Here is a 70,995-nt window from a genome sequence, read left to right as displayed (position 1 = left end):
AGCCTCTGATAACTATACACATTCACTAGATTACCCGTCACAACTATATTGAATTTAGGTTATTAAAGGTATAAATAATGTAATGAGTTTGTCAGACTTTAGGTCTCTTTAATATATGTTATTGGATTTTAGGCCCCTTTCATTCGTAGTTTAATTCCGGTGGTTATCGCGTGTATCACATGTTGATGATGTATCAATGCCATATTGCCATGTAATGACTAACGTATATCGTAGTCCATATTCGGAAAAAAAAACTATATTGATGTTCTACCTCCTTCATCACCGTCTTGGTTTGGGTTTTAACGGAAATATTGTCCTTATCTTACATAATTGCAATATTGTGCTCATGATATATACTTATGGTTCCAGTTCTGATATTTTTGAAGCTATTGTGTGAACTATCTGGGTTATAACCAATATAGTTTGAGCTCCCCATCCAAATGTTGTTGAGGAATTAGTCTCATTTATAGGGTATATAGTTATCCAAATGATGAGGAAGAACTTCCATAAGCGTCAACTTGGGTACCCACTAGGCCACTAAGGAACTTCATAAACCTATTTTCTGTAAGGAACGTCGATCCCATCTAAGAAACGTTCTTTGAGTATATAGGGAAAAAAGTTAGTAGAATTTAGGCGTCCTAGAAAGCCAATTTGGATTTTTAGATAATCAACTAAGGTCCGTAGTTCAACGAGTTTAACAGTGGGAGGTGGCATTTGTTTTTAGATTGTCTGGATCGGACTCGTCTGACTTTGAATAACTTGACCAAAATCAGCTATTCCGATGAGTCAGACAGAAACAAATACGGAACTCTACTACCAAATGAACCATAAATGATAATTTACAGATTCAAATTTAAACCATCGGAAGAATCTGACAAACTGCAAATTTGCTAGATGCTTATGGACAGACTTGCTTAGCTGTGTCCTAGTTGATATTTGCTAGTTTTATGTTTTTATCGGTATTGTATGTCTCAATATAAATCTTAAATTATTCATCAGTACTTACTTGGTCTTTCTCTTATTGGTTGCCATTCCACGATTTGTGTTCAGCTCAAATGCCCATATCTTAAACAAGCAAGCTCTTTAGATGGCTAAGGCAATAAAGGAAGAAGATCCAGGGACAGATCGAGGACCCACCTTGTACCAGACGTTATACGTTATATACCATAGAATAAAATGATTTTTATATCCATGGTGCGTACCCATCGACAACTAATGTTTTATAATGAAACTCAAATTGGCCAACATGTACATTTCGGAAGGAAGATCACAAGTATCAAACGGAAAAATCTTTATGTATTGAAATCAAGCTTGCCGGGCCTTGGTGGCATGCCTAATAAAAAGCAAACAAAAGGTAAAAAAAAAAAGGTGGACAGAGATTTCTAACCCAAATTATGAGAAAAAGGTAGACGACTCGAGTAGCAAAAGTTAATCGACATATGTTCCTGCATCATTTGTTCTATCGAGTTCATTTTCATCTCGTCGAAGTGTCTGTAGAGAAACTGGCTCTTTTTCATTTTGTGGAGCAGGAGTAGAATTGTCTGAGACTATGTCATCATCCTTCAAGGTCTCTGAAGTCTTGTTCATGTTCGACTTATTAATGTCATCAAAAGATTCAGAAACACCATTTAAAGAGCTTTTATTTTTCGTTTCTTCACTCAAAGAAATACCTCTTTCAACTTGTTTCACTACAATAACTTGATCTTCAGACACCATCTTCTTCGTCTTTTCATCATTTGAAACGAAAGTTGTGTTTGCACTTATTCCAATTTGATTACCGGAACGTGAAGTGGATTCATAATCCAAAGTTGGGGTCCGCTCATCACCTTTTTCATCATTTGAAGTCGAACTCACAAGTTCGAGACCATCCTGAGGAACTCCGTTGACATCTAGGAAACCTTCTCCCCCATTTTCTGTTTCACTCTGATCACGAATACTACTTTTATCCGTTTCATTGTGTAACATTTCCGATTTATTTTCATCTACTTTTGAGTTTTGATATCTATCAGAAGCAAGTGCTTCATCTCCATCATTTTCTTTATCAAACTTCACTTCGTCAATTCCTTTCGAGTCTTCCTGTTCCTTGTTCTGCTCCTTTTCGTTTCTTTCATTTTCATCATTTGCGACGTTTTCCTCTCCAAGATTTTTAGAGTCTTTCCCATCCTTGTTCAAACTCATTGCTTCATCTCCATCACTTAGTTCATTATCAAAATGATCTCGTTTCTCGCCTAGTGATTCTTTTTCTTCCGTCTTTGACTCTCTCTCTTTATGATATGTATTAATTTCCTCCTCGGCACTTTCAGACTCTTCTTCATCCTTGTCTGAACTAATTCCCACATCGTCATCTCTTAATTGAGTTTCAAACTGATCTCTTTTGCTTCCTTTCGATTCTTCAGCTTGTCTATTTGTCTCCATTTCATCCTCTTTCCTTTCATCATTTATAAAATTTTCCTCTTCACTATCTTTAGAGTCTTTCTTATCTTTCTCCAAATCAAATTTATCATCACTGTCTATTTGAAGAGTAGAAAAGCTATCTTCGTCCGAGCCTAGTGCTTCACTTTCTTGTTTATTAGGCTCCCTTCTATCTTCATCATTTGTGGCACTTTCCTCTGCATCATCTTCAGAATCATCCTTCTCTGTACCCACTACTTCAAGCCCATCTCTGACTTGATTACTAGTACCATCTTGACCAACTCCTGATTCATCTTCTTGTATCTCCGCTTCCTTCTCGTTGTCGTCTAATCTATCTCGTGAATCTTCACGACCGACAGTGACGGACTCTTCTTCAGCATTTCTATCAATATCATCATCTCGATTTCCTACATCGTTTTTGTGTGGAATTCTATCACCCGTAATCATCTTCTCTCCTTCACTAGATCCTGCTTTCTCTTTGCGCCCGAAATCTACCGTTTTATACTCTGTAATTATCCTCTTTTCAACAGTTCCACCATAATCCTTCCTCTTGCCATGGGACTGTTTGACCTGGTAAAGTAGCCATATACAAATTGCCAAGAACAAAGAAACTTGAAATGCCTGTTTAACCTTAAACCCTTTGGGTCTCTGGCTCCTGCTAGCAGAATGGTGAAACATCACAGTCCACTCTGAAAGATAAAACCACTTGATCAGAAACAATATTGAGAGGCAATTCCGGCAACTAATGAAAACGTCCAAAAGGAAAAAAAATCCAAGTAGTGTTTGTTTTTTTGCTTTGTCTCTCGTCTGACTCGTTTGAATCTCAATCGTCTGACTCAAACGGACCCAAAAATTAGACTGTATTAGCAATTTAGATAGTCCGACACCATGAGTCAGACAAAAACAAACTTTCTGAAATCTGTCACTGAGTCAATTGAGACTTCGAATCAGATTTCAGATCTCACAACCAGAAAAAAACAAACCCTATCTAAGAGGAATTGAAGTTTAAACCTAACATAAACATAATCCATTACAAGAACAAATCAAATTTAAATCTAAATACCTGAACATTCCTTAATCTCAGTCAATATCAAGAAGTACTAAGAAATTGATGACCAAATTAAATGAGAAATCAAGAAAAGATTCAAAACCGAAAACATAAACCCTAAATTAAATTACCTCTTATAGTGATTCAAAACTGTGAGAAATCAGGGAAACGAATAAGAATCCTTTGGATCAACTAAGAACTGTGGAACTAGAGATTATCAGATTGTAAATTTTCAAATAAATCAAGAAATGAAGATTAAAAACTAAAATTACTTCTGAAATTTGTTAGTATTTCTTTTTAGAAATCATCGTGAGCGTCGCGTTCGCCTATAAAGATGAATGATGAAAGAGTTGAAAAAATTCAAAAAGTAACTGTTGGAGATCTCAAAAGTATCAGTTATTTTTTTAATTTTTTCTGATTCCGAAAATATCCTTGTTATTAGGTTCATTGGAAATTTGATAATGAGTAATTTAGGGATGAACTTGAGGTTAATTAAGGAAATTTGAGTTACTGGTTGACTTGTTATTATTTTATGCCTCGGGACTCCATAGAGGGGAAGGTAGATTCGGACCGGGACGTTGGAGTTTTTCTACCAATGAAAACCCTCCACGTGTAATTTGAATGTTGAAGAAATTTATGAATTTCAATAATTTTTTTTTTTTTTTTGAAGAAATGGACTTACGTTAGTTGTTACAAGGCATATTGATACATCGATAGGATGTGATAAGCATGACTACAGAGAAAACCGTTTTGGAGAGAGAGAAAATCGTTTTGAGAGAGAGAAAACCGTTTTTGAGAGAGAGACAAAACCGTTTTTGAGAGACAGAGAAAACCGTTTAAGATTATCGATTTCCTCTAGCGAAGGTTATCCCTTCGCCGGAATCTTATTTCTTTCCTATTTCTAGTGTGTTGTTTTCGGGTCTGGACTTAGTGCTCATCTATTTTTTTTGTTATTGTAATTGCTGGAACAGAGAACAACTTTTTCTCTCTCTCTCTCTCTTTGTGTAAGAAGTTTAGATTCTCAAGGCAAAAGAGGGTTTTTAATCTAGAATTTGTTTTTCTTTCTTTTTCACCTCTTATCTTCACTCTCTTTGATTTGGTTTAGTTTCTTATAGTTCATAAGAAATTATTAGTAGAAGATAAGTTGGGGGTTTACAGATAAACACATCTCTTTCTCTCTAGAAATCCTATTACTTTTTTCGGTTTCTCTATACTTTCAATTTCAGTTTTTTTTTTTGTTGGGTAAACAGTGTTTCTGGAATTGTGGGTTTAGGATTTTCTTTTGTTCTATATGATGGATTCGATTCAGAATCAAGAAGTTGAAGAAGATGATAAAACTTCATTAAATCAACACCCAAATCACCAAACAGAAGAAGGAGAAAATGTTTTGTCGATGGAGATGCCGGTGGTAACATAGATAACAACAGCAAAAAAGGCTTCAACCAAAGATCGTCATACGGAAGTTGAAGGTCGAGGAAGAAGGATTCGAATGCCTGCAACTTGTGCGGCTAGGATTTTTTAACTTACTCGAGAATCATGGCACAAATCTTGATTACATATAATTAAGTTTAATAAATTCACGACCGGTCTCCTTCGTGATCTTTAGGGTCTTTAATTCGTGAACTTTAAGGTCTTTTTATTTTATTTTTGCAATGTTGTACTCTTTTCCCTTCATGTTGTCTTTACTGTTGTAAGTTTCATGTTGTTATTTACTTCAGTAAATCCATGTTGTCTCAAAGGAGTCAAAACTATCAAAATCGTGTAATTTGTTGGATTGTATTCCTTCTATGAATGAAATCCTGGTTTGTCTCAAAAAAAAAAGTTATTGGTGCCCTCTAAACTGTTATTAACACCCATTCAGCCCTTTCACTCCTGTCAACATGGGTGAACCACACATGGTTATAGGCGCTTCTCCCCAACTATACAAAAACAATATGACAAAGAGAACTTAAATCTTCAAGCACCTCTCACTTCCAATGGGATTCCCCATTCCTATGAATCTTGGGATTTTGGAAGACTTCAAATCGAAGATAAGCGATGTGTCGAAGTTGAGGGCACCCCTAGATAAGATCTTCATTTTGAATATCTGAATATATGTTGAAACGACGGACGAGTAGTAAGAATTGTTGTTCGTAAGTATTTTCAAACTCGATAAGTACTTGAAACAAGAGACGATTTAATTGAATGGGCAACGAAATACGTTTGTAGTCCAAATTGGCAAGTCAGTCAGTTAAGTGGTAGAAAACCAAGAGTCCGCCAAAAAGTAATTGTCCATATGAAATCACAAGATTGGCATCACGATCCATCGAATACGAAATATTCTCAAATAAGGAAACTTATTCTTCTTACGGTCAAGAAAGCGTGTGGCCTCATCTAAGGCGATAATTTACCGCGCATCAGCTCTGGCGCTCATCAACAGTCGGCTGACAGAGCCTATATAAAGCAACATGTTCGCCCTAACTAGGCATCGAAGGTTCAATCTCTACACTCAGACTTCAATTCAATTCTTAAACTGGAAAACTACCATACTGGCTTGAGCGTCATAGAGGTTTCTGAGTACTTTTACGGGTTTGTCTGAGAATCACCAAGAGTAATTGATTTTTTGGTTTGTCGAATCTTCTCCTGAATAATAACCTAAAATCATTAGTCCACAATGAACTCATTTTTGTAGACGAAAATGGGTTGACCCCACCAATTCAAACTCCAGGAACATAACTGATTTATTAGAGTTGAAAATTAACGATGGAACGAACCTTTCTTGTGTAAAACAATCGGTTCAACACTAACGATTGCAAGTACAATAATTTGTATGACCTTACATGCATTTTACCTATATTTTATATACTTTTCTTCTTTGTTGTTTTATAACAAAAATTCCACAAAAGAAACACACTGAAGATAAATTTTAAGTTTAGTTATTTAATAAAAATAAATTACTTTATCGTTCTCTCCTAAGATTTGGAACCCTTTTTTCGTTGGGAGGACATAGATCTTCCGGTGCAGTGTGTGGAGGCAACTACTGACCAACCTTTACCAGTCAAAAAATCAACCAATTCACTTGATTGACATGCGCCAGAATCCAGAATACGCAAGAACGAAACTTCGATATAACCAAAAGAGGGTGGATAGGGCAGAGCTCTACCGCTTGAGCCCTGAAATGGGGGGGGGGGGGGGGGGGGTCGACACGATTCCTAGGCACTTTAAGCTTTTTCACGAGTTAAACGCTAGTAGAATGGTTGATATGAGTCAGATCTGTCACTTGAGCCTTGGAACATGAGCGATGTGGAAGCGAGTTCCACACCTTGTTCTCTGCTCTACATGAGAGAAATGTTGGTTACACAAAAGTGATGATGTCGAAAAGTGGTTTCTCCGATATCTTCATGGTAATCGAGATGTGCGATCATACAATGAACTTTCCTCAAGTAACTGGTGAAATTCAGATGTGGGCAGTGTCTGCAGAAAATGAACAAGACGCTCTGACGCCCAAGTCAATGGGATGTTTTTGTATTTTTTAGGAAATAATTTAAAAAGACTGAGTATAGAAGATGACCTTCAATAACTTCTTCGGCCCAACCGTTTATGCTTATATAAGTATGGATGATCGTGGTAGAGTACATTTGATAAGATTCAGGGGTAAGATACCGGTCTTCATGTTAGAATGAGTTGTAGTTTTTATTCAATGGGTTTATTCTTTCATTTCTTTTGCTAGCTTCTTTATTTTGGTGAATGGTTGTACTTGTGGTTATATACATGGTAAAAGAGCCTTGAGGCAAGGATGTCCCATGTCTCCTTACCTTGTTCTTCTCATTATGGAGGTTCTTAGCACTCTACTATACAGAAAGTTAGAGAGAAAAAATTGCATCTATATTTAAAGTGTCATAACCCTATTATCACACATTTAAGCTTTAAAGATGATTTATAGCAAGAGTTGAATTTGGAATTACTCTATTAGAAGTTCTTGAGGTCTTTTCTAGTGCACTGATTTGAAAATGAATAGAAACAAAAGTTCACTGTTTGCTTCGGGTAGATGATGAGACTCTTGTTTTGATTCAACAATCTTTTGGCTTTGAAATTGCCGATCTACCTGTTAAATACCTTGGATTACCTTCACTTTCTACAAAATTAACACATCAACCTTTACTTGACAGTGTGTAGGCTAAAATACAATCATGAAAATCCAAATGTCTCTATTATGATGGGGGAGTTACTCTTCTCAAATCTGTTCTTTATGGTACTGTCTAATTTTGGCTTAGTACCTTTATCTTATCTAAGAGAGTTGACCAACATATAGACAAGGTTGTTGTTAAATGGGATGTTGCGTGTCTCCCCTTTCAAAAACGTGGTCTAAATGTGAGAAATTTAAATTTCTTGAATATTGTTGCTAGTCTTAGGCCTATTTGGTATATTCTCAGTAATAAACAAACTTTGCTGGTAGAATGGGTTAAGCAAAACTTGCCAGGGTTTAAATGTTTTTGGTCTATGAAAGTAAATCAAGATGCCTCATCGTGTTAGAGAAAAATTCTTCAACCTAGGAAGACAACAATGTTATTTGCAAAAACTATTGGCAATAAAGCAAAACTAGTTTTTGAAGGAATAATTGGTAGTTAATGGGTATTTTAGAACCCCATCTCACTGATTTTTTTCAGAATCTGCACTCTGTTACAAAAAGATGTAAAAGTGTGTGCTTGCATTGTTGCTAATAAAAATATAGGCTTTATTTTATAATTCTCCTTATTATCCTATATATCAAAACAACTCAGTCGGTTATCCAGGAGATAAGTCTGACCGTTCATTTTATTTTAGAAATTTGGTTGGGATTTGATGAGACATGGAAATGTCCCGTCTGAGTCTCTTAATTTAGACGAGTTAGTCTCTCTAGAGCAGTTACTCTCACGAATTACTCTCTTTTATGTTCAGGTACCTTTTTACAGAGTTACGCGTGCAAGACGGATAAAGTCGGAAAGAATACAGACTAGGGGCATTTTGGTCATTTGTTGATTCTGGAATTTTGACCAACATTGATGATCAGATGAGAAGTGGGGTCCATGACGAGTCCGTAGGCGAAAACGGAAGTGAAATCGGAGTTCGGGTTAGAGAAATAGAGGAGGTCAAAGATTGGGGTCAAAATCATTTGACCAAAATACCTAGAGCCACGTAGCGCAGATCTATCAGGAGGACATGACGCGATCCGACGGTACCAGGAGTTCGTGGTATACTGTCGGGAGACTCTGGTGGGCGCAATGGGTAATATTCGGGACTGCTTCTAAGTGCTAATATTGTGCAACGCGAAGCAAGATACTTGGATGCTCCTCTGCTCGTGATGCACGATCCGACGGTTATTTTCATTTCTGTACACGTGGCCTAATCTGACGAGTACCGTTGCACCTTTATTCATTCAGCCGCGAAGCACTGAATACGTTGTTTCTATTCAACCAAATCGACGTGAACTGCTTCTCCGGTATCCTCTCCTCCGACTTTGCAATTTCAAATTACAAACAGAAAGAGAGATAGACCCGGGAGATAGAGAGAGAGAGATGAAGGAGGATTCTGTTGGTTAAACCCGAGAGAGAGAAGGAGATATTCTGGAAATCAAAATAGAAAGGGATAGAGAAGAATTTGGGGGTCAGCTAGAGGAAAGATTCGATTGATCTTTAACTCTATAAAAAGAGAAGAGGTCGGCTGAAGAAGGTAGACTTTTATTTTACAGAGAAGGAGCACGGATTTTAGAGAGAGGAACAGTAGAGAGAGAGAGAAGTTGAGTCTCGGCTTTGATAGAACAGTAGAGAGAGAGATTGTTTTAAACTTTGATTTTTTGTTTTTCTTTGAAAACTCTGTTTCTTAGTGAGAAAGAGAGAGAGGTTACAGAGGAAGAGAGAAAGTTAGAGAGAGAGACAGAGAGATATTGTAGAGAGAGACTCGGTTTTGAACATCAATTAAATCTTAGTTTTATTCTTTTCTTTTTCTTTCTTTATTGTTCCTGTTTCTTAGTGAGAGAGAAGTAGATAACATAGAGAGAGAGATTAGAGTAAGAGGGAGAAAGAAACAGAAAGTTTAGAGAGAGAAAGAAGGTTGAAGAAGATGAGAAAATCGTTTTCCAAGAGGGTGCGTTTGGCAAATTTCCGGGAAAAACAGAAGGAAATCAATTCCTTAGGCTCTGTTTGGTGGGAAAATCACAGAAAAGTAAGTTTCTTTCTTCTTTTTCTTATATTACTTCAAATATTTATCGTTTCTAGCATGAGTAGCTAAGTCTTTTATATCTAGGGTTTTAGACGAAGTCATAATAATTATTTTCCCGATAATTTATTAAAGTTTTTACCAATTTAACGATAAAATCTTCCGGGTTTTTAGACCGTTCATGGACTAAAACCTGAGTTATATAAAGAACTCTCTAATTAGATCAAAATTAAATTGTCGTTAGAATTATTAGGAAGACGGATTCGAAAACCCTAGGTTCCCTTTTTCTGAATACCGACTTATTTCTTTATTTATTTATTTTTCGAGTTTTATATTTTATTTTTATTTTACCTTCATCAAACCACTTTTGAAAATCTCAATAGTTTTAAGGTTAGAATTTAGTTTAACTTAGTCTCTGAGGAACGAACCGGTCTTACCGGAACTATTACTTGACTCCCGTATACTTGCGGGTAGAGACCTTTTAGGGTAACCTTTTAGGCCCATCAAGTTTTTGGGATTCGATCCACGGTTTCTTCCCTTATGGTTGAATTAAACTTGATTATGCAGTTATTTATTTCCTTTAACTTATCAAACATTATTATACTCCTCACATTGTTTGAAAATAACATGTACGCTTAACTACCGAAAGTTCAATTTATGGGTTAATATCATCATTTGATATTTTTCGCCAACAATAAAGGAGAAAATCGTGGGCGGCTCCTGGGAATGATTAGGGTGAAAAATTTAGGTATTGATTTCTATTTTCAATTCCTACCCTATATATAACTAAATCTTCCTTCATTTTCTTTCTCTCTCGCTGTTTTCATTTATAACCAAGAACTACCCACCTTTTACCTTTATTCCATGCCCTCTTTTTTTTAGCATAAATTATAAATTTACTTTCTCTTTTCTAAATCTCAAAACAACCACCACTCCCTCACTCAGGTTTGTAGATTTGGGAAGAATGAGCTTACACTTCCTTTTAAGGGGTGAATTTTAGGTTTTTTATTTACTGCATTTCTTTATGTTGAGTCTTTGATTGTCAATTGGTTTGCAAGTGACATGTTTGTTTTAATTCCTCTTTGTAATTGCAGGTAAATGTTTATGTTTTTTTTGGCTCTTGAATTTGATTACAAGGACCTAAAGAAGTAAGACTATGAAAAGTATCTAATTCTGATTCTTTATTGTTAGATGTTACTTCAAACAATTTGATAGTCTTAAATTTTCTAATTATTATGTTATCTCTAATTTAGTTTTTCTTTATTTCTTTCCTTTCATTTACTTGATACTAATCTTGTTTTGTGTGAATGATTTAAAATTTGTTCTTAGTGGAGAAAGATAAAAAAATTTTGAAGACGTAAAAGTAGTGAAGAAGAATTGTTGTTTTTTTTTTGGAAATCAAACTTCATTTGAATGCCAATAGGCTAATGAGAATTGCATCATGAAGTTGAACAACAAAGACACAACCAAAGCCGGACAAACAAGACAAGTTATGCCCACTTGGGGTGCCACTAGAGCTGCCTGATCTAACTGGTGGGCTACTTCTGGTGCAGTCGCCACTAACCATCTGAGGGTAGTTTAAAACCGATGCTTCTTTCACCTTCTTCTCTTCTCGCCGTCAACCGTCGGCGTGCAAATCTCAGGTTTGTGTCTCTGTTTCCGGTATATCGGTAGAGAGAGTTGTAAGTTGATGAAGAAACTCCCAATAGTGGTCCATGATCAAAACACTCGTCTGATTAAAAACAAAAATAACAAAAGGGTCCTAAAGACCAACAAAATAGACCTTAAAGACCAACAAAGAAACATAACCTTTATTGTACTAACAAGTAGAAAACTAATAACTCTCTCTTCTCCCTTGCTCCGCATCACCACATCAACCCAATACCCAAAGTAACTCCAATATCAATAACCCTTTTTTGAATTCAAATCAAGCTTAGCCTTGGTACCATTAAGGTATACAGATCTTCAAGTTAAACAAATTGAGAATGGGCAAAAAAGGAAAGGTATGAATAGTTTTGGTTCTCTGTCGATTGACAAGTTGTGTTCTTCAATATAGTTTCGAGAATTCAGAAGCATGGTTATTTAACATATACCTTGAATATCGATCTGATTCATAGGATTTCGTCGGATTTTGAAATTGATCCACAAATGACAAGAGTAGCAACAAAATCCCATGTATGATTTTATCTCAATCTAAGATCAAATTGAAGTATATCTCTTATCTATAACAATAAAGAAATGAGCATTCTTCGTCTTCTCAAATTCAACAAAAATACCAGATTCCGAAACTAATCCGTATAATCGATACACAAACAAAACTTCTAATATTATCAATGATAAGAGAATAAATTGAATAAAGCAGCATAAAAATCACGACCTGGATCAACTCAGAAGACAAACCATATGAAGATTAGAGTATAGAAACGAGATCTAGATCGGATGATTATGGTATAATATGAGTCTGTATCATGAACTAATGGTGAAACTTTCACTAAAAAGCAAAATACTCCACCTCTAAAACACTCAACAACCAGATCTTGTCATGAAAGCAAAATACTCCACCACCGTATCCAAACCCCATCACCACTTCCACTAAAAAACCAGATCTGAATCCCAACATCTCCGCTCAATACACCACTACAGCCAGATCTAATCAACGATTTAGGAGAGAAAGAGGGAAACAAACGAAAAAGGAAAGCGAAAGAGGAAAAACCAGCGAAGAAGTCCCTTTGTCGGAAAAACTAGATCTCGAACTCTCTTTCTCTCTCTAGGAATAAACGGTTATGCAGAGAAGATTGGTGAACAACAAAAAAGGAGGACCATAGCCGAAAAAGAATTGTTGTTTCTTATTCAAAGTTGTATGCAGTTCTTCAAGGAGAGTAATGTTATTGAAAAGATACATGTACTTCCTTGTTTCTTTTGAAGATACATATAATTCCTTGGTATTTTGTACTTTTTTCACATTTGTTTTTATTTTTGTGTAATTTTATCGGTGGTGTATTATTTTGTTCATCAAGGTGTATGTATCTTTACAACTCATTTAATTCTCTTAATTAGAGTTTCTCATGCTAATTTCAGTTAAAATAATACCTAATTAAATGGTTCTTCAGCCATATTCTTCACTACTAAAGCTTTATCATCTTCAAATTGAAAAATGTTAACTTGGTTTTCTAAATGATGTTGGAGTGATAACTTGTTTTCTTTTCGTACTCATTAATGTTTTAAATAAAGTTCTTGATTAGTGTTATCTGAAATGTCTAATGTAAGTATAAAATCACAAATTCATTCTCAAATCAGTCTGCAATTACAATTTCATTATTTTTACTCTTTTTTTCGTCTTCCTCTAGACAATGAACTAAAGATTTAAACATGAATCTCTCTGTGGAATAAATCTATGTCTTTCTCTTGCTGTCTTCCTATAGTTCGGTAGGTTCATTTTTATTCAATGTTCAACATTATTAGTTTATTTTAATAATTAACTATAATTTCTTTTTACAAGTATTACAATCCTATATATTAAAATAACTCAGTCAGTTATGTGATGTACAAGTGTGGTCGTTCATTATTCGAGTAGATTTTTCATCTGACCGATGAAAACATTTCAAAATGTATAAAATTTGTGTGATTAGGTTTTTTAACAGAGATTATTTCAGTCATGTCCACAACAACTCCTATTTTATCTCCCGCGATCTCTCCTTCTTCCACCTTCAGCTTCGTTTCTCTCCCTAACCGGCTAGTACTTTCACTCTTTTTCTCGGAACAGTTTTGCGTTATTCTTATAGATTACTTCCACTATCTCTCTCTCTCTCTCGAAACAGTTTTGCATTATTATTAAAATTTAATTCAACACTCAAAGGTATCAAACATATAAAAAAGATAATCTAATGATCAATACTCTAGAAAGATATAGAGTATTAGATATATATGAGTAATCAGTCCTCTGTAGAGAGATATTAAATGACATTTCAGCCCGCCATTTACAATTTCATCTCCAGTGTTGCTGATTTAACTACAATATCTTCCCAACTAAAATTTAATTACAATATCTTTCAAACTAAAATTAAAGAGGTTTGATTTAGTGATCTTAGGCTCATATATCAAAATAGCTCAGTCGGTTATGTGAAGTATAAGTCTGATCGTTCATTATTCGAGCAGATTTTGCATCTGACGGGTGCAAATATTTCAATTTTCTGTAATTAGGTTCCCTAGCAGAGGTTACTTCTTCCGACTTCAACTTCGTCTATCTGTCCCTAACTAGCGATTACTTCCACTCACTTTCTCGAAATAGTTTTGTGTTAATCTTGGAGATTACTTCAGCTCTCTCTCATAATCGTTTTGCGTCAATCTTAAAATTTACGAAAATGCTACTTTGACATTCCGGGTTACCTAACCAATGACATATCCAGTCAGCAAGATGACGTGGATTCGTTGAATATTTGACCAGAGGATCTGGAGCGTTGAAAAGGAACGGTCCAGATAAAACCCCTTAAAAGCCCAATTCCCTTTAGTTAGAAATTTCTCTCTCTAGGGTTTTAACTCGGCTCCAAATTTCTCACCGGAAAATCTCTCCACCTGAATTCTCTCAGGCCGGAATCTCTCTCGTTATGTTCATCTCGTCGGAAATATCTTTCCATCTCGTCGGTTTTCTCTAGAGGTAATTTACTAATCTCGTTCTTCTTCGTCTTTTACATATCCTAATTTTTTACTTTCTGCCCTTAATGATTTCCTAGGTGTTCTTCTTCTCAATTTTAAGCTTCATATGCACCTCTATTCGTCAATGATGAAGGAATCATCCATTGCCCTATTTAATGCTATCTTTATTTGTTATCAATTTGAGATTGTAATTCATCATCAATACTTGTCTATCTCTATATTTGATCAAATTTAGGGTTAGTTTGATATTGATTTCATTATGGTATCAATCTAATTGGTTAAATTTTGTACCTTTGATCCTCTAATGCATGATGAATACTTTCAATTAGGAGTTCCACTTCTGAATACCCACTTTTTCATGTATAATGTTTATGTGTTCATTGAATAAGCTAGTGTTATGAAAATTTGATTAAGATATACAGAATTTAGGGTTTGATTAGATTACCCTTCTATTGATTTTGTTAATTTTCTATTGATTTTGTTAATTTTCTATTTATTTTGTTAATTTTCTATTGATTTTGTTAATTTTCTATTGATTTTGTTAATTTTCTATTGATTTGTGTCTAAGTTGTGTTCGTCTCAAAGTTATATATCTCTTTAGGATTCTGATTCTTTTTAGTTTGTTTTCTACAAGTTAACCTCTTAAAAAACGCCTTGAAAATGGAAGACTTCGAAGGTGAAACCAACCTGAACTATTCAGAGTTTGAGAGTCAGTATGGATGTGGAGCTGAAGCAGATTTATCTCTCGGATGCGAAACCCAAAATCAGTCCTCTGAATCTGAAAGTAAGTAAACAAAAATTTCCTTTTAACCATTGTAGTTCGTAAAATTGTAGGTTATAATGTGCTTTCTCTAATAAATTTATTGTAGCCGAAGGAGAGTCAGTCGATGAACAAAATGTAGGACAACCTGCCACAGATAAAGAAGAATTAGTTGAGCCTAAAGTAGGCATGAAATTTAGTACAGACAAAGATGCTTTTGATTTTTTCAAGAACTACGCTAAGAAAAAAGGTTTTCCTGTTAGGAAAAGAACAAAGGATACAGACTTAGATGGAAATGCACGTTATGTAACATTTGTGTGTTCTAGGGCAGGAAAAAATGCTTCTCGGAGTAAATCTCTGAGACCAAGACAAAGTTGTCGGACAGGTTGTTTGGTTAGGATACGTGCAAAACTAGAATTAGATGGACAGTGGATGATTTCAAAGGTTTACCTCGACCACAACCATGACATTAGTCCTACCAGGTCTCGACTCTTCCGATGTAATAGGGTTATAAGTAAACCTGTGAGGAGAGAACTCGAGTTATGTGATAAAGCAGGTATCAGGGTGAATAAGAATTTTAATAGACTAGTCATTGATGCTGGTGGATATGAAAAAGTATCTTTTACGGAAAAGGATTGTCGTAATTACTTAGATGAGTCGAGAAGGCTGCGATTAGGAAAAGGAGATGCTGAAGCATTAAATAGTTATTTTTTGAAAATGAATGAACAAAATAACGGGTTCTTCTTTAAAACTGAATTGGATAAAGATAATCGTTTGTCAAAAGTGTTTTGGACAGATGGTTGAAGTAGAAAAGCCTACACAGAATTTGGTGAGGTTGTCACATTTGACACCACTTACTTGACAAATAGATATGAGATGCCATTTGCACCATTTGTAGGTGTTAATCACCATGGTCAATCAATTCTCTTTGGTTTTGGTTTGATATCTGGTGAAGATACTCAGTCATTTGTTTGGTTATTTCAAGCTTTTCTTGAATGCATGGATAATGTAGCCCCTAAAGGTATAATTACAGATCAAGATCAAGCAATGGCAAATGCGATTGTAGAAGTATTTCCCAATACTAGACATCGTTTGTGTTTGTGGCATATTATGAAAAAAATACCTCAAAAGCTAGGTAGTCAAACCCATTATGAAAAAATACGTACTACTTTGCAAAAATTGGTATATGACACACAAAATGAGTTAGATTTTGAGAACAATTGGTATGGAATGATTGAAACTTATGACTTGCATGAACATGAATGGTTGAGTGTGTTATATTTAAATAGACATCGATGGGTTCCATGCTATGTAAAACCATACTTTTGGGCTGGTATCTCTAGTACTCAACGTAGTGAGGGTATTAATGCTTTTTTTGATGGGTACGTAAATTCAAAGACGACTTTGAAACAATTTGTGGAGCAATGTGAGAATGCTTCAAAGAAAAAAATTGAAAACGAAGTAATGGCTGATTTTAAGTCTTTCTCACAGATGGTTCCATGCATCACTCGTTTAGGGATGGAGGAACAAATTCAAAGGGTATACACCATATCAAAATTTCAGGAGTTTCAAGCAGAGTTGACTGGTCAATTATATTGTCGTTTGATTTCAGCTAGAAATACATACATTGGGGTGGAGCATGTTGTAGAAGAGACAGTTAAGGTCGGAGAACACGAAAAACTTATAAAATCTACAGTTTTGTTCATGAAAGCTACAACTGAAGTCCGATGTAGTTGTTGTTTGTTTGAGTTCAAAGGGATTGTATGTAAACATGCCATTTTTGTGTTGTGTCAGAATGGGATATCATTATTGCCGGAAATGTATATTCTTAGAAGATGGAGGAAAGATGTACGTAGATGTCACACAAAGATGACCATTAGAGTCGATCGTTCAGCTGAGACTTCAAATCAATTACGATATAAAATGTTATCCCGTAAATTTAACGAACTTGCTGACTTGGCTTCCGAAAACGAGGAGTGTTTCTCAAGATATACTCAATGGGTTGATAATGAGATAGAGATTCTAAAGATGATGCAGACCAGTGCTCCTAGTGCTTGTACAAAGACCAACAACGCAGTTGAAGAAAGCAACGAAGAAGTTAACATCCATGACCCATTGGTAATTAGTCGAAAAGGGCGTCCACGGACGAATAGGTTGAAGCCAACTAAGTGGACGAGCAAGAAAAAACAGAAAAGTACACCAACAGTTTGAAGTATGCATTTAATTTATTTGTATGTGTTGATGTTCTTTGAACTTGTTTTGTTTTGTTAATGATGTTTCTAAACTTTACTTTTTATGAATACAGGTTCCAAAATGGAGCTTGAGGTTTTCAAATGGGAGTTACGCCTCTGTATGACGGATTGATAGTAGGATCAATCATGGTTTAGTTTCATTCAGGATCGACATGCCCCAGGTTTGAAGAATTCGATGACAGGCCTTCGCTGCAAAAGATCCCGGAATTGGTCGATTCGGAATCGGCTGGATTGGAGGGATCCGGAGCCACAAGGATCTTCAACGGGTTCGAAACTCTTTTGATTCCAGGCGGCCGGCCCAATTCTATGGAATTAGCTAGTTGTCAAGCTTGTCGACTATCAAAGGAAAGGCTGGTTCGAACTTGTGATTTCGATAGGAACGATCCGAAAAGCTTCTACAGCTAGAGGGCGGGTCTAGCGGAAAGCGATGAGCCCTGAAATTTGAAGTGGGTGAAATTAGATTAGTTTATTGTCTTTTAATTTTTTTTTTATTATTCTGATGCAAATGTCGTTAGAACAACAATTTGAAACTTATTGTCGTATTCAAATTTGAATGCAATGGTCTTTTGATTTGATTTTGCATATTCGGAATTGCAATATTGCAGCAAATGTCCCTAAAATTATTGTAGTTTGGAGCAGCAAAAGTTTCGGCAATCGCTGCAGCATAGAGTAGCAAGAGCTGCTGCAATCGCTGCAGCTTAGAGTAGCAAGAGTTGCTGCAATTGCAGCAGCTTGGAGACGCCATAGCTGCTGCAGTTGCAGTTGTAGCAGTTGTAGCAGTTTGGAGCTGCAGCTTTTACAAGAAAGAGATGAAAATCTACTTAGGTTAAAGAACAATCGAAAAAAATTGCTTAGGTTGAAGAACAATAGAAAAAAATCTGTTTGGGTTAACGGTCTTGTTATCGTCGAAGCAGGCCCATCGAGCCATGCAGTCGGAGCTTTTCTTAAAGAACAAGGAGTGCCCTTTGTCGTCCTTGAAAGAGCCGATTGCATTGCTTCGTTATGGCAAAAAAGGACTTATTATTGTCTCAAACTTCATCTTAGAAATTCATTTCTTACCTCGAAAATTAAGCTACAAGATTCAATATAAACCCACAATTTAATGAAAGTGTTCAATCGGCTAAGTATGATGAAACTTGTGGTTTATGGAGAGTAAAAACTATTACCACTAGTACCAGTTCTAATGACATTGTCGGAAATCGGGGCGAAGTTGAATATACTTGCAGGTGGCTTGTCGTAGCTACCGCAGAGAATGCAGAAACTGTAGTACCTGAACTTGGTATCTGGGAGCAACTTGGTTAATCTTTGATAATGAATAAGAAGCAAGAACATGTGATAAACACCTTATTCATGTTAGTTCATAGACCCTATATGATGGAAAAGAAAAAAGGTCCTACTTCTAAAAACTCATGGGCTGCCTTCCACCAAAACCAGCTATATAGATCATCCAATTTTAAAGGTCAAATACCATAATTGGTTCAGAGCTTTCTTTATCTCACCCTACCAGAATTAGTTTCATATCCATTTCTTCGAAAGTGGTAGGTGCAAATGTATAATAGGCACAACTTGTTACTGTCTGTTATGTTTCTCTTCTATTTTCAACTCTCCAAAGGTTTTTTATATAATACAATATAAGAACAAATTTAACTGGAAGAGCAGAAAATGCATTTAACATTCTATTTTGAAATGTAAACAATCCCCAAACATTTATGAAGAATGTAGTAGAACTCACAGACCATGATAACTTGGTTTTATATACATTTTTCCATTTCTTAGAAACACTAAAATCAACTTGGACATTAAATTTGAACTACTCGATAACATGACATCAATGAGTACTTCGGGAGTGGCTTCGAAAGCAAATCGATCACTTTTGTATCTTTATGAATTCATGTATTTTGTAAGCATCTCCTTTTCGCCTCAATATCTGCATGAAATAGGCAAGAAAGACTATTAGAACACTTAATTTTGGTGTTTCTATGTGTTTGTTCTTTACTCTTGAACAACTAGGTAACTACAAGAACACTTGAATATCTTTGATAATACATTTTCTCACTTTGAATACCTTGAATAAGGCCTGACAGTGGTGCGTGAAGGCACTAGTGAACACCTTGAGTCGTGTGTGGCGCATGAAGATGGTTGTGGATAGCTTGAGTTGCCACTGTATGGTGTAAGAGAACTTGAATACCTTGAGTAATGCCTAGCTGTGACGGGTGAAGGAGACCTTGTGCTGTGCTTGACCCATGAAGATAATCGTAAACGTGAATAGGATGTTACATAGGAATACCATAGTCAACTTTCAGGCCAGAAACGACTAATTTGTAGAACCAGTTAGTAGTTGATGAAACTAACAACCACGATATCGACCAGAAGAGGGTATTGGACTTCTTTCGGATTCTACAACTTTTCTTCTCTCTTTTTCAACTACAGAGAAGACATCAAAGTCATATAAAAACCTTTGAAATACGACTTGAGTTCAGACAACACCGAGTGAGGAAGCTTTTGTCGTTGTGGACGAAATTTAGAAACGAAAATAACCCTTACTTATCACCTGTAAAAAGAGCATGAAATATGTTAGGAAAATCAGTTCAATTGAAACTAACTCGATCTTTCTGATAAAATATATTGTTCGATCTTCATAATCATAATTTGGTTTATGAGTTTTCCTAATCATGAGAGTAACAAGAATTTGATCATAAGTGGCATATTTTATGGATCAAGCAGATGAAGGGTAATCTAATCAAACCCTAAATACTGTATATATTAATCAAATTTTCATAACACTAGCTTATTCAATGAACACATAAACATTATACATGAAAAAGTGGGTATTCAGAAGTGGAACTCCTAATTGAAAGTATTCATCATGCATTAGAGGATCAAAGGTACAAAATTTAACCAATTAGATTGATACCATAATGAAATCGATATCAAACTAACCCTAAATTTGATCAAATATAGAGATAGACAAGTATTGATGATGAATTACAATCTCAAATTGATAACAAAAAAAGATAGCATTAAATAGGGCAATGGATGATTCCTTCATCATTGACGAATAGAGGTGCATATGAAGCTTAAAATTGAGAAGAAGAACACCTAGGAAATCATTAAGGGCAGAAACTCAAAAATTAGGATATGTAAAAGACGAAGAAGAACGAGATTAGTAAATTACCTCTAGAGAAAACCGACGAGATGGAAAGATATTTCCGACGAGATGAACATAACGAGAGAGATTCCGGCCTGAGAGAATTCAGGTGGAGAGATTTTCCGGTGAGAAATTTGGAGCCGAGTTAAAACCCTAGAGAGAGAAATTTCTAACTAAAGGGAATTGGGCTTTTAAGGGGTTTTATCTGGACCGTTCCTTTTCAACGCTCCAGATCCTCTGGTCAAATATTCAACGAATCCACGTCATCTTGCTGACTGGATATGTCACTGGTTAGGTAACCCGGAATGTCAAAGTAGCATTTTCGTAAAACTTAATTCAACATCTTTAAACGTATCAAACATATCAAAAAGAGATACTCTAATGATCAATACTCTTGAAAGAGATAGAGAGACAGATATATATGAGTAGTCTATCATCTAGAGAGAGATATTAAATGACATTTCAACCCGTCATTTACAATCTCATATCCACTATTGTTGAATTAATTACAATATCTCCAAATAAAATTTAATTATAATATCTTCCTAACTAAAATTTGATGGGTTATTTTCCATATAGCCCCCAACTTTGTAACCGGTTTACTGCCTAGCCCCCTACTTTATCAAAAACATCTTCACCGGTGAAGGTCGGCGACCTTCAAACATATAAAAAAAAACTTTGTTTTAAACTCTCCTCTCTTTCTCTAAATTTTTTTTTTAACTTCTCTGTCTCTAACTAATCTCTCTTCTCCCTCCACCTCGACACATTAGTTGCCTTGATTTTACCAGGGATCCAAGACTTCACAGTATCAAGTACCTCAGAGAAGCTCTCGTTTCATTCCTTATGAGTTTTGAAATACTAGGTTTCTGTCGCGAGACTTTGAGTAATTACTCGTTCCATCCCTTATGAGTTTTGAACTACTAGGTTTGCTAACGCCGTTAGATCACATTTAACTCTGATTTTCACTATAGGTATAGAGATTGAGAGAAACCTACATATTGAAAAAAATTGAATTGGATTTGTTTTTTTCTCAAGTGAAGAAGAATGAGAAACTATATAGAAAGGGATAAAAAAAAGTGTGACTGATTTTGGGAGATCATGAGAGAAAAAGTAAAGAAAAACAATTCGTGGAGAGTAGTTTTGATAGTTTGAACATAGAGATATTTTAGGGAGATTGTAACCGAATTTGGGGTTTAAGCTAATTATTTGATACTAATACCCTTTTGTTTTTATTCGAATTACAGGAAGAATATTTTATATCGGCCATCAGATGTGATCTCTATCGAACTCGTAACAAAAATGAACGACCACACTTGTACCTCACATAACCGACTGACCTGTTTTAATATATATAATTTATTTATATCTATAATCTAAATTTCATCTACATGTTTGAATTATTTTTAGTGTTATCAAGGTAACAAACCGAAATTTTATATTAAGTGAGTTGCGTACCGAAGAGGTAAACCCCCCCCCCCCCCCCCCCCCCCCCCCCCCCCCCCCCCCGCCCTCACGTACGGATACAACCTAGTAGGCATACCATGTATCCGTTTTCGTACCGCCTACCAGGACGTAACGCAAATCTCTTAAACTTGGATCCACTCTTATTCTCCAGGTATTGTTCTTCTTTGGAACCAACACCACGTTGGCCAACCAATTGTTGTAGTATACTTCTCTAACTACTCTTTAGGTCATAAACTTTCTTTCTTGTTTGGCGATATCTGTTTGTTTTTTAGGAGCGATTTTTTTCCTTTTTGATTGCTCGGTGTTCCGACTTCAAGTTTAGTATGTTGGAGATCACAGAGGCATATATGCCTGATACCTCTGTTGTGTTGAAGACAAATATATGTCAGTAATTTCCTAGAAACTTTGTTTGTTATTGCCCTCTACTTCCGTTAGAGTACCTATCTATGTGACCTCTACCTCCGAGGTCCGGATTTGTACAACCCCCATCACGTCTTCTGAGACGATGCGTTTCATCGCCTCCTCTACTTTGGCTTTAGGTAGCTCTACATTAGGTTCACCCCTCTCTTCATCTATGAAAATGGATTTGCTTCATCCACTATGCATGACATCCTAAACATCTAAGCGTGGTTTCACATCAGCCGTATGAACTTCTGGTGGTTCCCTAGTATCTTCAAAGGGTAAAGCTTCAATAAAGAGATTTGGTAATGCCTTTGTTGCGCACCTTGAGATTTTGAGGCTTTTGGAAGTTGCTGACATCTTAGCCGATGCCTCGGGGGTTGTTCCCGTCTTCTAGATGAGTCGTTTCACGGTATCCATACATGACTGTGGTGAGTTTGAGTGATTATATTATTTCCAAGATTGTTGGATTCGTGAGGACGAATATATAGGGTTGCTAAGGTAAATCCCTTTCCTTTAGCGCCAAAATAATGATGTTGGAAAGTGGTTTCCCTGAAATCATCCTGAAAATCTTCATTGTTCGTTCGATATATTGTTCGCCCGTAGCAACGGTGAAGAAACTGGGGGGGGGGGGGGGGGGGCAGTTACATGCGATGACATTACGACACTAAAGTCAAATTAATGTTGCAGGTTGAAAGTCAATAATCAAAAGGTAGGATGTTATACATACTATATTATCTTATGAATGTCATATCATTTTTGTATGTATGAATCTGAATACGGAGTCTAGTATGTGACACCCCGTGTCCCAAAATAGACACGACCACGCCCTGGTAATTCACACACGAGACAAAAATCCGGCAGAGTCTCCTCTGTAAATCGAACCAGTCGCACCTGTAAAACCTGTCATACAAACCATACATTCGCATACACAAACACAACGGAAGCTAAAATGAAACATAATTACTCTAACTGACTCTGGTTTCAAGCCGAACTACCAGATTTCGGTTAACTCATCCTGCACGCAACCATATATCCCTGTATAACCTATCTGATACGTATTTATATATACATTATATGGTTCTCAGTGTATAAAAGTATAACTTCGAAATACAATGAGAAGAAAACCAAAGAAACCAAATAAGACAACTGTGAAGCCACCCCACGCCCTATGCGGTCCACGAGCCTCAGCTGTCTCACAACAACAACCAACTATTAAAGAAGTTCCTGCACACTAAGAACTGGTAGGGGGTCAGTAACTCGCCAACACGAGTTAAACTGGTAGAGGAGTCCTAAAATAAAACTATGATAAAAAAACATTTTTGCAAGTAAAACATGCACACCATAAATATATAGCAATCCTACGCTAACATAAAATAACAGACTTAACTGCCCACCCATGGTATGCTCCCCAATCAACAGAGAGTTACCCAGAGAACTCTATAATACTTTGGCTAACCAAGGTACTAGCGTTATCTCGATAAAGTGTTTTATCCCTAGGTAAGTAAGCCACTCTCCCACTAGGCGACTCCACAGTCATTGAAAAGCCAACCTCTTGATAAATATATACGCCTAGCTTAACTAGATACATTTAAGCTTCACCGAATTCGAACAGTCAGGTCGTCCCTCCAGTATTCGTGTTAAGACAAAAAGTTTATTCTCATCGGTACCCTGGCATGCAACTACTTCATCTGGTTTCGAAAAAGTATTTAGTCTGTCAAAAGCAGAAGTAATACTTTTTTCTTGTGAAAACATCCTTCGCCCACAATCTCAACTGATTCAGAACTCGTCCGTTATGCCCTCGACTGAGACAGAACTTTTTAAAATATTAATTATCTTATCACACAGAAGTGGCACAACAAAGAGGCATATCATAACGTGCAGAGGGATTCCAATCACCAAACCAGTCGGGCGGTCCGAGGTGTACAACCCCTGAGCCCTGAGGGTAAGAACAAACAGGCTTACAGTCCAAGCGAGCGGTTAAGGGTAGCAAATCCTTGAGCCCCAAGAGTCCAACTTAAACGAAAATCTTGGCAAGAGAGTGGAACACTACAACTGCCAAGACCCTCATAACTCGTCTCGGTCCATTACACCAATCACATACAACATACGAAATCAATATATTTTCAAAACACTGATTCTCATAAAGCAGTTCAAAACTATCACTTTAGAAGTCATTTACAAGTAAAAATCATCAAAATAACCAATAGATAATCACCCTCAACGATACAAACTTTATCGAAAACCATTACTGAAAGAGGCATAATCAACGTCATAAACATCAATGAAAACAACGGTATAAATCATGCACCATGATCGTCTATCCATCTAAGCATAGTGATGCATGCCTATCTCCTACTCCTAGCATGAATCTAGACGATAATAAAAAAGAAAACAAGAGATATCCCCTACCTAGCGACTGAGGACTCTGTCGTCCTCCGCTTCGCCTCGAGCAACTCGCTCTACACTCGTTTTGGCTCCCCTCTGACAAAAAAAAATAAAGTAAACATAAATATTGGATATTCCAACAAGGACCTTGACATAAAATAAGAATCAAAAGAACAAAGACCATAAAATAAATAAAATCCAAATGTAACTCGCTTAACATCGGAAGAACCCACGCGTGACTCTTTTCTGTCTTCGATTCAAACCAACCACAATTTAGATCCATTTCGATTGTACCATACATCGCTGGAAAGTTAATTCAATTTATAACATTTTTTCTAGTGTGTCAGCCAAATTATCAATGTATAATTCTCAAAGTAGCTAAATACACGCAGCAGCAAAACTGATATTTCCTAACACCGCGATGCGCACTATAACAGTCATAATTCTCTCATCCGAACTCCAAATTACATGTACTATATCATTTCGGAAAGCTAACTTCCCAAACTAAAACTCATTTCTTCTTTAAAACATCATCCGGATACTCAAATAACACAGAAACGCATCGCAACATACTGCATTGTGTAGTCCCTTGAAATTGTCGTTCGGTCTATACAACTCGTTAATTTCAGACTCATTTCCGTCGCTAGGTTCAACCATTACTCTTAAAAAGCATCACAGTAAAACTACATGAAACACTCATTAAAACCCTAAAATCAGAAAACCCCAACTCTCTAACCATTTAACCCTAGATTTCCATAACAAGATAAATTAAATCATCAAAAACTACAAATATTACCTTGATAAAGTATTCTTGTTTTGCTTCTTCATGCATGCTTCTTCAACTTCCCACATCTTCGAATTCAAACTCAATTGAACTCAAATCACGGAATCAATGAATTCTAGAGGGAGACACAGTAAATCTCTTACCAACATTCACAAAAGTCATGCTTGAATCACTTCATGAATTTGAATTCGACGAAGCAAGTAATCCCCTTTTGAATTTATACCTGATTCCTCTCATTCCTCGAATGTTCTCACCTGCCCTAAACTCTCTTCAACCAAAACCACGAACAACTAAGTCTGGTTGGGCTTATTCCCTTAACCAGCCAAAATCCCAGTTTAGTCCTTAAATTCTGTCTAATTATAGAATGCCCCTAGTTCTAACATGATTGCACGGTTAGTCCCTGTTCTGACTTAGTCTGAATTCAGAATGGTCTCTCATCTAACTTAAAATCTTGGGATGTTACAAATGTGGCCATAGAAGAGTTTTTATTCTTGTTTTTAAGCATAAATATGTACCCGATGTAATAATTATTTACTTTCAAGTTTTATACGATCTACGAATCATTGAGTCTTGTAATTAGAGTTTAGGGTCTAAAGAGTCCATTAAAGAACCGAAAGATGAGATCGTGGTTCGAGTGGGAGAAATCAATGGAGGTTCGAGGATGGAGATCCATGCGAACAAAAGGAGATCCAAGAAGTTACTTAAGAAGATTAGATCTTTTAGGTTAGGGGTCATACTAAGATCAAGTCTGCTTCATTTATTTTCTCGCGGCATTTACTTACTTATTTACGTGTTATGTCGTGGATGATTATGTTAGAGTTCATAGTAATGCATGCATGATAAAAACATAATAGTCCTCCAAATTTTTTTTGAGTAAAGCATACCTAGATTATGACACATGTTGAGCCCTTGTTCATCGATGATGGGTTTGCCTCATTAGAGTTCCATCTTTTACCTCGGCACAATACGGCTAGACCTATAAAGAGGTCTATCGTCTAAATGGTTATTCTCAACTAATCAGCAAAAGGGTTTTGAATTTCGGGGCAAAAGGGTGAGTTTGAGACACAAGTGTGAAACTCATCAACCAAGAATCAGAGGGGTATGATCAGTAAAGAGTTACTCAGCCAGGACGACATGCTTAAAGATAGTGCGCTAATACGCTTAACTCCGAAGAAATGGGATCTTGGAATCGTATTATTCAAAAGGGGACGATTTTCCTTGAATAATATGACAAAAATAGTTTCGCGAATACTGAATGTAGCACTTAGCAAAATCATTCTTTATTTTATGCAGTGTAGATATGGCATATAATATTAGTTTAGAATTAGATTCATTCCTTCAGAAGGAAGAGATGAATATAAACAACTTTCTAGTTTGGGAGAAAGATTTGAGAAGTGCTCTCAAGACTTCAAACAAAGAAAACGTATTAGAGATTCTAGTTAGGAACAAGGAAACACGTGGCTATGTTATTGAGATAAATTTGGAAGATACAATAGATTTTCCCCTTATGGGTATACGATACTGGATGTGGAGCTCATATCATCTCGAATATACAAAAGCTGGAGGTAATCAAGTATTTGACAAAGAGCGAGATGGTTCTACGAGTCGCAAACAAGGCAAAAGCTGTTGATGTGGTTGTAGGAATATACAATCATAATCTGGAAACTGGATTAGTATTAGTACTTAATAATTGTTGTTATGCACCTATTATATCGAAGAACATCATCTCTGTGTCAGTTTTGGACAAAGAGGGATATTTTTCTTGTAGTAATGAACAAACAGTGTTTTCTATATAAAGGTGAGATGTTCTATACTAGTGTTACACTTTGTAATGGCCTCTATATTCTGAACATAGAAGACGAAATTTTAAACATAGACACAAAACGACTTTGTTCGGATGATTCGAACCTAAGTTATCTCTGGCATTGTCATTTATGCCACATTAACTTGAAACGCATGCGGAAGCTTTATGCAAATGGGCTTCTGGGTTCTTGTGAGTGTACGATACATGCGAATCATGCTTAATAGGGAAAATGATAAGATCACCCTTCAAAGGGAAAGGTGATAGAGTTAGTGAAACACTAGGACTAATACATACAGATGTATGCAGACCCATGAGTACACTAGCGAGAGGTAACTATGGCTACTTCATCATGTTCACTGACGAATTCACCAGATATGGTTACATATATCTAATGAAACATAAGTCAGAATCGTTTGAAATGTTCAAACAATTTCAGCATGAAGTAGAGAATCAGTTTGGCAAGAAAATAAAACCCATTCGATCAGATCGAGGTAGTGAATATTTGAGTCAAGAGTTTGGGGATCGTCTTAGGAGTTGTGGAATAGTATCCCAACTCAATCCACTAGGAACACCCCAGATGAACGGTGTATCCGAAAGGAGAAATCAAACTTTTTTAGACATGGTTACGATGATGAGTTTAGCCGATCTTCCCAACACATTTTGGGGGTATGCTCATGAAACAACTACTTTCACACTGAACCGTGCTCCGTCTAAAGTTGTGGAAAAGACGTCATATGAGTTATGGTTTGAAAAGGTTCCAAAGTTGTCTTTTCTCAAAGTCTGGAGATGCGAAGTTTATGTAAAACGTTTACAAGGAAATAAATATTAACACTTATATCAACACAAATGTCTCTTTGTGTGGTATCCAAAAGAGACAAGAGGTTATTATTTCTACAACCGATCAGAGAACAAAAGTGTTTGTTGCTCGCGATGGTGTCTTACTTGAAAATGAGTTTCTTTCCAAGAAGACAAATGGGAGAAATATAAGAATCGAAGAAATTCAAGTTTTTCAACAAACTGACAAAGATATACGAATGTCACAAGTCGCGATTCCCGTCTATCCAGAGCCGATAGAAAGGGAAAGAGAGGCAGAGATGGAAGATCTCGAAGATCCTCCCGCAGAGCGAATTAGATTAGCAAGAAAGCCCTCAAGAAGTTAAGAGTGTCGCACCAGTTGTTCAAGCCCCTCATAGGTTCCAAAGGCTAATAGAATTATCTCAAGGAACAAATCTCCTGTTAGTAGAAGATAATTAACCTAGCACCTACAAAGAAGGTATGACGAGCCCAGACTCCGATAAATGGCTTGGAGCCATGAAATCCGAAATGGAATCCATGTCTGAAAATCAAGTTTGAACTTGGTTGATTTGCCCGATGGAGTAACCACCTATTGGTTGCAAATGGATTTTCAAGATGAAAGCAGTCAAAGATGGAAACGTTAGTGTTTTCAAAGCTAGACACGTGGCAAAAGGTTGCAAATAGGTTTATGGTATAGACTATGAAGAAACCTTTTTCCCTGTCACAATGCTTAAATCCGTTAGGATTATTCTAGCAATAGCCGCTCATTACGATTATGAGATTTGATAAATGGATGTCAAAACCGCATTTCTAAATAGAAATTTAGAAGAGGATGCGTACATGACACAACCTGAGGGTTTTGAGGACACCAAGAATACTAGAAAAGTTTGCACGCTTCAAAGATCCATTTATAGATTGAAGCATGCGAGTGGGACTTGGAATCTTCGATTCAACAAGAAAATCAAAGAGTTTGGTTTCTTGAAGAATGAAGAAGAATCTTGTTTATGCAAAAAGGATATATCCTTTTGGTCTGAAGGAGATGTTATTCCGAGGGAGTGTCCTTCGACCAAGGTAACAATGCGTTCAATTTGTCAGTTACGATAATGATGACCTTATCCGGAAGATCATCTAGTCCGGTCGAATTAGGGATTGTAATGTTTAGCTAGAAGTCGTTTACGATCGTCGGGCCACTTCGGTGATTCGCGACTAACATAGACCGGAGCCTACAATGGGTTACACCAAAGAATGGTAACTTAATCAGAGAGAGTTGATTAGTGGGAACTCGGTAAATAGACGGATTAGATCCATTTTGACAGGCCCAAAAGGTTCAAATAGAATTCAGACAAAGATATAAACAACCGGGCCCTAAAGGGAAGGCCTAGGAAAGCAAAATGAGAGGTATTGGGTCTACAGACCAAGCTTATTAATGGGATAGTCTGACCGACCATAAGTAAGGGACCCTAGATGGGATTCCCTCTCATCTAGGATTCCCAGTCAGAATGGGCTTTCTGACTTATCTTTTCTGTGGCCCAAGTTGAAACCTAATATGAATATGATTCTAATTAGGGTTTCTCTATATATGGACCATTATAAAACCAAAAATGTGTGGAACTTTTTCAAAAGAAAATCTATCTCTCAGACAGCTAAAGAAATAGATGTTTTAAAGAAAAAACTCTAACTCAATCTACCTAGTCAAAAGAAGAACGACTCGTCTTCTCAACCTTCAATAAGGTCCTAGCTGATATTAAAGAAGGGAGATTAAGTCAACTTGCTCGGATGTCTCAAATAGAGGAGCTCATCTTCGGGAAAAGGTCATTGGAATCTAGTTTGTGGGAAAGTAAATCGAGGTATTCTTCTTTCAGTTTCTAGTTCATTATTAGTTCTTCCATGTGATCCTGGAAGCTAGTGTTAAACATATAGATGTTTGAGATTCCACTTAAAACACTAGGTCGTACAAAACCCTACATCCACCCATTTGTTGCCGTGATAGAGCTCAAGGCGCTTAGGAGACCCGTCCTGACACTCAGGAGAGGACTAATAGAAATGTGATTTTGGAGACCACTTTTGCATAATGTATACCCGAAATGGAAGCAGCTACAATCATAAAGCTGATGTGAACGACTCTCATTAGTCCACCTTACTAGATAGGGGGGCTATGACTACCCTCTTCCATGATATGATGCATAAGGAGATCGAAGTTTATATCGATGATATGATGTAGTCATGGGAAAGGGAGGACCATCTGATCAACCTCCAACCGGGATGTGGAGAAAAATGGCCGGACCAATGAGAACCGCCCACATAAGCTTTTGGAATGTAGTCGGCTCCCATTTGGATCAAATAGCATTTTTAATCTTTTTCATACATATAGGGGTTAAAGTTTCAGTTGGTCACAAATAGGGGCCGAAATAGAGTTAACACGTAACTCTGTTTTGAATAATCTAGAAGATGGTTCTAACTATTTCCATGTCCTACCCTACGTACAATCCGAAACCCTAAGTATTCTCAACATTTTGAAATCCACAATTTAATTTCTTTTTCCCTTTCGGAAATCAGGAGTTACGATTTATCATCTTCTTATCAAATTTTGATTGGGATTTCTCAAGAGAAGAAAAGAATCGGAGTTTTTTCAAAGATTAGGGTATTGAAGAATGAGATTTGATGGATGAACGATGCCAGAACTGCGTAAGGGAGTGCGTAAGGGCCGGGCAGCAGTGAAGCCAAATCCGATCCAAGCTGAGAAGAAGGTAACGCCTAGAACTCGAGGGAGACGAACGGTTAAGAAGGATCAAGAACCTATCGATGAGAAAAAATTGATAAAATCTGTTTCATCAAAGTCTTTGGAGGTTAAAGAAAAGGAAGAAGAAGAAGAAGAAATTAGGGTTTTAGAAGGAATTGAAGCAAAGAAGGAGGTAGTGGAAAAACAAATGGATGATAATGATAGTGCAGGAAGGAGCGTAGATAAGAACTTGGCAGCGGAAGACGATGGCACTTCACCTATTCCTGATACGGTATTATTATTATCAATCTAAGTTTTTGTTTCTAGGGTTCATGGATCCCCTAGTTTGCATGTTTGGGGTTCTTGATAAAACTTATCTTTAGTGGGTTCAAACTAATACACTAATTCCCTTCATCTTTCAAGCACATAAAGGTTGGAGATTGTGCTTATAGCAAAACCTAAATTCAGAAGAATAATTGTTAAGAAGTTTGTTTCACAATTTAGTACTCTTAAGCAGACAATTTTCCTGGGTTGAAATCACATAGTAGATCTTAGGTAGAGATATAGAGTTATTGGTACGTTTGCTCCCATCAACGTCACAAACCTCAAACACTGTAAAATCATACCGACAATGATAGCTGTGATGTAATGTTGCATAGAGCATAATAATAGTGCCCGTATAGCATCTTTTCTTTGGTTACGAGGGTCACGGTGTTTAAGTTTTTATCTAACCTTTTATTATTTAACGCGAAGTAAGAAATCTATTTCGGTTCATGTACTTCATCTGTTAGCGCAATGGTTCGGTGAGCTAAGCATTATTTTTTTCGGCTTTAGGTCCATGTTGGTGGTTCACCTGTGTACAGAGTTGAAAGAAAACTGGGTAAAGGAGGCTTTGGACAAGTATATGTCGGTCACCGTATTTCAAATGGGCATGGAGCTATTGAGGTATGTCTATGCTTGTTTTCTTTTTGTACCTTTTGTGTCTCTTGCAGCCTTTGACATATTTTTTCTTTGTGAATTCAGGTAGCATTAAAATTTGAACACAGGACTAGTAAGGGATGCAATTATGGACCACCATATGAGTGGCAAGTATACAAGTGCGTCACTTAGGATATCTTGTTTTACCTCACTTGGTATTTTGTAGACCATTTTATCGTTATTTTTGCTTAATATGCGACTTGATCGACCAAATATTCTGTTTCTGTCACAGCACGCTTGGAGGCAGTCATGGTGTGCCGCGAGTTCACTTCAAAGGCCGTCAAGGAGACTATTATATAATGGTACACTGTATATCCTTCTGCTTGCAGTTTCCATCTCACAAATCTTAGACTTTGTATGCCGGTTCTACTCACTCGAGAATCACCTAGTAACAGTAGTTCTTAATTTCTACAGGTGATGGACATGTTGGGACCGAGTTTATGGGATGTTTGGAATAACAACTCTCATACGTAAGATTCAACCAAAATTGATGATAATCCACAATGCTAGTTCTTGCTTGATCATCCTTCTTACCTTTTTTAGTTGATTTATTGTATTTTTCTTATTATCTAGAATGTCCATTGAAATGGTTGCGTGCATTGCAATTGAAGCAATTTCTATACTGGAGAAGCTTCACTCCAAAGGGTAAGACCTTGTATATTTTTGGCTTTGGTCTATTGGTTTAGTTCTCTTGTTCATTGAAATCCATCATCGAGGTAAACATGGTTTCCTGGTATCAGGGTAGTCGCTCTCAGAATCTAATGGCATATGTATATTCTTGTCTCAGGTATGTTCATGGGGATATAAAGCCAGAAAACTTTTTGCTTGGTCCGCCGGGGACACCAGAAGAAAAAAAACTGTTTCTTGTTGATCTTGGGTTAGGTAACGTCAAATTTTCAGTTAAATAATTTATTTATTTGTATGTGTGAGAACAACAAACCTACATGGCTACATGTAGTCTATGTTTTTATTTTGTAACATATTTACTTTCTTAACCAGCTACCAAATGGCAAGACACGTCAACTGGTCAACATGTGGATTATGACCAACGACCAGATGTCTTCAGGTACTTCTACTCACTGTTTTCATCTTCACCTGCATAAGTTTCTTCTGTAGCTTTTTTTTTACATTTGAGCCTCTTGGCCATAATTTTTTATGTTATTAAAAATTTGAATCAATATATTGAAATAGAATAATTTAGCTCCTCCTCTAATCTTGCAGAGGCACTGTTCGCTACGCTAGTGTGCATGCTCATCTAGGAAGAACCGGAAGCAGGAGAGATGATTTGGAATCTCTTGCTTATACTCTTATTTTTCTTCTCCGAGGTCGCCTGCCTTGGCAAGGATATCAGGTAAGCTTCACCCTGAATTTTCTTAGCTTTCATATTAATTTCTATAATACTGAAGCTTTGGCTTCTTTCTTGTATAGGGTGAGACTAAAGGGTTCCTTGTCTGCAAAAAGAAGATGGCAACATCTCCTGAGATACTGTGTTCCTTTTGTCCACAACCATTCAGAATTTTCCTCGAGTATGTTGTGAACTTGAAATTTGATGAGGAACCTAACTACGCAAAATATATTTCCTTCTTTGATGGGATCATAGGCCCAAATCCGGATGTTAGGCCAATAAACACAGATGGTGCCCAGAAGGTAGCATTTTTTCTGTCTTAATTTGCTTCTTAATTGTATATAATGCTTTTTGTCGACCTTTAGTTTAATATTATCAAGATTTCACTTTTATTAGTTTAATATTATTGTTGTAATTTTCTTTTTGTCGACCTTTAGGGTCCTTAATTCTCGATCTATAGGATCTTTTTGTCGACCTTTAGGGTCTTTAATTCTTGATCTATAGGATCTTTGTGTCTGTATCTAGTCAATTCTTTTCCCTTCATGAGGCACTTTTATTTGAATGTATGTAACTCATGAAGTTTTCAGAAGAGGAATAAGAATTCTACCATGTACTTTGTGATTTGAATCTAGTCAATTCTTTTCCCTTCATGAGACACTTTTATTTGAATGTATGTAACTCATGAAGTTTTCAGAAGAGAGGAATAAGAATTCTACCATGTACTTTGTGATGTTCACTGATGAATGAAAGTATGGTTTTGATAAAAAAAAATTGTATATAATGCTTTAAAAGTTAGTCTAAGATGTATCTAACTTGCGTTTACTTGCCCAGCTTATATACCAGGTTGGCCATAAAAGAGGTCGGTTAATGATGGAGGAAGAAGAGGACGAACAACCAAAGAAAAAGGTTCGAATGGGGACACCTGCAACACAGTGGATAAGTGTATACAATGCTCGTAGACCAATGAAACAGAGGTTAGGGCACTTCAACTGGCTTCATCTTATTTGCTACGTTACATAAGACAAAAGTTAGGAACTTACATTTCCCTTATTTGTTTTAGGTATCATTATAATGTGGCAGATGAGAGGCTCTGCCAGCATATCGACAAGGGAAATGAAGATGGTCTATATATCAGCAGTGTGGCATCTTGTTCAAATCTGTGGGCATTGATCATGGATGCTGGCACTGGCTTCACTTCTCAAGTTTATCAGCTCTCCCCACATTTTCTTCATAAAGTTAGTATCAGTTCACTTAACGTAACTGTTGTGCGTGAATGTTTTACCTACTATATGGTCCCTGTGTGCGTGGTCGTCTGGGTGATTACTTGTGCGTGCAATGTCCTTTAACTTTTATTTCTTTTTTTTTTCTTGTCCCATTTGTAGGAATGGATAATGGAGCAGTGGGAGAAAAATTACTATATTAGTGCAGTAGCTGGAGCTGCTAATGGGAGCTCGTTAGTTGTGATGTCTAAAGGTTGCTCTCACTATATGATCGCTTAAATTCAGTAACTTACTTTTTTCTATAATACTGTTTATCTTATATCCTGCTTCTGTACTGACAGGTACACAATATGCACAACAGTCTTACAAGGTTAGTGATGCATTCCCTTTCAAGTGGATAAACAAAAAGTGGAAGGAAGGATTCTATGTTACGTCTATGGCAACATCAGCGAGTAGATGGGCAGTTGTTATGTCCCGGGGTGCCGGATTTTCTGATCAGGTTTTAATGTTTTCCAAGTTTAAATCTTTTGTGGATTTTTGTGCAGCAAACACAAATGAAATGATTTAGCTAATCTAACTTTTCATTGATTTTAGGTTGTTGAACTTGATTTTCTATATCCTAGCGAAGGTGTTCATCGGCGGTGGGATAATGGTTATCGTATCACATCAACTGCAGCAACTACGGATCAGACTGCTTTAGTTCTTAGTGTGCCAAGAAGAAAGCCTTTAGACGAAACCCAGGAGACACTTAGAACATCTGCTTTTCCAAGTGCACATGTGAAGGTGAATTCATTGATTATATCTATCTTTCTTCTGATTTCTCCTATACTTGTTAAAAAAAATTGTCGGCAACTAAAATTATGTGCTACAATTGGTTGCAGGAGAAATGGGCAAAGAACCTTTATATTGCTTCTGTTTGTTATGGTCGAACAGTTTCGTGAAGTTCCTCTAAATTCACCTATGGACGAGATTCCAATATAATTTTGAACATACTGCTGAGTCATGTGGAAGCTAACTCGTACAGGCTTACCCACCTAGATTATGAAGCTGTGACATGAGAGGTGAAAGCTCAAGATCTGGACCTGAGAGATTACTTGTTTCTTGCACCTTCCTCACATAAGTTATTACTAACTATTCTAGAACTAAAATTTGCCATCTATATAATCGGCTGTTGTAGTGTCATCATCGAGTATTCGAATGTTCTAATAGAAGAGATCCGTCTTGTTTTGGAACCGAATGAAATTGGAAATCTTTACATATTGTCTAGCTTGTATAGATTCGGATAACAATTACTTTTTTCGAAGGCAAATTTTCAGTGAAAAGTATAGTTTACGATTGAGTAAATCAACTTGTGTTTGCTTTTAGTACAAGATTTATATCATGGCATCCTCTTGGAATATTTTTTAAATTGTTTACAGGTGAATAATAGGTTAGGTAATGCTTGATTTATTTGGTTGCTCTATCTTTGATTTAAATTTTGGTGGAGAAGCATTTGGTCTTGCAGCAAAGCTCATTTGGACTACTTATCTTTCAAAATACTGAACCAGAGTGGTGGGAGAAGAACCCCAAATGATTGGGAGAAGAACCCCAAATGATTGATGTCTGACTTTAATGATATTCGACTGAGTGGGATGATGTCTGTTGACGCCTGAACCCGATGATGTTCACAGCCTGTTAGCAAGGATCTGCCCACGGGTGGGAGTTATGCCCATGAGCCTGAACCCTGATGATGTCTGTTGACACCTAGACTCAATGATGTTCACACCCTGTTAGCAAGGTTTTGCCTAGGGTTGGAATTATGCCCATGAGACTGAACCCGCATACAGGCACCCAAGCCCAACGAGGACCATGGACACCCGTGTCCATCTCGGGCACAACCTGTCCAGCCTGCAAGTTTTGGTGGGCGGAAATATGGGTTAAAACCTCTACCCTTACAACTGCCCGTGCCCGCACCAACTTAGAGTACCCATTGATTACTAACAAATTACATCAACTTTTTGGGTTGATGAAGCCCAACAATCCATGTTATTAGGCCTAGTTGAGATGGTAAACAATATGTGTAAAGGCAATCACACGAACCCAATGCATTGTAAAAGTCCAAGAGAATTCCGAGTGTCCGAGTGGGTTAGCGTAGAAGTGCTTGGCTTTAAGGGAGCAAGAAATGAGGTAAGTTTATATCATCACAACCTCATTTGTTTAGTTTTCAACGTGGGTAAATACATAAAATGATCAACACAAACTACTTTTAGTCTCGTATTGCCTCATTAACATTAACAAAGGTGTTTGGAGACTTTATAAATAGAAAGGAAGAAGTGAATTTTTTCAAGTCAAGGATTTATCTGCCCGTGCATACCCAAATTACCATAGTTATTAATGGGCTTGGCGGGCAAGGGAAATTTCAAAATGATCTGCCCTAATCCGCTTATCTTAATAGCCATTGAAGTATGGTGTTCGACCCTCCCAGCCCAATGCTTCAAATGCCCGTGGACATCCATACCTGCCCGATCCCCTCCCATAGTTTCGCCTGAGCCTGAGATCTCCACTTCTATGGGATTGAACATAGGACCTCTTGGTTATTGAGTGGGTGTCAAGCCACTGTAGCAAGAGTGGACACAGGTAGTTGGAATTAACTATCATTTAGTCATGTTCCGGAAGAACTTAGATAAGTGTGCAGTAAATGTTTTTCTACAATAAAAATTTCTTTCGGGACGTTTGGTCGTCGTACCGCAGAACACAAAATAAATGAAGTTGAATTTTTCTACAATATTGATAGGATACCCTAAAAGGACTGGTTGACTCGATGGTGCGCATCGGATTTCATCCCCTTTTATCAACCGAAATGTAGCCACCACCTTAGATTTCGGCCGACCCACTCTTTTTATGCATCCGATGCTGTGTCTTGTCCCGCTAGAGGCACTCTATTTTTCAAGATTCACCATTCGGTGACTAGTTTCCAACACATTGTTTTAAGGTTATATACTGCAAGAATACATATAATAATATCGAAGTCCTCAATAATGTCGGAAACCTAAGTCCATGGTTTGTTTACAGATTGTTTAACACTAAAGCCGCATCACTGTTTTCTTGCAGTGTTATTTACATAAAAAACGTTCTCGAGTTCTCATGTACTTTTTCATGTTAATCATCCAGCAACTCCTTCACGATCTAAGGCAAAGGTCGGCGACATAGTCTCCTCAGTTGAACTTGTTCCTGGCATTAGTTATAGAAAACAAAACTGGAGTTTATAGTAAATGAAGGAAATATAACAAACAGAGGTTTAAGAAGTCCGACAATTTTAATCAGAAGATCTTGGGTCGACAAAGAAAATAAGTCCAGACTGGGAGTCAGTTTTTTCTATAAACTGCTATGACAAATTTTGAGTCACGAGGTGTCTTCTTTAGAAGAGAGAAAATCATATAGTGATAACACATCAAAATGATCTAAAGTTTGGGGCGAGAACGAAGATAAGTGACATTACCTCAGTATCATCATGATCGTAACGAACCAAAAAAAGGCACCTGCAGCCTCTAATGTCGTGTAATCGCCTTTTGATTTCCAAAACATGGGCATCATAATAGATCGATTCATCTTCTTTCTCCTATGGTTAACCCATGGGAAGTTAATGAGACATGAAAAGCTCTTGTGAATAAACAATAATGTGAAGGTGGTGTTTGTTATTTTCCTGAATCAGATTGCAAATCTTATTCAAGGACTGAGTTAACTCGAGTCAGATTTCAGAATGTTTGTTTAATTCTCCGTCTCTTGATGTCTGACTCCTCTGAATAGCTGACTCAAGTTGATTTTGCATAAATTTAATTCAGATTTAGACGAGTCAAATTCAGACAATGAGATAAAAACAATCATTACCATGAGTACCAAAACTGACCTGGAAGCAGAGAACTAGATCTCCAACCTTGACGTTTTTGCATTCTGAAGACTCTATTGGGATTGATCGCTCACGCACTGCATTCTTCACATTCACCCACTCATCCTCCTCCGAACCAAAACCTACAAATCTTACACGTACTTCCTGCAGAAACAAATTAACATTTATTTGATCTTGACTTGAAAACCTAAGAAACTAATCATGATATAAGGAAACTTACAGATTCACCGGAACTAAGAACTCTGTGTGAGATAAAAAGAGCAACATCAAACCTGTAAAACAAAAGATAGGCCATATGGGTATGCCGTGTGAACTTGACTGTAATCAACTAAAACTATAATCACTTCATCTAGCAGGTACAATAAAACAATTGTAAAAGTTAAGAGCTCATTATAAACTAAGCTAAAATCTGACTCTTTTACTCAACTCTCCACATCAAATTTTACCAAGTTTCCAGTTAACATGAATCTGTCGACTAAACTAATTGTCGCTTTTTATACCCAGCACTGGTAAACCAACATTTTCATTGATTTACACAGAAACTCATTGAATCCAGGTACTGCCGTAAAGTAGTAAGCCAAATAACCTCTCCTCATAGTGTCACATACTCACCATGCCCCATCTTTTGATGATTTGGCTTCAAATTCCAAATCCATCTCTGCAATCTCTTTGATATTAACTGCAGTTCGAATAAGATAATAAAACATTTAGAGGTATAACTTTCAGTATCATCCACCAGTACAAGTTGAATACGAATAAAATTTTACTCAACAACAAAAACAAGACCAAAGGTATTACATAGATATTCCTCTTTTGTAGAACTTGTTATCGGATAAAGGTTTACTACTTTGGTCTCACAAGTCATACTGAACATCCTTAAGAAGGCAAGCAAGTACAGGGAATAAGGATACATAAAGGCAAAAGGTAGTATTGTACAACTCCTTGTCTAGAGATAGAAGCTAAATCAACTGCATAGGATCTAAGACTCGATACGAACTTATGTGTGTGTTAGCAAATTAAGTGAGAGGGAAAAAAAGGACAATCCATCTATTTGACTGTAATTCATTTCTTGCAAATATTAGATTTTGCTTGGTCCAGAGGTGTCGAGTGGACAAAGAATTTGACTATGATAAACTTGAAAACTTCTTGCGAGGCTTTGATAGATGCATGTACGAAAGATTTCTATCTCTCTCGCAACTTTTCTTTTTTCGGGGTCCTTAGGCCGTCTCTTGGAAGCCTAGACCCCATCTACTTCTGGAGAGCCTCTGCACAAATCCCTTTATTTTATATATTCATTCAGAGTTTCAAAAAAGAAGGACAATTGAATGTGTTGACATCTACAATAATATCACGCAGTAAGTCACCATCTGATGGGTTTCATCATCACTATTATGAAACACAACTTAAGCAAAATCCGTGCAAAACCCAATTGCTAATATATCTGAATACATAGTCAGCATTTCCATATTTTTTGAACCATAGCAGTCAGTCGACCACACATGCATTGAGACTACAACCTCAACGAGATTACACAAGTTTTAACCTTTTTCCACACTATTATGCAAGGGAATTATCAATTTGATGATGTTAGTCTCTAATGTATACGCTAATTCTTCGACGCAGTTCCAACAAATCATGTAATATCTGAGAATCAATTCTGAATACATTTACTAGAAAAAGAATCTAGACATCAAATCTGGAGGAAAAGAGACAAGAAAATGGGCAGAAGATGATATGTAAAAGTGCAAATGTTTTCACAAGGATATAGTCTAACCAATCATACACTCCAGATTACACAAATAATACATAAGCAAGAAACATCAAAAGATTTGACTACCCTAGTTAGAAAGTTATATTAGCGGATAGGAAACAAAGATGATGAAATCATGAAATTTGTTGTCACTTGTAGAATATTGCGATGGAAAAAATAGTTTGTAGGAGATAACTAAATCGTCATTTAGTTCAAATTAGCTGCAATAAACCAAAAAAGAAGATTTTATGAGAAATTAAGACAAGTTTAATAACATAAAACTTAGATATTACCAGTAGGGATGGCAAACGAGTTTTCAGGTTCACTGTACGGAACTGAGACATCAATTACATCATGTGGAACAACCTCAACTTTTGGTGCTATAGAAGAGAGAGTAACTTTGTCTTGACAAGCTCGATAATTTCTCTTGAACCAATTTTGCACCTGAAATAGCAAACCACGATCATCCGATCAATCCAGATAGACAAAACTACTTCGATTTCTAAATAACGTGAGAATAAAGAGACCTGCATCCATTGTAAGACAGGCTTTCCAGCATGAAGAGGATCACGACTACCATAGAAAACAATTTGAAAACGAAAGGAAATGTTAATCAGGTGCTACAACACAACTAATTGTTTTTAATTCTTGCCTAGTAAATTTGATTTGTTAAATCTGAACCTAAAGAGGTTCCAACTACGAAGGTTACCTGAATTTTCTTGCAAGCTTTTCACAGAAGTTTTGACTCAATGTCTCTTCTCCTGCTTCTTCAAGTAGCTTTAGCATATGTTCGACCTGTTGAAGGACACTGAACAATTAGGGAGTGCAAACAAGCACTAAACATGAAAAGAATGCATTTCAAGGAATAATTGTTATAAAATAATTTCTTCTAATTGTTCTGAACCATAAGACAATAAACATAAGTTGATCGAAGCGACTCACAGAAAGACATGAAATGCTCAAGTTTACTGAAAGAGTGAGTTGATCGTCTAAGACTGCAGGTTTCCAGAACCAATACGATATGGACCAAATCACTTTGAATAGGATAATGACAAAAAACAAGTAGAAATGTGAAAAAGTTCAAGTATGGAGAAGGGTTCAAGTATAGGATCTCTACATTGATGTCTGTGATTCAGGTAAGACCTGATAGAAAAAATAGGTTTGGAATAAATAATGTAGCACTATGGAAAAACGAAGAGTATCCTAATACTATAAGTTAGAAAGCGTGTAAGGAGCCCATAAGGAGAAGTAGACAAGCATAAAAAAATGATAATGAAGACATGTAATCAGCAACCAGGTTCACTATCAAACATACAATGTCTGAGACGAAGACTAAACAAGTAAACATGAATTCTAGAGCCCATAAGGCCAAGAAAGTGGACAAAGCTCATTAAGAGTTCCAATCCCACTTAAACTTTAGTAAAAAGACTGCCAGCTTATGTTAACTTGCTCTGCAAGTTTATCCCATCTAAACTACCTATAGGGAAATTCAATAACAAGATAAATATAATGTAATAGCATTTTGTTTACTATTCACAAACCATACCCAGTAACCATAATTGGCCACTCATCAGAGCTAGGAAGCATTCGTCCATTCGATTGATCTTGTGGCCATATCCCTTAACTGGAATGTGGGATATTTTATATGATACATGATAATATGTTTCAAGCCAAAATTATGAAACATGTATGGATTATCGATGAGACTCTTATTTAACGTAACGGGTTCTAATACTATTGAAAGTGTGGCTAGCAGTGGTTGGCGTTTTTTTCGTTAGTTTATGATTTACAAAGAAATGTGTTTAAAACAGCTCTAGCAAAATGGGTTAGAAGTTATTTATGTATTCGAATTTCAGAGAAAAAAATGCTCCCTTTTTTACGGCATTCAAGTTAAAATGATTCTTATGTTATCACCAACCACATTCAATTAGGTCTTTGATTTATCTTGTTGAGCTCTCTACATTACAATATTAAAAATACTGAAAATCAAAATCAAATGGTTCATTTCTTGGTAAGACGATATAAAAAACTGAGAATGACGATTACTTCCTACACATTCATGAAATTCCAGTAGATACCCAGATAACAATTCTGTCTATTAGGTGCATATATATTAAAATCCCTAATTAAAATGGAACAATAAAACTATGATTCTGATACCAGGTGATAACAACAGAGACTCGAAAGGGTTTAGGGAAGAAAATGAAGAGACTAATTACCTCAAATTTCGTAAATGCTTCACTTTCTCTAGCCCGGAGCCGAGCCATTTCAGAAACTTTAGAGAGTGTGTGGGGAAATTAGTGGTTTATTTTGAGATTGAAACCTGCTGCTGCTGGTAATCAGAAAACCCTAGAAGAAGGGAACGATAATTGGCGCGAAAAGAGAAAGATTTTAAATAAAGAATTAGAAGAATGGAAGGGTTTAAGAGACTCTGAGAGACAGAACAGAATGAAGAGGAAGAGAAGAAGTTTTGAATATCATCAGTAGTCTCTTGACTTTCTTCTGTTCTTTTCTTGTGAAGTTTTAATTGGGCCTCCCATAAGTGTTATAGGCGTCTTCTTCCTTCACAAACTCCCTCTCAAGTTTGGGAAAATAGAGGCGCCTATAACACTTATAGAGGGCACCTTTAAAACTACCTTTTTTTCTTCTTCTTTCTTTGTCTCTTTTCTCCATGTTTTTTCTTTTTTTTTTTTTTTTTTTTTTGTTGAATGAAAGACAAAACAAAAACACTACATATTAAGATCCCACTTCAAGTTGTCGATTGAGTGCCACGTTCTGGTAATCCTGTGTTTCCTTCCCCACTTCGCAAGAGCGTCGGCCAGGCCATTCGTTTTCCTCGGACTGTACTGAAATTGGATTTGCTCGAAATGGTTCATGCGAGCTCTGATCTGTTCGATGTTATGTATTGATTGCCAGTTGATAGCTATGTTTCTGTCCTGAATATTCCTTATCAAATTGTTGTTGTCGCTTTCAATTATGATGTGGGTAAGATGGAGCTCTTCCGCCCATATGACAGCTTTCAGGATAGCGATGCTTTCACATTCTTCCGCCGTCTGTCCCCTGATGCTAGCTACTCTGGCCATCCTGAAATCACCGTTTGCATCATGGATGATGTTTCCGATACCTGCCGGGGCAGTGTTGGTTTTGAAAGAGGCGTCCACGTTAATTTTGAGAAAAGGAGGTGGAGGTGGTTGCCACTGGGGCGAGTCCGCATTCCTTTTAGCCCTTAGTTGCCCGGGGAGGTTTGTTATATAGCATTGAATCTGCCGGATAATCTGCGTCGGCTGGATATCTTTCTTGCCGAAGCTTTTTTCGCATCTAGCTTTCCAAATGAACCACATAATTTTTGCCAGAAGCTCTGTCGTGGCATCTTCCAACGAAGCCCAGTTTGTAATCCATTCAATCACTGAGCCAATCCCATCCGTTCTTATGTTGTAGTGGAACCAAATTGCCCGTGCAAAGTTGCAATGGAGAAGGATATGGGTGGAAGTTTCCCGTTTGTCGCAAAAGGCACAGATGTGGTCGTGGCCAATGTAACTACCGATTTTGTCTTTGACCGGGAGACTGTTGGTGCAGCATTTCCAAAGAAACAGTTTGATTCTGGGGATGGTTCTAATGTTCCATATAAACGCCCATTCTACCGTTTCTGGTGCTCTGGTGCCAATACTAAGATACCTGTACATAGATTTTATGGTGAATTGCCCAGAGTTAGTGAGTGTCCATACCATTTCGTCCTCAGCCGACGGGTGGAGGTTGATGCCAAGGATCGCATTGCAGATTTCCACGTCGAAGTATCTTTGAAGCAGGCCCATCTTCCAAGTGTTATTGTCGATCAGTTGGTCTACTGTGTTTAGAGGACAATTTTTTTGGTTGTGTAGCGGCGGTGGTTTATTAGGAATCCAGAAATCCTGCCAAATATTGATGTTGGTGCCTCGGTTTACATCCCAAAAGATAAGTTTAGAGAGATTTCCGATGGGTTCCGCAAGCGATTTCCAGACCCACGAATGATTTTGTTTTGGGGGGGTGGGTTTATCCGTTTTTGGGTAGTATTTTGCTTTTAGAAGTTGAGCCCAGGGCGCTGAAGGATATTTGAGAAGGCGCCAACCCAGTTTACATAAAAAAGCTGCATTGTCAATGGCCGGCATTCTGAGTCCCAGGCCTCCAAGTGTACGAGGACGACAGATTGTTGCCCAGGTGATAGTGTGAATTGATTTTGTTTTTCCCCACCAGAATGACCTTTGAATGGTCTCTATGCGTTTGCTGATGCCTTTGGGAATGGCAAAGCATTGCATCTGATATTTAGGTCTGGGAAAGGGTATCAAAATCCCCCATTTGTGGTACACTAGAACCAAACCATGAGAGTTTGGTGCAGTTTTAAAAATTTATTATCCAATTTGTCTTGATTGGATAATTGATTGGCCTTTTAAGTATTAATGCATCTATAATGAAAAACTCTATTGACTAAAAGCATCTCCAATGCAAGACTAAAAAAAAAACTCTAAAAATCCTATGTGTCAAGTGTGAAAAATGGATCTCTAAATGATCTCTTTTCTATTTGGCCATTTAGAGACACTCTATTGCAAAACATTCTCCAATGCAACACTCAGAAGAAACTCTAAAAGTCTTTATTTTGGTTTAAAACTAATTGATTTACTTATGTGGCACTCTAAGATTCATGTTGAGTTTTGCATTGGAGATGGATTTTAAAGTAAAACTCTAAAAAATCCTATGTGGCACTCTAAGATTTAGAGTTTGAGTATTGCATTGGAGATGCTCTAAGAGTGTCACGTTGCAAATCTGAAATAAATCTTGACACATTCACTTTAGAGATTCATGTTGAGTTTTGCATTGGAGATGGATTTTAAAGTAAAACTCTAAAAAATCCTATGTGGCACTCTAAGATTTAGAGTTTGAGTGTTGCATTGGAGATGCTCTAAGAGTGTCACGTTGCAAAACTTAACTAGGATATCATATCAAGAATAGAAATATCTCAAGAGGATATTCTATTTCTGGAGTGTCCTTTTGAGATATATCTAATTGTCCAACTCACCAACATTTAAATTTCAACAGATAAAAATCAAGTATTAATATATTTCCGAATAATAAATTATTTTTTACAAGAATAAACATACCACATAATCAAGTCTAGAGTTTTGCATTGGAGACGTACAAAAATTGAGGATCTCTATATCTGCCACCTAAGAGTAAGAGTCTCAACTGGAATTCGACAAATAAGAGGAATAGAGATTTTTTTGAGTTTTGCATTGGAGATGCTCTTAGTTATCCAACGTTCTCAAAGCGTCACTGAGAATATGGGAAGTGTAACTACCGTATTTGCCTACACAAGCTTAATTGACTTAGTCGATTGAATATGACCAAGTTAACTAATAAACAGTTAAAATTTCTTAAATTCTCCATCTCTTGTCTTGATTGCTACAAGCCTACAACCACCACCATCTCTCTTTCTCGCTCATTTCTACTCTCCGCAAGGGTTTAGAAAATCTCGAGATTTTCAAATGAAGATGAACCTTATTTTTCAGGGATTTCCAGATGAAGAGGCTTTTCTCTTTCCCCTTCATATGGAAACCCTAGACAAAAGACTTTCTTCTTCGTATGGATCTGGAAATTTCAAATCCACACGAATTCTGACGAAGAGGTTCTCCCATTTGCCAGAACAGAGAAAAAGTTGAGGCTTAGAGGGAAGGACATGAAAGAGAGAGGGATGGAGGGAGATGAAAGAAAAGTTACAGAGAGAAAGAAGGAGATAGTGATGGGGAAGAAAGAGTTCAAAAAAAATTTATGTCGCCAAAAAAAAGTAGACGGTCGACTGCTTTTTTCCTGCGATCATCTTGAGGGGAAGATGGTGATGTGGAGGAAAGAAATGGATGAGTTGGATAATTAAAAGACGAAATTTTACTACTGAAATGACATAAGGGTAAGATCGGAAGGTTCGACAAAATTTTAGGGCCAAATAAGAAGTCCGGACACTTATGGGAGCCAAATGAGAAGTCCAGATACTTATGGAAACCAAAACAGTGAGTTGGTCCAAATTGGAGACCAAAACGGAATTAACTCCTTGCTAACTATTAGTTATGTGTTTGCCCTTGTAGACATCTAATTTTGGTGTATGTGTGCGCACCATTATCGACCTGTGACTGAATAAGAATCTCATGTACCTACAGACATTATATAGTGAAACATGTCTATAAGATAATGTGTTGTTTGTCTTAACAAAAATTCATTTATCGTGAACCGCTTAAAATAGTTATTTGACGACTCTATTAACTCTATGAACTTAAATTTGACATAGAAACCAAAACAAACATCTCCGAGCTAAACGACAAGTCGACAACTTATTATTTTTTAGTGGTGGTTGCCGAAGATCAAAGTTACTAAATCTAGCAATAATATAAACCGACCGATTGGATGACTTTGGTCTTCTCTTAGTTTTTTCTATAATTTAATTTAAGTTGGGTTAAACCCTAAAGTAGACTTTAGTACTCAAAAGTAGTGTAGGTGAAATAGTAGTGTGAATTGAAAATTTGTTAAGGACTTAAGGGTCAATGGGTAAGAATTTTAAAAGGGAAGGAGGGGTCGTGGTAGCCCCAGTACGAAATTCTACACCTACTAAATGGGACGCCTTTTTAACATCACCATCTCTCCTATCTTTCTTTAGTCCGGCTAAAGGCACCTGGCTAATTGCCATTCGAGCCGTGTGTGTATTACCTCTGGGTACGTTCTGGGTTAGGCGCCCGACTCCTTGTTTGCCATAATTTTTTTTTTCATTTTTTGTTATGATTACTATCACGTTATTATGGAAACAACCTTGACTCCAAATCCATCATTATCGTTGCACAACGAGAAGTTAGAGAGAGAATGAACCTTGTTTTAGAGAGAGGAAGAGAATAAAACCACAGGCAAAGAACATTGGTTCCATACCAACCTTGATCCAAGGTGGTGAGGAGGTAGAGAGAGAACTTTGATTCCAAAACCTCATTTTCTTCTCGAAATCCGAAACCACCATTAAATTAACCTCTGGCTGCTCGGGGTGACCAGACTAAGACCCAAAACAAGTTCGAGGCTTGGCCAGTTCGAGACTCTACCAGACTTCCCGAGTCTGAGACCTATACCTAGGTCGATCTATATCCTTAAGACCCAGGTGCAAATAAGTATTCGGGGTCAAAAGAGATTGACTAAGGTCAATCTTCTCTCCCGGGTGCGAATAGCATTTTGGGGCGGGGCCTTTAGCTATTCCCATATCCTTTCTCATTCTCTCTTATGTGGTTGGTGAACATGGGCCTCCTCCTAGGTATAATATTATTTAGCACCACTAGCAATAATGAACCGAGCAGAGGACCCATTTTCCATTAGTATATTATCCTATTTTTCTGAAGACTTTCTTCTACCAACCACGAAATTATGTCATTGACAGTAAAGAGTGAGTTGAGTTAGGTTAAAACTTAGTTTGGTGGGGTTCTTCATTCTTTGTTGTCTGAAGTGGAAAGTCTAGTCTCTGTATTTTCTAACCCTTCACTTTGTATTCTATTATACCACATTTACATCAATGTCCAAAGCTTGAAACAAACGTCAAAGATAATTGGAACACTCTATTTACTTTTACAACTTTCAACGACCAAGACTGAGATTTATATGTTTTTATAACAATAGAGTAAGGGTTTAACATTCGCAAATCCATTGCTTAAAATAATAAAATTTTAAACTCGTAAGTTTACTACAATTTTTCCTCCGTTCTTTCTGTACTTCATATAAAAAGTATTTAATTCTGCTAAAATTGAACAATAAGTTAAACATATTTGTGATTTTTACTTGTACAGATTTGACCAACTTCTTACCATTGAAAGACAATGTCCAATTGTACGAGAAATTTTCTTTGGTGACGATCTTAACCTGTTACTAATAAACAAACAAGAAGATAAAAGAAGAAAGAAGAACCATCAATAGAAGCTAAGGTTTTACTAGATAAAGTATAAGTTGCAAAAACAGTAGCAAATGTTATATTTGTATTCTTCAAAACTCAAAACCAAATGACAATTAGCGGTGAGGTAATAAACATTGTATTCTTGGTTACTAACTTGCCCTTGTTTTATGTTGGACTTATCTCATACACGTCACGTGTGGCTTTCTTTGAGCCTAATAATAGTGTTTTGGTTTTCTTTTTGGATGACTTGGACCTAGTGTGGATTTTATACCTATTATCGGTAGCCTTAGCTCTGACACCTTGTTAAATTTGTGGTCATCCAACTCAATGCCAATTGACAATGAGGAGAGAGGACCTAAACATTATATATTGGTTACTAAATTTCCTTTGTCCAACGTGGGACCATTCTCAGAGCAAACATGTGACTGTTGAAGCCTTAACAGTTGACAATAGTGTCCCTGCTTTTGCCACCTCAGACCCAAACCCACGGGTATATATAAGTTTTTTTCTTGGCGAAGGCTCCACGTGCCCACCCAAAAGACCTCGACATTTACTAAGCTTGAGCTTTCGCCTATAGCCCAGACTCCAGACACTCTCGTGAGAGATGTGAGACTAGCACAATCTCTCACCCTCAGTGAAGAGTCATCCTCGTCTATGATACCATTTGTGATGCTCCAACCATTAAAAATTCACGGTATTATCCCTGATTTTGTCACTCCATGCCCAAACCCATAGGTATGAGATTTTGTTCTTGGCGAAGACGCTACGAGCCCACCTAAAAAGTTTCAATAATTACTAAGGTTAAGCGCTCACCTATAGCGCAGGTTCCGGAGACTCGTGAACGATGTGGGGCATCTCAATCCCCACCTCAGCAAAGAGCCTTCATCAGTTCTGAGACCACTTGTGACACCCCAAACTTTAGAAAATGACGATATTGCCCTCGCCTTTGTCACTCCAGACCTAAGCCCCCAAGTACGAGATTTTTGTTTTTTGAGAAAGTTCCACGAGCCCACGCAAAAGGCCTCAACACTTAGTAAGTTTGAGCGTTCACACGTAACCCAGACTCTGAAAATTCTCGTGTGCGATGTGAGACTATCACAAATTACAGAATAAAATGGTTGAGGATAACTCCTTAAAAACCAAAACATTAAACTATCCAATTTCTTTTTATGAATATATATATCACACGTATGTACATGCATATATACAGGTTAATTCTGTTCCAATTTGTGACCAACTAACTGATGGATCCAATAAGTGTTAGAGTTTCGTGTTTGGCTCCCAATTGTGTCATGGAGTTTGATTTGGCCTCCAAAGTTTGCCCAGTCTTTCATATTTACCCTTCTAACATTTCTGTAATTGATAATTTTCTTTTAATTATCCAACTCTTACTTACTCTCCACCTCATCCATCCCTTTCCTCCACCTCATCCGTCTCTTTCCTCCATCTCATCTTCTTCTACCCAAGATAGTCGCTGAAAAAGAAGTCGTCGGTTGACCACTTTTTTCCCGTGACCTATGTTTTTTCTATCTCCTTCCACAATCTCCATTACCATATTCTTATTTCTCTCCCCTCTTTATTCCATCTCCCTCCCTTTCTTTTCCATTTTCTTCTTTTTCTCTGTTCCGTTGAAAGGCCTTGTCTTTTGTCGGAACAAAGAGAAAAAGGGGGGGGGGGGGGGGGGTAAGGTATATGGAAAAGAAAATAGAGAGTAAAATAAAGAGATGGTTATGGAGGTTGTTGAAGGATTTAAAAAAAAACAAGTCACCCAAAAAAGTGGGAGACCGACGACTTTTTTCTGACGACCATCTTTGGAAGAAGATGAGGTGGGGGGAAGAAAACAATGAGGTGAAGGAAAGAGATGGATGAGGTGGAGAAGAAATATGAGTTGGATAATTAAGAGAAAAAATTAATTACATAAACAATAAGGGTTAAAATGGAAGATAAGACAAATTTTCTAGGGTAAACAGAAATCCTGGACACAACTATATGCCGAGTAAAAAGCCCAAACACTTATGGGAGCCGAAACAGAATTAATCCTATGTATATTAGTAATACTTTGCAAATAAAAAAAATAAACAATTAACTTAGCCTGAGGTTGAGGTTAATTTCCAAAGCAATGGTTATTTTAGTAGTCAAAGTTGATGATAGATGTTTAGATGAAGGTGTAAGTCTGAATATTTTTATTTTACTGCTATAACTTTATTTATGTGTTATCCAAATTCATATTGTGAAACCGATTGGAAAGTATTATTTTCGGAGTAAAATTTGATTTCGTCATTTTTTGCGATTGATCTTTATAACAAGTTATGTATGTAATAAGGGACAAAGGTATCTGATTTTGAATATATCTTCTTCTTCAATGACTAAGAGTACACCTCCCAGACTTATTTTTAGAGGTTGAGGTTACATTTTCAAACTTTTCTCTAAGAGTTGAGCAATAGTTCCCAAACTTATCTTCAAAGGTTAAGATTACACCTCTAAAACTTATCTGCAAAAATTGTGATTATAGAACTGTATGTGCCTACTAGACACGGATTAGACCCTCGTGTTATTATAAGTCTCAATCATGTTGAAAATGTCTTAAATATTGGTTTATATGTGACCCGGTTTGCGATCCGTTAAGCCGCTGCAACCTCAACATGAAAATTTGGACCCGTTAGCAGAGCTGGTATGCGAAGCGTGGCCTATGTTAAGGCGGTCACCAGTGTAAAGGGTATTTATGTATATTTCGAACATTAAAAAGAGAGAGTCAGTAAGACGGTGGAATTAGGGTTTCCTATAATTATATAAACAAAACTCCTAGGGATCTCTTGTGTAGTTTGTTATTCTTATCATAGCGAAAATCATCGGACGCATAGAGTAGGTTTCACAAACTGAATCACATAAATCTATATGTGTTGGATGTAATTATTTACTTTTCATTTATTTTTTTGGATTATTTGATTTCGTCATCACCTAATTAGTAATAATTTAGGAGTATTGGATTTTGATGAAAATCTTGTGTGGGTCGGGTGATGACGATGTAATGTGTCATATTAATGGAATCCACTCCTTTCTGGAATAAAAATTGAATAAACAAAAGTTCTCCCACTATTTGAGGAAGGATGATAAGTCAATCTTAAAAATGTTAACAAATTGTTAATATCTCTCTCCTCTTCTGGTCAAAGGGGGAGTCCAATAAGGAGCGACCTAATATTCTTTTAGGTTAATTTTGTTTTGGACCCCAATTTGTAGTCAACTCACCGTTTTGACCCTGTAAGTGTCCGGCAATTCGATTTGGCCTTCAACTTCCTGTTTGGCCCCAATTTTTTTTAAGTCTCCTAATTATACCCTCATAGCAATTCTGTAACGTAATTGTGTTTTTTTTCTCGTTGTCCACCTCACCTCCATAACTTCCACATTAGACGGCGCGAGAGAATGTCACCGGTCGGAGACTTTTTCGGCGACCTAATTTTCTTTTTTAAATCTTCTCCTTCTTCCCAAGCTTTATCTTCTTTCTCTCTCTCTCTATCTTCTCTTTCTCCCTTTTCTCTTCCATCTCTCCCTCTTCTTCTCTATCTTCTCCTCCCGTCACGTCCTTCTTCACAAAACATTAATAGTAAAAAGAAAAGGAGATCGTCCCTTTATACCTTGATCTCTCAATTTTTTTTTAATCTTCTCTGGTTTCCACCATAAAACATTATAGATATACGAAAACAAATTACCCATACAAATTTCAGTAACATAAAATAACATCATCATCAAACGAAGCTTAGATCCACCAAACAAAGTTCGTATATCAAAAATCCAGGTAGTATGGAGCTTCAATTTACAGGTTTTGTTTCATTTTAATCATTCAATTTCGTATAAATTACTTCTTCTTCGTCGAAATTAAGATCTGGGTTTGAATGAATATGGTTGTTTTAAGATCTGGGTTTCAATTTTAAGGTGGTGGATTGGATTAAAATGAGGTCTTTTTGAAGAACAACATTTGGTTTTTGGAGAGATCTATTTTAATTTATTTAATTTTTTATTTGTTCTGGGTTTAAGAATTCTGATTTCTTCTTATTTCTGAATTTGGGGGTTTTGAGAATGAAGACTGAATAGAATCAGATTATGGGTTTTGGAGTGATGAAGATAAAACCATGGTTGTAGTTGTTTTAGGTTCTAGGGTTTCATAGGTTCTTTGATACATCTAGCCATGGCGGATTTAGTTGGGCGACTTTAGTTGGGACCTCTTTTGTTGCTGTTTTGGCTTACTACACCCACAGAAGACCCTGATCAGTTACTTGAGTTTGTAAAGTCTGTAGAGAGAAAGAGAGTGACAAAACGTCATTGATGATGATGTTGATTTTAATGAAGAAGGAAGAGGCGATTCTCCTCAACATTTTAAGAAGTATATTGAAAAGCGAAAGACTGCTCATGGTCGTTCTGAAGGGAATGGATAATATCATCGTCGAGTTTCTAATTCTTCACCAGATGTTACTACGATTGCAGCCGCCGCCGGTGAAGGAGAGGTGAAACAGAATGGTCATTTATCAATCGATGCTCGGAATTTTTCAATCCCTAATAGATTGGCTCGATTACGAAAGCTTAACGAAGGTATAATCTTTTCGGACTTCTATCTAGATTGAGAAAGAGATGGAAGAGAAGAGATGAAAGGGAAAAGAGAGAAGATAGAGAGAGAAAAGAGGTTGGGGAAGAAGATAAAAAAAAAAAATTAAATGTCGCCGGAAAATGTCCCTGGCCGGTGATCTTTTCCAACGATATTCTCCGGCAAATTCTGATGTGGCAGCAGGTGACGTGGAAATTGTTGAGGTGAGGTGGACAAAGAGATAAAAAAGAAATAAATTACAGAAATGCCATGAGGGTAGAATTGAGAGGTTTAAAAAATGTTTGGGAGTCAAATCGAACTATTAGACACTTATGGGGCCCAAAACGGTGAGTTGGTCACAAATTGGGGGCCAAAACAGAGTTAACCCTATTCTTTTCTGTATGAAATTTTGAACTTGTCGACTGAGTGTGGTTTAATTTCTAAAAAGTAATTCTTCTCACACATTTGTTTTAGTTGAAATTTCTAAACTATAGAAATTTGTTATATGTTTTTTCCACCAAGAAAACAGTAGATCAAATCAAATATTTTGCAAGAAATAATAAATAAAAAAAATAAATATGTATTTCTACTGTTTGATACTGATCATATTTCTATAGTTTTAATTTCCTAGGGAACCTATTTCTATGAAATACTTTAAGGGTGTGTTTGAGATCGCTTATTTCTATGGAAATAAAAGAGTTTCCATGGAAATAGGTATTTCTATCGTTTAATACGAAGTACAAATCCATGACTTTAAGTTCCTCCTCCCACAAATCTCTCTCTAGAATAACCATTTTTTCTCTCTTTTCTTTTTGTCAACAAGTTTTCTTCTTCGTCTAGTTAAACCCTCGCCAAATCTGGCGAGGGTTTCATCTCTCTCCCTCTTTCTCTTTAACCGTTGAATAATTTTTGGTGGGGTGATTGGATTTTGGTGGAGTTTCAGTGTTGTTGAGTGGTAGTGGTGGTGGGATTTGGATATGGTGGTAGTGGTGGGATTTGGATATGGTGGTGGATTTGATTTGGTGATTAGATTCTGGTTGTGGGGGTGGTTTAGTGGTGGTATTAGTGGTCGGATTTGGTTGAGTTTCAGCGGTATTTAATGGTAGCGGTGGTGGGGTTCGATATGGTGGTGGAGTGGTTTGATTTTAATGGCAAGATGTGGTTGTATGATGTGATTAGTGGTGGTGTTGGTACTCGGATCCGGTGGTGGGCTAAGTGGTTTTAGAGGCGGTGGAGATGGTGGCGGGTTGGGTGAATCGGTACTGGTGGTGGTGGCGGTATGGAGCACTGAAGAAGATGGATGGGCTATTGGTGATGGTGGTGGATTTGTGATTCAATGAAGGTGGTGGTGGTAGTAGTGTGAAGAAATGGTGGTGGTATTATGTTTGCGGCTTTACCAAGGATGATCAATCTACTACAACAATGAAAGTCGAGAGAGATGTAAATTAGTATTTTGTCTATTATTAGTTTTATCAGTTATTTTGTTGACCTTTAGGGTCTTTTCATCTTTGATCTTCAGGATCCATTTTGTCAACCTTCAGGGTCTTTTCTTTGAGTTTGTGTCTAGTCAATTCCTCTCCCTTCATGAGGCACTTTACATTCGAAGTTCTGAGAACTTATTTATGTAACTCTCATGTAGCTTGCAGAGGAATAACAATTATCATCCATATAACTTTGTGATTGTATCACTTATGAATGAAATATGGTTTCGCTTGGTTTCAAAAAAAAAAAATTCATGGCTTTAATTGCATTGATAATCTATTTTCATGAAATAGTCTACCTTTAATTCCTTCCTCCCTCTAAGAATTAGTTTCCGCAGAAAGTCAAAAATCAAAATAAAAGTATTTTAATATATTCAGATAACTAAAACCTATTATTTGTCTTCATATATGTGCAAAATGACATTTTTACCCATAAAATTTAGCAAAATGCACTTTTACTTATACATTAGGCAAATGACATTTTTGCCCTTCTTATGAAATGGCATGTTTACCAAGTTGTGAAAATAACATTTTTATCGTTACGTAGCCAAAATTAGATGTTTATCCTTTTATGATATCAAATTGATATTTTACCTTTATGTTGTCAAAATGACATTTTTACCCTCGTATAATACCAAATGACATTTTTACTCTTATGTGCTCGAAATGACATTCTTACCTTTATCTTGTAAAAATGATATGTTTATACTTTTATATTAAAATGACAATTTTACCCTTCTATATTAGTAAAATATCTTTTTCATCCATACTGTGTCAAATTTACATTTTCATCTTGTTTTATTAACAACTTGACATTCTTAGTCTTAAATTAGCAAAGTGACACAAGGTTAAATAATTTTACAGCATAGGGGTAAAAATATCATTTTGACAACATAAGGGTAAAAATGTAATTTGGACATCATATGAATGAAAATGTAATTTTTGTAACGTAAGGATAAAAATTTCATTTTTGACTACATAAAGAGTAAATAAAACTCTTACTCCGCAATTAAATATGGTATTCGTAAAAGTTAGCTGTCAGCCAAATAATAAAGTTCGTAATTCCACGGAATAATAAGTGACTACCAAACAAAAGAACTCTTCTTTCCACGAAATAAATTCCGTGGAAGACTTTCCATGGAACTTTTTTATTTCCGTGGAACTATTTCCCTGATATTAAACACAACCTAATAATTAACTTTTACCCCCTAAGAATTAACTTTCATAGAAAGTCAGAAATCAAAAGAAATTAATTTAATATATTTGGATACTTGAAACCTACAATAATGTATTAAAATGATATTTTTACCCGTCAGTATTAGAAAAATTCACTTTTACCTATATATTGGCAAATGTTCTTCCATTATATGATAGAAAAATGACATGTTTACCCTTAAAGTTGTCAAAATGACATTTTTACTTTGGCCAAAGTTATAATTTACTTTTTATTAATACCAAACCGACATTTTACCCTGATATTTTCAAAATGACAATCTTACCCTCTTATAGTACCGAAATGACAACTTAAGTATAAAATTGCATTTTGACAGCATGAGGGTAAAAATGTCATTGTGCTGGCATAAGGGTAAAATGATATTTTCGCAACATAAGGTAACAATGTCATTTGACTTATAAAAAACACTATGATTTTGACTACATAAATGTAAAAATGTCATTTGACAATATAAAGGTACATATATCATTTTAACAATATAAGGTCATTGCCATTTTGACTATACAAGTGTAAGAATGCCATTTGAACTACACAAGGGGTGAACACAAACTTTTAAATTCGTGAAAGTGAGTTGTCAATCAAATAATAAAATTTGTAATTCCACATGATAATAAATGACAACCAAATGAAATAACTCTTATTTCCACAGAGTATATTCCATGTAACACTTTCCGTAGAAATCTTTTTATTTCTATGGATTTATTTCTCTAATATCAAACACAACTTAAGAGCAGTTACAATGCGAATCTCATGAGAAGTTTTAATTATTCTATGTGTTAAGTCTCAATTGAGATTCTATTTCTTAAATGACACTCTTGAGATCTTTTAATCCAAAGACATCTCCATTGCAACAGTCTAAAATTTAAAAATTAATTAGTTGACATTTCTTAGATGAGTAGTTTTCTTTTTAATATAGAGAACATTGATATGGGCAGTAAATGTCTTTAATCTCAGATACTGAAAACATCTTCAACGAAAAACTCATTTTTTTTTTATTTCTAAATGTCGTAAATGTTAAGTTTCAATTGAGATTTTCTTTCTTAGAAGACACCATTTAGATTCTCTATTCAAAAGACATCTCGATGTAATACTTTAAAAACTTAAAAAACTATTTAGGTGATATATTAGATGGGTAGTTTTTTGGATTTTTGAGTTTGAGGTCCAAAAATAGGGGGGGCGGGGGTAATTAGTAATATGTCCACTCCTAAATTAATAAATAATATAAAATCAAAATAAACAGAAAATGGAAAATAAGTCCAAAAATTTACTATTTAGTGAGCCCCATGCATCAAGCCATTTATTTCCTCCCGTTCTTACCCTTTCATAAATATATATTTAACCATTGTAACCCAAAAGTTTCTAATGGTTTAGTTAGTACATTTATTCTTTCTATAAATTTTAAGAGAAATATTTATGGTGGATATGTACTGTCAATATTTATTTTCAAAACTTATATTTGTCTAAAGTAACCTACCAAAATAATCGTGATTTACCTAAAACGAGTTTCTCTCTCTAACTTTATGTTCTTCAAACTTGAAGAATTTGTGAATTTGTGATTGACTTTTTATCTCTACCTCGATATTTTCATCTCTAAAACATATTTTTCTTTGGAAATCATTAAGAAAATTATATATATATATGTATATATATATATATATATATATATATATATGTCGATTAAACTTAGAATTTTGTTACCAAATTATTTTATCATAACAACAAACTTAAAATGTAACACTTTTTCGTACACAGTGAATTTTGAAATCTCTCTCACTATAATCTTGTTCACATAAAAAAAATATAAACTGAATTTATTTTTGCTACATTTTCAGTATTTTACTAGCATTTTCTTGATTCTATTAGCATATGCTATGAATATGTTAGAATTAGGTTAATAATCATTTTGTTATTTCGCTAGCATCTTATTGATTCTAACAACATTCTTATATATAACAGAATTCTCAAGATTTTTCTAGCATTTTATTTATTTTAAAAAAATTCAATAATATACTTACAAAAATAAATTATTCTGAAATTAGGATTGCATTTCTCTAGCATCTTATTGATTCTAACAACATTCTAAAAAATTTATTTAAGAAGAAGGACCATTTTTTTCTTTAGAATTTCTTCGATTCTCTTGCAGTAATTATATTTCTCTAGCATCTTACTGATTCTAACAAAATTTGTCTGAAATTACATTATGTTAACCAAATTTTTAATATTTCTCTAGCATTTCACTGATTCTCCTGCACATGTCTTAAATTATGTTTCTCTAGCATTTCATTGATTCTCTTGCAATACTTATATCTCTCTAGCATCTTATTTATTCTGACACAATTTTCTTGAAATTATATTATGTTAACCAAATCTGTATAAAAAAGGTATAATCAAAAGCTCGGTCATTACGATAAACTGAAAAAGAAACTTTTGTTGTGGAAGAAATTTTGTTTTTTGAGGAAATAATTAGTGAATCTTTAATTTGGGTTATTTTTTGGGTTAATTCCGTTTTGGCCCCCGATTTGTGACCAACTCGTCGTTTTGGCCCCAATAAGTGTCCGACAGTTCGTTTGGCCCCAAAAATTTTGTAATTGGCCCCAAACTTTTTCCAACCTCCCGATTCTACCTCCATGGCATTTCTGCAATTTATTTTTTTCTTTGTCCACCTCATCTAACAATTACTACATCACCTCTGTCCACCTCACCCTTCTTCTCCGGCGAAAGGTTGTCGGGTGGAATAAAATATTCCGGTCGGCCACCTTTAACAAAAAAAAAACGGCCACCTTTAACAAAAAAAAGTTCTCCCTTTCTCTCTCTTGTTCTTCTTCTTTCTCTCTCTTATGTTCTTCTTCTTTCTCTCTCTTCCTCTTCTTCTTTACTCTTTCCCTCTCTCTCTTTACCAAGTCCGGCGGAGGGGACGATCCCCTTCGCCGGACGTCTGGCTTCCAAACCTTCGTCTGGATCTAGAACTCCAGATCCAAACGAATCTGGAATTCTAAATCCAGACGAATCTGGAATTCCCTTTCCAGATTCGTCTGGATCTAGAACTCCATGTCTAGACGAAAGTAATGGTGGCCAACGGGCCGTGCCGACACGGAAACGGACCGGCACAACCCGTTTATTTGAGGACACGGAACGGTCCGTTCCGTGCCGACCCGTCACGGGTCGGGCATTCCGTGCCGGGGCTGGGATTTTAGAGCCCCACACCCGTTAAACACGGCCCATTAGGCACGCAGGAACGACACGGAACAGACCGTACACAGCACAACCCGTGGGCACGGAACGGCCCGCCACGGGAACGACCCGTGCACGGCCCGCCACGGAAACGGCAACAACGAAACGCTAGCAATGACCCAATTTAATTATTTGAATTTTTAAGAATTACCTAGGGTGCACAACATCCTCAAACACTTTAATTTTTTGAATTTTAAAAAATTTCTTAGGGTTTGAGGGTGTTGTACACCCTCCCCCCATTTATTGGTAATTGGTGTAGTACAACAATACTGTTAGATTTTTATTTTGTTTATAGTTCTACTTCATTCATCTAATATTGTAATGTGTTTACAAATTGTTAGATTTTCATGAGAACTACTTTATATTACAAAAGGAAAAAACATAAAAAAAAAAAGTATTACTTGAATTTTAAAATAAAAAGTAATACTTAAAAAAAAGTAATACTTGAATCAAAAGAGGTTTTACTTTATTCTTTTTACTTAGACTTTTTTTTGTTGAAACAAACTAAAACTTTTTTCAAAAAAATAAACAAAGAAAATGGTAAAGATAGTCCCACACCTAAACCACAAAAAGATAAAGTAAATGTGGAGAGTTATAAATATACAACTCTTTTCCAATAGAATAAATAAAGATATGACATAGACGCTAAAGTTTGTGTACATCACAATTTTTTACTTGAAAAAATGTAATGTTTCTTTTATTACGGGAACGACTACGGGAACGCCACGGAACGGCCACGGGAACGGCCAGAAACATAACGGGAACGACTTGACCGTTTCTGTGCCCAGACCTTTGTGGTCTGGGCACGGCATGGTTCAAGCCATGCCTGGCGTGGCCGTGGCGTGTCTGACACGCCACGACCCATTGGCCACCACTAGACGAAGGTTTGGAAACCAGACGTCCGACGAAGGGGAGGATCCCTTCACCGGACTTGGTAACGAGAGAGAGAGAGAAAGAGAGAGAGAGTAAAGAAGAAGCAGGGCCGTGCCTGGGAATTTGGGGGCCCAGTGCGAAATTCAAATCTGGGCCCATCGAACGATAAAAGACTTACAAGAAAAAATTAATCAAAATAAAAGACAAAATTATCGGTATATGGATGAAAACTGTAGATGAATCTAAACGTATTTTGAAGAAAGTAATTGTAGGGAAAAAAATATTTTAAAATTTCATTTTTATAAAAAGTCTAGTCTAAGAATCTACAATCACTTGTGAGAAAATATATTGATTTATTTTATCTTAGATCAAAAATTTATACTACAAACAACATAGAAATTTTAAATTTTCATAGAATATTTGGATCCTAATATGTCATCAAAATTATGAAACTTATCAAACATTTAGTTTATACGGAGACTTTTAGTGGTCATGACTAACTTAAAATGATAGTGGTACAACGCATAGTTTAAACGGGCGATGAGATTTAAGTCCAAAATCGCATGATCAACGAGTCTAGAGACCAAAGATAATCTGAAATAGAAAATAAATCCACTTATAGTAAATTACTTGTCTATCCTCTTATTCTCTTTTACTGCCTAACCTATCCTAAGTTAAAAAAAAACCCAAAATAAAAGATACCATAATATATAGCGATTCATTACATTTATTTCTTCAAAAACAAACTTTCTTTCCCCGGAAAAATTTGCCTTTTTCGTTTAGCATAACAAAAAAAAGTAGCCTTTTCTGTTTCAAAAAAATAACCAAAAAAAAGTTACCTTTTCTTCAAATATCAAACCAAAGAGAGAGAGAGAGAGAGAGAGAGAGGGAGAGAGAGAAAAACTCTTATCTTAAACACGCCCAAAATAAACCTAACAGAGAGAGAGAGCATCGAGTAGGAGAGAGGGAGAATCCATTGTTGGTTTCGTTCATCATCATCAACAGTAAAGAGTAAGTTATTTTGGTTTTCATCATTTTTTTTGTTCCTTCAACTTTGTTTATGATTTAGATTGATTTCTACAACACAAAACGAATTAGGTTTTGATTTTTACAATTTTAACTATGATTTATTTTTCTGAAATTGATTAGTTAAAAAGAAATTTCTAGGGTTTAGTTGTTTCGAAGTGGTTTAATGGAAGTTATTTTCAAAACCCTAAATCAGTTCAAAGTGAAGTGTATGTTTCTTTTTTGCATTCAACAAAAAATTTGTAATGTTACCTTGTCTCTGTTGTTGTGTAATTTCTTTGAAGAAATGGTTTCTGCTTAAATATTTTATTTTAGACCGACAATTTAGGGTTCTATCTAATTTAGGATTTTGATTGTAGATTTTCAACCATAGTGTTAGATCCAGAATATAGTTACTTTCAATAAAAACTTAATATTTTGTCTAGCATTATTAAGTTTCTTATAAAACTTTATCAATGGTTACCTGTCAAACCTGATTTTTTGACAACCATAGAACATTACATGGTGTAATATGGGAAAAAAAAAATGAGAGAATAAATTGGATTGTAAAAACAATGTCATTTTTTTGTCTAACATTTTTGAAGTTTATCATAGAACCTTGAAATGGTTACTATTCAAAACTGGTTTCATAAGAAAAATGACTTGTTTGACTAGCATTTTTTTAGTTTCTTATAGAAACGCATAAAATGGTTACAACCCAAAGATGTTGAATTGGTTTGTTGTTTGAACTTTGACAGGCCTGATTGTAGGTTGTATGTGATTTTGAACATGGAAGAACTTTATATCGAATCAAACTACAAACATTTTCCTAACGAGATGCCAAAAGATGATTAGACAAAACTAGCGCAAAGGAAGAGGGGTGAACTAACTTGGTTGTTGCTGAATGAATCGAAGGATGTATGGAGAAAAAATGTTTAAGTACTTTAACTTGTATTTTGTAACGGACTATGTGATAAAACGTAGCAAACATGTTTATGTTTTAAGTTTGAATAACATCTTGAGCAGTTATAGGATTATTATCAATGTTCTATAATACCACAATTATGTTATATTTTAGATGTTGTTCAACAGGTTTATAGATACGATAAAGATGTTACTCAAATTTCTTGGACACTACTGAAACTATACAATTATAATAAGTGGTAGGGCAAAGGCATGATGAACTCAAACACTTAATGCTGAATCCTTTGATAACATATATAACTAAGGAAACAAATAGTTTGTACAAAAATATATCAAAAATCTGGACATTTTGATTAAAATATAACAAAGGCTAAAACCAACCTGCTTTGATCGTATTGAAAATTGCTAAATTGCTAGAAACATCAAACAAATTTTTCTAGCATGGTCCAATGGGTATAAAGATACCAATAAGATGTTGACAAAATTTCTCCAACACTACCAGCAGTTTTTAATTTTTCGACATTTTGTAACTTACTCTAGCCAAATACAAATGAGTATAACTACGATAATATCGTAACCATTGATAAAATTTAATAGGAAATAGGAAAATCCTCTTGTTTAAATACGATAATCTGGTAACATTGATCAAATTCTCTAAACATATAAAAGACATAAGTAGAATATTTATGTTTCTAGCAGAATAAGTAAACCTGCATAATCAAAATTTAAGTTAGTTATTATATAGCTGCCATGCATGAGGCACTATTGTGATAAGCCGGTTTTTTACACCGACCGCAAACCCTCATTTTTTTGGGTATGTTTCCTGAGCTCTCTCTTCTTACTGTCCTTGGTCTTCCCGGTTTTCTCTTTGTTAACGAAGGTAGTGTTCTTGTTTCATCGATGTACTCCATTGGCTCATCATAATTTGGTATTGGGTAGACATAACATTGATAAGTGTTGACGAACGCTTGTTTGGTGAAAATGATAAAAAAAAAAACTTGTCGTATCACCATCATAATTCTTGATGCACAACATGGCATGTTGACAAGGGATACCATCTATCGACCACCTACCGCAACTACATGTGAGATCAATGAGATTGACATAGTAGAATACGAATGTAGAAAATGCTAGTAGATGTCACTAGAATCGATAAAATGTTAGTAGAATACGAAAAATGTAACAAAAACAATTTCACCTTATACATTTTAATTACTAAAAAGTATTTGTTAACTTATTGTAACAAATTCATTCAACAGATACTGATAGAATGTATAATATGCTAGTAGAATCAATAGGATGCTAGAAAAATAGTATTTGCATCTTAACCTACTGCAATAAATACATTCAACAGATGCTAATGAAATGTAAAAAATGTTATTAGAATCAATAAGATGCTAACAAAATAGTATTTGCTTTTTAACCTATTGTAACAAATTCATAACAGATGCTAATAGAATGTAGAAAATGCTAGTAGAATACCGAAAATGTAGCAAACACAATTTCACTTTATAAAACTTTTTTATGAAAAAAATATTGAATTAATAGAGATTTCAACATTCACTTTTTACCAAAAAGTGATAAAAATGTTACATATAAGTTTTTTGTTAGAATAAATAATTTTTTTAAGAAGATTGTAGTAATAGAGATTTATATATTCTGACGATCAATTTAAGTTGGACATACCTCAAAAACAAATTTGTAGATGTCTAATTAGATCGAGGTAGAGATAAAACGCAAACCACAACTTCATACTTTCTTGAAGTTCAAAGAACAAAGAGTTACAGAGAGAGAAATTCGTTTTTGGGATTGAGCATCTCGTTTTAGGTAAATATCCATTGATTTGGTAGGTAACTTTAATCAAATACAACGGATTTAGAAATAATATACTTTCTTGAATTCAAAGAATATAGACTTACATAGATAGAAACTCGTTTTTTTTTAGAGTGCAACTCATTTTTGTTAAATATCCCCTGATTTGGTTAAATATTTGTGGAGTTTATGGAAATAAATATTGATATTAAATATCCAACATAAATATTCTTTCATAAAATATATGGAAAGAGTTATTAACTTAACCAGTATAAACCTTTGGTTTACCAATGGTTAAAAAATATTTATGAAAGGACAAAAATGAGAGATAATTAAAGGATTGATGCATGGGGCCCACCAAATAGTTAATTTTTGGACTTATTTTACATTTTCGGTTTATTTTGGTTTTATTTTATTTATTAATTTAGGAGTGGGTATATGACTTATTACCCCCCATATTTTTGGACCTTAAACTCAAAAATCCTAGTTTAAAATCTAAAGACGAATTTTGAATATAGTAACTTTCGTATCAGTATTTTCATATATATTTACAGTTTTACATATTGTTGGGATTTAAAAAATAAATAGATTTCAATTTTCTAAAAACCATTCAAATTAGACAAGAGATGTACTCAAAATAAAAAATAGTTAAGAAAGGGTGGGACGGAGTGAAAATACGGGTTGACTTAACATTACCCTCAACCTCATAAAAACAACAGGATAAAATAGAATTAGATGGAGTCCATGTGATTCGAACTCGGGTGGGTTTTGCGAAACATTCCACACCTAACCAGGAGAGCTACACACTATTACTTGATATGTTTGTATCTCACACTTAGTTATTTGGTCATAAACTAGGCCAATAATGAAAGTAGGCCCCTTGTGGTGGGGGGCCCAGTGCGGGCGCCCTGCCCGCACCCCCCACCACACGGCCCTGGTTTGAATTCAAATATTGATTGAGTTGGACAACTAGAAATATCTCAAGTAGACACTCTATTTAGAGTGCCCTCTTCAGAATGTTTAGAGTCTAAGAAAAGACTATAAATTTTTTGCATTGGAGATAATTTACATTGTCGAGATACTCTAAAAACTTTAGGTAGCACTCAAATTTTTCTTTTGTTGCATGGTGCCATGGTGGCACTTACAAATGGTTTAAATGGATCAATTGTTCACTCCAATTCCTGCTCCCTTTCACTCTTTATTCCCCTTTCCTATTCAAGGATTAAGAACTGGGCTATGGGCACGTTTAATCTAGGTTGGTAAAGTGGGTAGCACATCATGAATTTTTAGGTTTAATTCCTAAATACCCACAAAATGTGATGAACTCATTGTTTTGACCTCCTGATTATCTAAAACGCCTTATTAGACTCCTTAGCTAACAATTCAACTTCAGTGGAGTTTATTTTATTTTATTTTCTCGTTTTAACATTTTCCTTCTAGCAGAGATAGTTTTATTAATTGAACGAAAATAGATAGTTTGCTGAGAAACCAATCCAAAACCTTACAAATACAAGATCAATATACATAGTATAAAAGGCTTAAAGCCTTATCATGGAATTCTAATTTTTATGAAGATCACTAAAAGTTGTGTTTCTAACTCATTCTTGATTTGTAATATATCAAGCACTTAACTTGTCTCACCATGTTCTCTATTGATTCATCTTTAATATTGTAATCTTCATCGAACACTCTCTTTCTTTCTTTCTTTCACGGTTGCCAGCAGAAATCCTTCGATCGACGACTTTCAGCTGACAACCTTCTTAAGTTGAAGAAAAGGAAGTGGAGGTGAGAGAAAGATGAAGGGGAAGAATGAGAGATTGAAGTGGAGCAGCCAAAGAGATTTGAGCTAGACAAATTAATAAAAAAACATAATTACAAAAATGTCGTGAAGGTAAAATGAGAGTTCGACAAAACTTGAGCACAAAATCGAACTGTCAGACACTAGCGGGGGTCAAATCGAAGCGCAAAGTTGAGTTGAGAGAGAAATTAGATGTACAAAAATTGAGTAGAGACAAAAGAAGCTGAAAGTTGGGAAAAAAAATGTAAACTTAACGTGACTGTTAGTCAGGGAGCAAATAAACATTTGGACAAATATGAGGGACCAAAGTGGTTAGTTGGTCATGGCATAGGAGATAATAGAATTAACTCAAAGTGTTGTTTCACCTACTCACACCCTTCATCTCCATATTTCTCTTCAAAAATGATAAAGGTACCTCCTCATGTACTTGTCTCGTACACCTAATTGCATAGGTGGCTAAGAAGACAAGGAGTGTTCTAATCTTTTCACCATCTTTTTACATTGTGAAAAGACCAAAACACCCCTTGCTTCCGAGGGGGAGTACCACAGAGAAATCACAGGGGAGTCTAGGGGGTAGATTTCTCTTCCTCTCTTTATATTCTTTCCCTACTCAACAATATACAACCACATGCTACCCTTTCTTCATTAGTTTCCCTAATTCAAGGGAGTTGAAGTTCACCTGAACATGCAAAAAAGAATTGTAATCTTCCAATCCCAAACCCATCTCTCTCTCTCTGTCTCATCTCTAGAATTATGTACTTCAAAGTCTTGGGTATCATACATACTCTAAAACTCTTAAGCAACCCATTCTCATCTAAGTGACATAGAAAACAACCAAATAATCATGGAGGGATTAGGAAGAAGTATAAGCAAGAATATGAGCAGAAGCAATTGGGGTATGGAAGATGTATTTGTTAGAAATTCGGTATCTAGACGAAGTGGTCATATCAATGAAGATGAAGAAGCATTAAGATGGGCTGCTTTAGAGAAACTACCAACTTATGATCGATTAAGAACAAGTATTTTTCAGTCATTTATTCAAAATGAGAATAGTACTCAACAAGTGAGAAATAATAATAATATAGTTCACAAAGAAGTTGATGTTCGAAAACTTAATACGAATGATCGTCAAGAATTTATTGAGAGGATTCTTAGAGTTGCAGAAGAAGATAATGAGAAGTTCTTGATAAAATTTCGAAATCGTATAGACAAGTATGTATCAATTCCATCTCTTACTCCAATGGCTTTAGCTTCATACCTTTTTCATTTCATTAAAACCCACATTAATTTTTATTGACAAGTTAAGAGTCTCACCACTTCCATTAATCTTTTTAAAATAACAAGATTTTGTGTTTATTTTTTCTAATTTATTTATTTATTTCTAATACAATGAAATTAATTTCGTGAAAACATCCGATTCTATAGTTACACAATAGACACTTATATCTTGGAGAAAAATGGTGCATTTACAAATGATTCAGACGAATCATGTTCAAATTATTTATATTTAGACGAGTCGGACTCGAGCATTGAGAAACACAATATAGTTGAAAAAAGAGAATAGAACCTCCCGTCTTGTCGCCCAAACTTATGCATCTTATGGTAGATTAAATTCCATTAATGTACTGTATCAAGCTTTAATTAAATTCAACTATTTTTATTGAATTTTTTTAGTGTAATTGAAGGATTAAAACTTTTAAATGTCAACATAGTAGATAGATGATGATATGAAGCGTGTTGAGGTTTTCAAATAAGCCTTAATGGTTTCTTTAAAGTTAATTGACTAAATTCTCTTAAGGTCTGTCATTCCAAATTAAGTATAGAAAAAAAAAATTAGTATGTGCGAACGAGTTGGCTCATTCGTGCATACAGCGGGGTAGTCCACAAACAACAAGTTGTACTCGTGCGTAATTCACCCGCAACTGACCTGCGTGAAAGGGGTGTTTGTGTACAGACAAGCTTAGAACCTTATATAAGGCAGTCGTGGGGTGTATTTGCTTTTCGATCTATTAGTAGCCTATCCTTTTTTTTTTCTTTTTTTTTTTATCTTACCGTTTCGTGCTAAAATATACTTTTCATATAAAGATTTTTTATCTAATTTTCAAATGGTCAAGTTAATAATGTTAGCTATGGAAGATAAGTAGATTACTAGTTCATCTATATTTCTCCTTAATTATCTACAATTCTATTTTTTAGTGGGACATTAATAAGTATTATCTGCCATATTTTCTTGTGTTTGAAGTTATATAAAGATAAAAAGAATTGATTAATACTAGTTAATAATGGGATTTTAGATTTACATATTTGGAGATTATTTAGGGCAAGGCAATCATTATCCTCAAATCCACCATCAACATATATGGTTGTGGTTGTCAGTCTCAGTCACCAACTTTTGTCTAGAATAAAATGTTATGAAAATAAGAAAAGAAAAAGATAAGGGAGAAAGACCCAAGTTGATTTTCTTTTTTAATTTTATAAAGAAGTTTGAAGATTGTAGGTGGGAAATTGGAAAAGAGAAAATGATGTCTAAACTATAGATTAGCAAGTCAAAGTTAGGAGAAAAAAATATCAGATTGCTCAATAACCCACCAGATTCGATGGGCCGAGCTTAGATACTAGAGGTCACCCCATGAGTGTGACCTCATAGGTCGTAATGAAATGTCTAACCTGAAGACCAAACTTTAAATACGAGGCTTATAATTACAAACGAAATCTTCATTTTTGTGTCTAAGTCTGTATTGTCAAACTAATTATGCAACATGAGTTTGGATCTTTAAGTGGTTACTTTATTTCGATAATTCGATAGTTTGACAGTTTATTATCCACTTATAAATTTATGGGTAATAACGTCATAAAAATATAACATATCGGTAGTTTGACTTAGAATTATTAAACTGCTTGACATTGTAGCTAATTACCGAGCCCAGTTTAACGAATTAATAAATTACCAAGCCTTTCTATGTCGGATATACTGCGTTGAGTCGGGCCAATCGAGTCACGGACAGATCTATGTGAAGGAGCATTGTTAAGAATTACCTAATTTTGATTTTGCATGCAGGGTGGGAATTAGACTTCCAACAGTGGAAGTAAGATTTGAGAATCTAAGAGTAGAAGCAGATTGTCATGTTGGAAATAGAGCTCTTCCTACTTTAATAAACACAGCTAGAAACATAGCAGAATCAGGTCTTGATACTTTTGGAATCAGACTTGCTAAGAGAACAAAACTCACTATCCTCAAAGATGCATCTGGAATTATAAAACCTTCAAGGTAAATTATTTTCCTCTACTTTTGATTCTTGGTATTTCCAATTCACATAAACTGCAATTCCCATCATTTTTGAAACTATACATACATTGATACATATGGTTAAAAAGTGGGGCATTATGGAAAGGAACTGTTACTTTGTGAAGGCAAGTCCTATAGACGCCCCTAATTCCTAAAGACACCCCCTTCTGTAATGACTTCCACGCGCCCTTGTCAAGATCTTAAAACAAGTTTCTCGACAAAATAACAGTCAGAAGTTGAAATAAAAATTTATCTTCATATCTGATTTTATTTGAGAAATAAATGCATACAAGAAACTCGAAGTATATAAGTAGACTGCACATAAATAAAATTCGATTTAAATTCAACTTCTTATACGTACAAAACAAACATCAACAGGATAACCGATTGAGCTGTTTTAATATAATAAATGTTCGAACCATTGTCACAAATAATAGAACCATATCACAAATATTATTTTGTCATGAAAGAATATTAAGTTTGACATTTGACAAGTTGTTAGAATTGATGTGGGAGCTAATTAAATTATTAATTTTCTTTTTAGTTTGTTCAGAATTCGATAATTTATCTAACAACCTCAGGAAAATGTTTTTTTTTAGGATGACTCTCTTGTTAGGTCCTCCATCTTCAGGGAAAACGACCTTATTACTTGCATTGGCAGGAAAGCTCGACCGAACCTTAAAGGTTGGTAATTATTCCGTAATTAAATAATTAATCATCTTAATAGTATTTAAATTTTTAATCCTTTCTTAGTTTATTTGTTTAAATTCACCATCAATTAGCTTCCCCCTTAGGGATCTACTTCATGTCTTGGTTAAATTCATAGTTAACTTCTCTTCGGAAAAAAAATACTATACCAAACAGACAGACACATAGTCAGTCACACGTCATAACGAAATTACTCTGTGAGCGAGACTCGTATATACCACCAAGTAAAAGAATTTATCCAAAAAAATCATGAGAGTATTAGTCAGCTTAACTCTATACTAACAATTTTGTTTTTATGATAGGTGAAAGGAGAAGTGACATACAATGGACATGCTCTAAATGAATTTGTACCACAAAAGACTTCAGCTTATATTAGTCAAAATGATGTTCACACTGGAGTAATGACTGTTAGAGAAACCCTAGATTTTTCAGCTAGGTGCCAAGGTGTCGGCTCACGATACGGTAATTCAATTCAAATCCATCAGAAAATTAGTAATTATTTTAATAACCTTAGAATTTTGAAAGACAGATAACTCGAATTTGGAGACTATTGGAACTATCTATAATAAAAAGATAATTTATTTTTGTCTGATTTCTTGATTCAAATTGATTGTTACACCATAGAGCTTCTATCTGAACTTGCAAAAAGAGAAAAAGATGCGGGCATTTTCCCCGAGGCGGAAGTCGATCTTTTTATGAAGGTAGTCACAAAATTACATAAACAAAAAGATTACATTATTTAGTTTCATATTTATGTCTTACTAGAGTGCAAACTCTACTTAAACTCTAATTCCAAGACATTAATTTTTGGTTTAGGCTACAGCAGTTGAAGGAGCTGAGAGCAGTCTTATAACTGATTACACCCTAAAGGTGAGTTCCAATGAATTACTTTATGCTAGTTAAGCTGAATACTGACTGAGAGATATCACAATCTGATGTTTTGCGTCTGACAAAACCCATCCGGCACGAACCCATTTATAGGACATGTCCAAAGAATTACTTTTTTTCGACCAAAGTCTAATTTCTAGTTATGTATGTTTGTCTTTAACTCTTTATGCACCTATGCCTTAAAATAAGATACATATAACCTTTTAAAGAAGAAGAAAATAAAGAACTTACAAGAACCTGATATGTTGAATATAACAGTTACTTGGCCTGGATATATGCAAAGATACGATCGTCGGAGATGAAATGGTACGAGGAATATCTGGTGGCCAGAAAAAGCGAGTCACTACAGGTTCCAAATTGTTTCTTCTCTTCCCAAACCTTGTCTTTTAGTGATTCCACATCAGCTGGGCATTAGAATGCCCAAAAAATTGGGCTCTCTAGCATCTCCCGCAACATATAGGGATATAGGTCAAGAACTCGAGATACAAAAAGAGAGAGGAAAATCGCAAAATAATGTTTTCTTGAGTAAGACACTTAAAAGTGCTTTGGGTTCATTATATGACAGGAGAAATGATAGTGGGACCACCAAAGACATTATTTATGGATGAGATATCAACAGGACTAGATAGTTCAACAACATTTCAGATAGTCAAGTGTTTGCAGCAGATTGTACATCTAACTGAAGCCACCATCTTCATGTCCCTCCTCCAACCTGCCCCTGAGACGTTCGATCTCTTCGACGATATCATCTTGTTATCGGAGGGTCAGATTGTTTATCAGGGCCCGCGTGAATACGTCGTTGAGTTCTTTGAGTCTTGTGGTTTTAGGTGTCCTGACAGGAAGGGCACGGCTGACTTCCTTCAAGAGGTATATAATATATATAGTCTTGCATCATGTAAAATCAATATATGATTGGCACCTTTTTCTTATTTAGAAATATAAAGCGAACGAATTTGGTTGGGATCAATATACATTAGGTGCAGCTATAAGCCCGCCTTAACCGAACTTCCACTACGGCTAACTCTTGTACCACTCTGTTAGACTGTTACTTGTTGGATTCGTTTAGCCTGTGCTTGTGGTTACTTCTTTACGGGCTCAAAACGGTTCGTTAGATGGGCTTCTAGGCTTCTTCACATTGGGTTTGGGCCAACTTTTGGCCCCTCAGTCCTACCATGCTTTAGGTTATTTCTTTACGGGCTCAAAACGGTTCGCTGGATGGGCTTCTAGGCTTCTTCACATTGGGTTTGGGCCAACTTTTGGC

The 70,995-nt window shown here is 35.8% G+C and overlaps 6 protein-coding genes and 1 long non-coding RNA gene across 8 annotated transcripts in view; 4 read left to right on the top strand and 3 right to left on the bottom strand.

Moving 5' to 3' along the window:
* Positions 1–1,205: 1,205 nt before the first annotated feature.
* Positions 1,206–3,829, bottom strand: LOC147532113 (uncharacterized). Its single transcript, XM_086650632.1, has 2 exons — positions 3,592–3,829; positions 1,206–3,101 (listed from the first exon to the last, which is right to left on the bottom strand). The coding sequence occupies exon 2, from the start codon at positions 3,088–3,090 to the stop codon at positions 1,429–1,431; it is 1,662 nt and encodes a 553-aa protein (XP_086506758.1). The 5' UTR covers positions 3,091–3,101; positions 3,592–3,829; the 3' UTR covers positions 1,206–1,428.
* A 10,312-nt stretch (positions 3,830–14,141) lies between these two features.
* LOC147532112 (protein FAR1-RELATED SEQUENCE 5-like) lies at positions 14,142–15,917 on the top strand. 2 transcript variants are annotated; one of them, XM_086648959.1, is made up of 3 exons: positions 14,142–14,288; positions 14,922–15,071; positions 15,157–15,917. In XM_086648959.1, exons 2-3 carry the CDS (start codon positions 14,948–14,950, stop codon positions 15,849–15,851), a joined length of 819 nt encoding a protein of 272 aa, XP_086505085.1. In that variant the 5' UTR covers positions 14,142–14,288; positions 14,922–14,947; the 3' UTR covers positions 15,852–15,917. The 2 variants fall into 2 exon arrangements, with proteins under 2 accessions (XP_086505085.1, XP_086505087.1); XM_086648961.1 differs by having other exon boundaries at positions 14,907–15,071.
* A 6-nt stretch (positions 15,918–15,923) lies between these two features.
* Positions 15,924–18,601, top strand: LOC147532111 (protein FAR1-RELATED SEQUENCE 5-like). The gene is made up of 3 exons (XM_086649902.1): positions 15,924–17,165; positions 17,353–17,372; positions 18,526–18,601. The coding sequence occupies exons 1-3, from the start codon at positions 15,924–15,926 to the stop codon at positions 18,599–18,601; spliced, it is 1,338 nt and encodes a 445-aa protein (XP_086506028.1).
* A 340-nt stretch (positions 18,602–18,941) lies between these two features.
* On the bottom strand, positions 18,942–20,589 carry LOC147532110 (uncharacterized). Its single transcript, XR_015228079.1, has 3 exons — positions 20,475–20,589; positions 19,365–19,850; positions 18,942–19,226 (listed from the first exon to the last, which is right to left on the bottom strand). It is a non-coding gene; the product is annotated as an uncharacterized LOC147532110 (long non-coding RNA).
* Positions 20,590–29,686: 9,097 nt separating this feature from the next.
* LOC147532109 (casein kinase 1-like protein HD16) lies at positions 29,687–35,687 on the top strand. The gene is made up of 16 exons (XM_086650676.1): positions 29,687–31,092; positions 31,635–31,745; positions 31,824–31,897; positions 32,011–32,080; positions 32,193–32,248; positions 32,352–32,423; positions 32,566–32,660; positions 32,778–32,844; positions 33,000–33,129; positions 33,207–33,425; positions 33,955–34,097; positions 34,184–34,358; positions 34,506–34,596; positions 34,685–34,842; positions 34,938–35,126; positions 35,225–35,687. The coding sequence occupies exons 1-16, from the start codon at positions 30,754–30,756 to the stop codon at positions 35,282–35,284; spliced, it is 2,049 nt and encodes a 682-aa protein (XP_086506802.1). The 5' UTR covers positions 29,687–30,753; the 3' UTR covers positions 35,285–35,687.
* A 1,620-nt stretch (positions 35,688–37,307) lies between these two features.
* On the bottom strand, positions 37,308–42,559 carry LOC147532108 (protein SAWADEE HOMEODOMAIN HOMOLOG 1-like). Its single transcript, XM_086647795.1, has 9 exons — positions 42,199–42,559; positions 40,689–40,774; positions 40,507–40,552; positions 40,273–40,423; positions 38,842–38,908; positions 38,450–38,501; positions 38,230–38,373; positions 37,822–37,941; positions 37,308–37,553 (listed from the first exon to the last, which is right to left on the bottom strand). The coding sequence occupies exons 1-9, from the start codon at positions 42,244–42,246 to the stop codon at positions 37,509–37,511; spliced, it is 759 nt and encodes a 252-aa protein (XP_086503921.1). The 5' UTR covers positions 42,247–42,559; the 3' UTR covers positions 37,308–37,508.
* A 22,901-nt stretch (positions 42,560–65,460) lies between these two features.
* Positions 65,461–70,995, top strand: part of LOC147532107 (ABC transporter G family member 29-like) — an 11,208-nt gene continuing 5,673 nt past the window's right edge. Inside the window, exons 1-8 of the mRNA XM_086646888.1 lie at positions 65,461–66,064; positions 67,911–68,120; positions 68,738–68,822; positions 69,149–69,308; positions 69,471–69,547; positions 69,663–69,716; positions 69,993–70,083; positions 70,300–70,601. Of these exons, the coding sequence (XP_086503014.1) occupies positions 65,697–66,064; positions 67,911–68,120; positions 68,738–68,822; positions 69,149–69,308; positions 69,471–69,547; positions 69,663–69,716; positions 69,993–70,083; positions 70,300–70,601 (1,347 nt within the window). The 5' untranslated portion in view covers positions 65,461–65,696. The remainder of the gene's footprint in view (positions 66,065–67,910; positions 68,121–68,737; positions 68,823–69,148; positions 69,309–69,470; positions 69,548–69,662; positions 69,717–69,992; positions 70,084–70,299; positions 70,602–70,995) is intronic.

This window comes from Eschscholzia californica, unplaced genomic scaffold, assembly GCF_041429995.1.
Source record: "Eschscholzia californica isolate CP2 unplaced genomic scaffold, dmEscCali1.0.p SCAF_6, whole genome shotgun sequence".
Classification (NCBI taxonomy): domain Eukaryota; kingdom Viridiplantae; phylum Streptophyta; class Magnoliopsida; order Ranunculales; family Papaveraceae; genus Eschscholzia; species Eschscholzia californica.
This window is presented reverse-complemented; position numbering and strand designations above follow the sequence as displayed.

Coding starts and splice junctions, on each gene's coding strand:
- LOC147532113 (XM_086650632.1), bottom strand. CDS start 3,090: ATGTTTCACCATTCTGCTAGCAGGAGCCAGAGACCCAAAGGGTTTAAG.
- LOC147532112 (XM_086648959.1), top strand. CDS start 14,948: ATGGAAGACTTCGAAGGTGAAACCAACCTGAACTATTCAGAGTTTGAG. Junction 15,072..15,156: donor TCAGTCCTCTGAATCTGAAA/GTAAGTAAACAA, acceptor AATTTATTGTAG/CCGAAGGAGAGTCAGTCGAT.
- LOC147532111 (XM_086649902.1), top strand. CDS start 15,924: ATGCCATTTGCACCATTTGTAGGTGTTAATCACCATGGTCAATCAATT. Junction 17,166..17,352: donor TTAACATCCATGACCCATTG/GTAATTAGTCGA, acceptor TTATGAATACAG/GTTCCAAAATGGAGCTTGAG. Junction 17,373..18,525: donor GTTCCAAAATGGAGCTTGAG/GTTTTCAAATGG, acceptor ATATACTTGCAG/GTGGCTTGTCGTAGCTACCG.
- LOC147532109 (XM_086650676.1), top strand. CDS start 30,754: ATGCCAGAACTGCGTAAGGGAGTGCGTAAGGGCCGGGCAGCAGTGAAG. Junction 31,093..31,634: donor CTTCACCTATTCCTGATACG/GTATTATTATTA, acceptor TTTCGGCTTTAG/GTCCATGTTGGTGGTTCACC. Junction 33,130..33,206: donor TGCCTTGGCAAGGATATCAG/GTAAGCTTCACC, acceptor TTTCTTGTATAG/GGTGAGACTAAAGGGTTCCT.
- LOC147532108 (XM_086647795.1), bottom strand. CDS start 42,246: ATGGCTCGGCTCCGGGCTAGAGAAAGTGAAGCATTTACGAAATTTGAG. Junction 40,775..42,198: donor AAGCATTTACGAAATTTGAG/GTAATTAGTCTC, acceptor GTCCTTCAACAG/GTCGAACATATGCTAAAGCT. Junction 38,374..38,449: donor TTCTTAGTTCCGGTGAATCT/GTAAGTTTCCTT, acceptor TTGTTTCTGCAG/GAAGTACGTGTAAGATTTGT.